Raw genomic sequence first — 72,089 nt, forward strand, 5'->3', positions numbered from 1 at the left:
TATTAGCTCAGCCAGAAGGGAGGACCGATTATCCAGTGTTTTGCCAGCCGGAGATTCGGTCAGGCTGAACAAGGATATACAACTACTGAAACATCATCAGGCATTATTACTTTTTATTAACAAAGTCGTTATTCAAGGTAGACTGATAAGATGGATGATGTTCTTGATGGAATTTAAATTTTTCATTTTTCATAAGCCCAGTAAAACCCATTCTGGTGTTGACTTCCTGTCCAAGAGTACGGATGGCTACTCTGATGCATCCTTAAGCGATGAGCCAGTGGATGCAGAACTGTTTCAGATGACAGCTAAGGAAACAACTGATCCAGAGTTGTATAAAGTATATCAATTCCTTTCTAAGGGAGGAATCCCAGAAAACTGGACTCAGAATCAGAAGAAGGCTCTGATTATTAAGAGTCTGAAGTTCACCATCATTGGCGGATCACTCTACAGACTGGGACTAGATGGGGTTCTTTGAAGATGTGTGCCTATGGAAGGGAAAATGAAAATTATTTGAGAAGCACATGATGGAGATTGTGGAGAACATTTCTCCACTGATATTACTTACAAGAAGATTCTGCAGGCCGGATTGTGGTGGCAAACTTTAATATCCGATGTTAGAAGCTTTTGTAAAACATGTGATACATGCCAGAGGAGGGGCAGACCCACAGTAGCAGATATGACTCCTCTAACTCCATTCCAGTCACTGGGAGTATTTATAAAATGGGGTCTAGATTTCATGGGTCCATTCAAGAAAATTACTCCAAGGAAGAATCGGTATATATTGATGGCCACTTGTTACGTCACCAAATGGGTGGAAGCTAAGGCTCTTCTCAACAACACTGCGAAGTCCATTGCTATATTCTTATTTCAAAATATTATCTGCCATTATGGATGTCCTGTGGAGATTGTGCTTGATCTCGGGGAGGTTGCCTAATAAATATGTAACCTATCACGTGAGTTTAACAGAAGGGTATTTAAAGTTCTTGAAACTTACATAAATATATATACAAAACGGAATTATTTTTTCAAATTTGAAAAAAACTTACAGATTTTAAAAGAAAAGGGTACATTATATTCTTTAAAAAATTCACAGATAAGGGGTTTTATAAACATGTCTTGAACGCACGTGATATAGTAGTTTTACACATAGTGAACCCCCCGAGTGCCTAATCAAGGAACACACTTTATAAATTATACTATGGACATTCTAATGGAAATGCTCTCAGTAAAGCATCAAAAATCAACACCATATTATTCTAGATGCAATAGGCAAGCAGAGAGCAGTAGCAAAAGTGTTAAGACCATTCTCACTACAATTTTGTAGAAGGGGCCACACCAGTGGGATATGAAGCTCCAGACTGCTCTCTTGGCATATAGGATAGCTTATAAGGTCACCACTGGACTAACATCATTTAGAATGGTGTATGGCACTGAAGCTGTCGTGCCTATGGAATTTGTAAGTCCCAGTCTCAAGATGGCAGTAGAGTATGGATTGGATTTTAATCAATATCTTAAACAGAGACTGGAGGAGTTAACACAGCTAGATGAGTTAAGAGAGAGGGCTATGCTGGAACAAGAAATTGTTCATCAGCAAAGAAGAAAACACGTACTGGCATGATAGACGTTTTAAAGTTAGGGAGTTTCAGAAAGGAGATTTGGTTCTAATGTATCAATCTAAACTAGGTCCTAAGAAATCAAACTTAAAGATAGCTTGCGTTGGTCCATATGAAGTCTATTGGGTGTTTTCCAATGGCACAGTAAGGTTGAAAGATTTATCTGGATTACTACTGCCAGGTGTTTATAATGGGACCAAAGTCAAGCTATATTATTCAAATGACAAAGAGACTTCCAAGGATAATGATACTGGTATTCTGGGAATTGAAGGCCAGGAAAATTCAAAATCAGCTATTTTAAGCAGTTTTCATGTACAACCAGTACCGGAGCTAGTCAGGGTAAAAAAAGTCTCAGCACGACAAAACCATGTCAGTAGAAAAATTAGTAAAGTTTCAGAGCCAATATCAATTTTTATGGGGAAAAGAGCCAGTGGAACTATTTGTGATAATCATTTTAAGGAACATGGAGAGTATTAGCCAATGCATGTATGCCACATCATTGACAGTGCACAAAACTCTAGCAACGATAAGTAGTGGAGCTTTTGTGATGCAAAAGTATATAACAGTAAGGTGAATCGGCATTTTTCCTCATAAGCCTCTTGCACAATGCCTGCTTGTTGTTACACATTCGCCATCGCCAAGCTCTGAAGCTTCTTCACTACAACCACAAACTTCTTCATCCGAAGCACCTGTTGATTGTTGTCTGTCTTTACCAGATACCCTTGGATACAGGTTTGAATATTTAGGTAAGTCTTCTTCTTCTATAGATTCATCATCTTCACAGTGTATGGGCAAAAGAAAAATGTCGAAGAAGAAGCAGGAAAATGTAGACTAAACTTTGGCACTTATCACCTCTATCAAAGCTTCTCTACCACTTATTCCCCATAGTAAGATACAGCGGTATGTGTTTACCGAGCAAGCAGAAGCGTTGTTGTGACTATGAGATTTGCATGTGGTGGTGCAAGCCACAAGAATCGATTTTGACACGGCCATAATTAAGCAAGTTCTTGATTCCTTCAATGTTGATGAAGCCAGTGTTGTAGTGTATGTTAGGAAAGTGTCAGCAACTCCGGACGACATTTCTTATGCTTTCAAGACTCCAAATGAGCCAAAGCCAACCATTGCAACTGCAGAACATATAAGTACAGCTAGGAAGGAAGATGACGCAGCCAAGAAAAAATAGAAGGCCAGTGCACAAGGGGTTCCAATAATAACAGGTATGGACGTCCTCGTTGCTTACCGGTTTGTGGCTGAAGCTGTGAGTCTGGAAAATAATCCCACATATATCTCAAAGTAATTTTTTGCTATGTTGCTTGCGAAGAGATTAGATGCCACAACTTCAATCAAATTATGTCAGATTCTGTCTCATGATGTGCTTTAGCAGACTACCAAGTTAAAGTCTCATACTATTTTTAAAGCCTGGTATGTCTGGCAGTTTCTTAACTGGGCAACTTCTCCTGATGCTCATGACCAAGTACGGATGGCTTGAGTCAAAAAACCCATCCCAGTGACTAGCAACGTTTACTTATCTTCAGATGAAGAAGCCCCAGGTACTTGGCTGGCTCTAATAGGACAAAAGCGAAAGGCCACATAGGTGGAAGCCAGTGGTTCAAAGAGACCGAAGATTACATTGGCTAAAATCAATGCTTTCTTGAAGCAATTAGAAAGTCGGGTTAAGCCTTTGCCTACAGAAAAATTTGCAAAATCTAAGGCTGGCACCAGACTTCGATAGCTTAGACTTCAGCAACATTTGAAGAGAAATCTCAAGCAAGGATTATTTCTGGGACCAGCTAGCAAGCAGAGCAGACTCCAGCAAACTTACCAGTGCTCGAAAAGACCAGCCAAACAGCACCAGTGCTGATGAATTAGCCGTCCATACTGATAAGGAAAAAGGACCAGCACTTGCTAGTCCAGTTAGTAAAGTTCTTGTCCCTTTCAATGAATTGGATTTAGCCTTAACCAAAAAGGACAGATTATAACAGCTACAGAATCAGCCCCTCACGGAACGATTAGTTCTGCAGAAACCTGACTTTACCACATTACCATATATGGCTCCTATTATGTTTACGAGCCAATTGCCTCTGATCCAATGATAGTAATTGATGGTTTCTTAGTGGTTATCCAGACATCCTCGAACACGATTGTCAATGCTTTGGGACAAATGATGGATGCCTTAACATCTACTGCTGAAGTGAACAAGTTAAAAGAAGAACTGAGCATTAGTGAGCAGCAAATTCAGAAGTTGAAACAGGATATAGAGGCACAATCCTTGCAGCATAGTATTCATGAAAATCAGTCAGCCAGGACAATTCAGACATTGGAAAGTAAGATGTTAAAGCTTGAATTTGAGAATAGGCACCTAACTAAGACAAGGCAGAGGCTGAGAGAGAGCTGCTGACAGATTTGAGACTATGCTGAGGATGAAGTGGGTTGATTTCAATACATTGCTGACTAGCCACACTGCATTAAAAGCCTTTTTAATAGAAATATACATATACAATAACTTGGATGATATTTTGAATCGAGAAGACAACGCCATTTCAATATGGAGTATTCAAAGGTAGTTATGGAAAGTATGCAGACTCATTTGCAGGATAAGCTTTTTTAATATAACAGTGCTTTGGCAAATCAATCTATTTTGGACTACATTGATAAGGAAAATAACCTTGATGAGGATTTTGAGAAACCAGAAGATAAGGATAAAGAGAGGGCGGATGAACCCACATATAAACATGATGATGATGATAATGACTCTCCTCCATCTCCACCTTCAGGATCTAGTGCTGGTGGATCAGCTACCATAGGGGACAGTCAGCCCAACACAGACCATCCAAACTAGTACAAGGATCAGCAGTCAGGAGACCAGAGGGCTGATGATATGCAACCAGGCAACACTAAAGATTCCCCAGTACACCAGTCATAGCACAGTTCAGGTGTGAAAGGAAAAGCTAAAGTTGTGACTAAGACGTTGAATGGTGATGAGCAATATTCATTACAGTTCATCACACTGAACAAGAGGCTAAGACATCAGCAAGCTCCTATTACGAGGATGTATCTAGAGGATGATGTTCTTATTTTTTATTTGGAATGCTTTCAAAGACTATATGTCAGCACCATAGAGATGATCCAACATTGGAAATCAGTCGCTTTCCATGATCAAGAGTTATGCCAACTATCTGTGCATCCCAGCAGCATCCAACTGTTGGAAAGGGTACATGAGTGGACACTGACTTCTGATGACAAGATAGTCAATCCTCACTGGCAATGACAGTCTACTGCAGACACGCACTCTTTAGCCCTTGAATTGGATATTCTACTTGGTAGCAGACCTTCATATAGGTGCACAAAGGAAGTTCTCCTTCAAATGAAAATTGCGAGAGAAGTTTTGGACCAGAGGGTAAAAGCTATTATTGAAGATCAAACATCCAGCAATAAAGGACCGCGGACTCAAATGACAGTGGGGAAACATACAACTGCTCTCCAAAAACTTTTTCAATTAGTCCGTGTAACTAGGAAGATGACGCAGCAAGAGAATCAAGTTGTACTCAATTTCTTGGAATTTGTGCTTGATTCACCAGTTCTCCTGTATGCATTCCCTACTAAGGAAGTTGAACTGCCCAGGTTTTTCCTAGCAATGTATCCTTAGCATCCAGAACCAGTGGATAGGCTCACATACTTTAACATCACTAATGATCTTCAGGATTGGTATGAGCGAGCCACTGTAGAATGGAAAACTTGGCAAACACTGATCGATGATGCTCTCCAACTAAATGATGTGTTGGAACTGTAAGTAGAAATGCAGAGGGTCAAGCTATGTATGGGACAATGGAAGATCCATCTCAGAGGTCTCACCAAGATCACAAATCGGATACTTCAACTTATTGTGGAGTCCTCTAAGATCCCTAAAAAGGATATTATGGCTAAACCAGGTCTGGGGCCGCCAGGGATTTCATTAACGTAATCACAATCGGGTGATTACGTAAATAACTATAGTATTTACATTAAAAAATCATGTGATCATGTTAATTGTTAACATGACTTTGATTTTGACCTGCAAAAAATTATAGAGTCGGTTAGCCCGACGGGTTATTTCAATTTCCTAGCGGGGCCCGCCGGGCTTTTTCATTTTCCGGCCCGCCGGGTAAATGCAGTAGCCCAGCAGGCCTACCGAGAAAATGAAAAAATCCGGCAGGCGTAATTATATATAGTAAATAGTGTGCTAACCGCAGTCTTTCAGCTAGGCAAATCCTTGGGGAGTGTATCCAAGTGCCGGGTAGTGTCATCTCCTTGTGAATTGACCTAAGGTTACGGAGTCACAAGTCCTTTTTTTGGGCCGAACGTGATTCTTAATTCGGTAACCACTTCTTATAAAAAAATTTAATTCGTTTACCGACATAAAGGTACAAAACCAGAACAACTGAAAACTTGGGGAATCATGCTCATTGTGAAGAAGCCATTGGTCCAAATGAGGGCTGTAATTGGTTTTAGAAGATGAGCATATGTAAATGACGAGTCGATAGTCAAGGGTCCGATGTCCTCTACTAGTGTACCAGGCATGTAAAGATCCTTGAAGTCTTGCATTTGAGTTGATTTACAATATAAGAGCTATAATCCTTGATTGGGTTAAAATAGCTTTTATATATTGAACTGGTTGCATGGGTGGGCTACAATCCTTCACATAGCTTTTATATATTGAATTGGTTGCATGGGTGGGCTACAATCCTTCACTGGGTACAAGTAGTCCCTAGTTGGGTGATTATATTCAAGATTTATTTGCGTTAGTTCATGCATTGGTTTATATAGAGAGTGCATTATGTATTACGATAGATTATTAGTGCATGAAATGACCAATCATATATTTTATTACTTTCGTTTGTTTTTTTGTAGCAAATGAAATTAGATGTGTCTTATTGTTTGCAAATCAAAGTGGAAATATAAATAATCACTATAATAATAATTGCATAGAGAGATTCATAGCATTGTTATGGTTATTACGCCATGGATAGACTACGTCATTGCAATGTGTATGGTTGCTCACAATATAGGTGATCGATATGTGGATTGACTAGCGTGCATTGAAAATCTCATATTGTGCATCATGGTTACTTTCATATTGAATGGTTTTTAAATTATAATATATATTGAAAATAAAAAAATTGTTTTCAAAACTGAACATCTTGTTCTTTTCTCTTCAGTTTTAATCTAAAAGAAATGGAGCAAAAAGTGGGCACAAGTGGTACGAAGAAGCCAAAGAATAAAAAAGCTCCCGGCAAAGAGTGGGATTATGCTCACAACATATGCGGTTGATATATCGAGTGGCAATGTAAATTTTGTCACACAACAAAATCTGGCGGTGCACCATGTATTAGGGATCATTTTCTAGGTAGCGCTAAAACAATTGTAGAAAATGTAAACATTTTAGGCACCTGCAGTTGCAAATCATTTGAGAGAAGAGCTCGCCAAAAAGGGTGGCAAGAGATGTAATGAAGCTTCATGGGAGAGGAGCTTCAAGCTGCGCCATTCGGTAAGAACTTTCTCCTTTGAATCGCTTGCAAGGAATTGCTTCATGATGGAAACTCGTAGATTTTTCCATGTCTTTGGGGCTTCACCATTTCCACGAAGGCTAGCCCACCATTGATGAGCTGATCATTTTTGGAAGTGCATAGCTACATGGCGTAGCTTAGAGGACTCTGTGAAGCCCCCATCTCCAAAGGCCGCATCAAATTGCTGGATGAAGGCCAACACTTTATAGGCTACTTAAGGACCTCTCTTCTTAAGCAAGAAAAGAGAAACCAAATGCTCTGATACCAATGTAATGAAATTGGCCTATTTAATTTGAGAGTAGCGGAAATTAATGAGAGTACTTTTGAGAAATGACTTTGTGAGCATAGCGGGTGACCATAATTGAAGATAGCAACAATATAATCATAGCAATTAGTTAACTTGGCATGAACAATACTTTTGCAAGAGAGAGAATTTAGAGAACATGACAACAGTTGAGGAGCGGATTTATGTGGAGCCGGTCCCCCCTCCAATAGGCATTTGTATTATGATTTCTCCCATTAAGAGAGACTTGTTACAATACAATCTTTGTGTTCCTTATGACCTAGGTGATGCAATGAAGATGGAAATCTTCATGCATCACAAACATAACATGAACTTGACGAAAGCTTTAACTATCCCAAGTTTCAATCCCAAGACCTCAAACACCTTCGAAGGTGGAGAGAGCTAGCAGGGAATGAGGGTAGGGAAGAGGAGGAAGAAACATTTCGTAGGAGAAAGAATTAGTTCCTCACTTATCATAACTCTTGTTGCTAGCATACATAATAGCATAGTAATGAAGAAGAAGGAGATGGCAAGCTTAAGCATTGAAGCATGGCTCTTGGTTGGATTTACACTCCATATCCAAAAGTGTTGGTGTAGGCTCTCAACCTCTACTTTCTTGGAGAAGGAGAGGGAGCTCTTGCACTTTGCATAGCACACAATGAGAGTGTTTGTGAGTGTGTGTGGGTGAGTATACCCCCTAAGCAAACCCCTAGCATGCTTGGGTCGACCCCCCCTTGTAGCTCATGCTTGAAGCTCATTGGACCCCTCCAGGCCTAGCCAATCACAAGCAGGAGGCATTACAAGCAGCAAGGGTAGCCTTGAGACAAGTGTCCCCCTTTCCCCTTTGAGAGAGAGGGCTAGATAAATTCTAAATCAATTAATTAAATCTCCTAAATCATTATTGGACCCCTTGGGTGGCCAACCAATAGGCTTTAGGCACACCATGAGGGCAACATGAGGAGGAACTTGACAAGTGTCCCTTTTGCTTTCTTTGTACCATGCATGCCTTGTGTGAGTGTGTGGGTGTTCTCTCTCATTCCCCCTCATGTAGGGCTCACCCCATCCTTGTAGGGATTGAATCTTTGACTTTTTGACACCTCAAGCCCCTCATACATAGGCCCAATTCCCACCACAAGCTTAGCTCATAAGCACTTTAAGCTTGGGCTGGGTTCTCATCTCAAGTGCAACCCTAGCATCTCAAGCATGTCAAGCACCTCAAGCATCTCAATAATTAAGCACCTCAAGCATATCAAGCACCTCAAGCACCTTAGTCATCAAGCATGACAAGCAGGACAAGCACCTCGAGCTGGGTCGGGTTCCCGCGCCTCAAGCTCAGCCCTATCTTACCTAAGGTCAAAGGTCTTTTACACACATTATTGGAGGTCTTCAATGAAGCTAACCCTAAGGTCTTATGCTCCATTTGTTAGCCTTGCTCTTTGATAGACCATTTCTCATTTGGGCCCCTTTACTATTGGCCCCGTGTTGAGATAGATCTATAAGCACATGTCTATATCTTAACACTTGTTCTCGTTTATTCTCCCACATTAAGTGATCAATTTAATATGAGAAAATCATTTGGGTTGGTTAGATATTAGATATTGGATTTTATTACAAGAGACGATAGATATATAGCTCTGTGCCTTCAAATCAAGAGTTCCCAGAGCCAAATATTAACTCCGCAGATCCTGTAGTGATGCCAACTAACCTTGGAGAACAACCTGCGCAAGGAGAGGAAATTTTAGGCAGTGTTCGTTTTAAAAATCACAATGAAGGTGGACTTTGCCAAATGCGTCAGAAATCATTACATCAAATCTTTCGAGTGCAATCTCTAGAAGAAGCACAAACAGCACTCGCCAAAGCAATAAAATTTACTGAAAGTGCTTTGGTCATGGTAGACAGCAATCATTGGAAGGCCGCTTGGAAGAAAATCGGTGAGTTTGGTCCAAGATTTGCAGCTCCTTCTTATCACACGATAAGAAATATTTTCTTGGACAAATGTTACAGCGAAGTCAAAGAGCGTGTTGGCAAAATAATACTTGGGAATATTTCGCTTTTAGGATGTACGATTGTGAGTGATGGCTGGTCAAATGTTTAGAGAAGACCGTTGATCAATGTAATGCTGGTTTGTCCAAGGGGAGAAAAGTTTATGAAGGTGATTGATAGTTCTGGTGCAATTAAAAGTGGCAAATACATTTCTGAGGTCTTGATTAATGTAATTAAAGAAATTGGTGATGAACATGTCGTGCAAGTTGTGATGGACAACGCAAAGAATTGTAAAAACGCTAGTAAATTAATAAAGAAGTGCTTTTCACACATTTTTGCCAATGGTTGTAATACGCACAGCTTGAACTTGGTGTTGAAAGATTGGTACACTAGCGAAGAAACCACATGGTTCGCCAAAATAATTGATACAGCAAGTCAGGTTGTGAAATTTATCTTGAAATGAGAAAGAGTGCTCGATTTGTATAGGGTGCGCATGTCAATGATGCTGAAACTTCCTGCTGAAACTTGGTTCTGCACACACTTTTATACCTTAAAATCACTTCTCCATAATGAATGTGCTGTGATTGACACATTCAATTGCACGGCCTTTGATGAATGGCAGCTTGAGCAGAAAGAAACAGTGAAAGATAAAATTACATGTCTACATGGCAATGTAAACAAGGTTGCTTGGTGGAGGAGTGTAATGGATGCATACCATGTAATGATGCCCGTTATGCTCGCGATCCGCAATCTTGATCAAACGGCGCCAAACTTGGGCAAAGTGTGGATGACATGGTGGTCAGTCCAACAGAGTCTTGAAAATCCTGAAGAGCTGAAAGAGTCTGTACGTAGAGAAGGAGTGGTGATTACCATTCTTTGGCAAACAGCGGGAAATTTTGGCTAAGTATTTTCATGCAAGGTGGAAGAGCACTCATAGTCCACTCCATAGCATGGCTGACATGCTTGATCCAGAGTATTGGAATTTAGATATGATGTCCAATACAGAGGTGGTAGGTGATTTCTATCACGTGGTCAACACGTTCTACTCCAACGTTCAGGACCGAATTGATTGCATCAAAAAAATGAGTGCATTTTGATTAAAAGGTCCTTTTGCGAATGATTTTGTATAGGTAATGGCAAAAGAGCAACCTGCATGGAAGTGGTGGATGATGAATGATGGAGAACATTACTCTACCTTACGTCCTCTTGTAATGAAAGTACTTGTAGAATGTGCAACAAATTCAAGTTCAGAGAGAAACTAGAGTATGTACAAGTATGTTCACATCACTATTCGCAACAGACTATTAGCAGATAGAGCAGAGAAATTAGTGTATATGTATTGGAACGAAAAGATACTGAATCACATCGAAAGTGCTGGCCATGAGGAGGAAATGCCAACCTAGTTGTATGATTGTTAAAATGAAGATGAAGAAGATTTGAATGTTGGTGTATCTCAATGCATTGTAGATGAAATAGAAGAGAATTTGATAATAGATGTGGAGGTTGAATTACAAGGAGAACCACAACACTCAGAATTAGAACCAGATAACAACTCAACTGATTCAATATATCTTGAGAGTAGAATGAGTAAATGTCAAAAACCATTGTAAAAGACCTTGTATTCAAATGTGTTTTGAGTAATTACAATGCTTCATATTCTCAATAGTACATAGTTTGTCACGATATTACATAGTTTGTCGATCTCAATTGTGTTGCCCTGAAGCAACATCTTGCTCATCAAACATATTTCTAATTGTGCTAGGGGTATCTGGGTGTGCTTTCTTGAATTTATATTCGTTTGCCATGCCAAATATAATATATATTCCTTGTGGAATATCTTGTGAACAGATTGCACATCGACTACGGTTTTGCATCAAACGAATAAGACAAACTAAATGATAATAGTGACCACATGTCAATGTATAGTACCCACTCCATCCATCAAAATTCTTGTAGCAAACTGGACATTGGGAAGATGAGGATGCATATGAAGTAGACGAGGGGACCAACTCCGGATGCAAGACAAGGTGGCTGATGTGTGTCCCTTGTACAGGTGTTGGATTCACTCACTGTGTCAGGTTTTGAACGTCCTGACTTTAAGTGGTGAATGCTTTTCTCCATCCGGACTTGTGAGGGTTGCGGTGTCTGGGTGGCTATAGAAAGACGTGTTATTTTTTCATCTTTCTCTGCCAAGTGTGTCGTGTAAATATCCTTTTCTCTCTTTAACTGTAGGTCGGCGCCTTCCACTATCAATGCCAGCTCATCTCGGGTGAAAGTGACACAACTCTCCCTTAAATCATGAGTGGCAACAGTTGTCTCCTTTGACGAGAAGTCTATTGGTCGTTGTTGCACAAAGTGAACATATAGCATTTTGGCAAAATATAGCGCACAATCTGCATTGTGCAGAGGATGGCCATAAACCTCCAAATAAATCCTCTCAGCGTTATCTTTGATACCATCATGGTTGCACTTTGAAAACTTCCACCTTCCTTTCTTGATCTCTACGTCTTCACATGGCCATATTGTCTTGATCATGTCTTTTGTCAATTATTTATTGATCTCTTTCCACTGCATATGGTTTGGATTTGCCCACTTTGAGAGTCGGCGAGCAGTACGCGTCGCTTGTTGTGCCGACATGCCGTGTGCCAGAGACTTCGTGTGCTGAAATGCATTAACAACCGCTTGTTGTCGATCATCAGGCAATGATTGGGTGTCAATATCTTGTTCTTGATCGGCCATTTTCTCTTGGAGCTGCAGTCAACAGAGTGGAAAATATTCAATATCATTGGCAAATATATATTCTGACTCATTGGGACACTGCGCGGAATCCACTAAATCAAACCACAACAAATGCGACTAATTAAACCACAAGGCAAATTTGAAATACTGACAGTTAAATGACAAATTTGAAATGACTAAAGATAATTGATTCAATTAGGTGAACCACTTCAAACCAAATTCAATAAAAAAAAGAATACACTTGTATATCATAGAAAAGTTTAAATCCGATAAAATGATGGTGCAAGTTCAATAAGTGGACGTTGGACAAGGTTAGGGTCTGTCTTTAAATGTTCTTTGAAAAATATCAACACGTCAGAAGAATTCCTTCTTTGGTCCCACTCTTTTAACTTCATCCAACAATCTACTTTCATTCGAATAGCCCTCATAACATCTTCGTCCGGGTGGTAAAAAACTTCTGGAAAATAATTTTTTTTGGCTGCACTCCAAAAATATACCAGCATGCTGAACAGGTAGCCTAATGCATAAACGTCGCTCCTTTTGTGTATGCATCTGCGCACCGTGGATCGTATAGTTCGGGAGCAATCCACGGTCGCTTAGCCATCTCAGCATTCCCTGCTCTCTGTGCATTCAAAAATGCTTCGTCCGACTGTGCGCTTGGAGACAAATAATTATTTGCTACGCTCTTAGCAGGTGTTCTCATCATCATATCCCAATCAATAATACCGACGTGGGGTTTATTGGCGAGAGTAAAGTCCAACATTACGTTGAACGGGTGTAGGTCACTGTGCACTATACCGGCCGAGTGGACAGCTGCAACGTCGTCGATTAAGTCATGAAAAATTGCCGGCATCTATTCGACCACCACTGCTTTGATCCGCACCATGTCTATCTCGCTTACAGGGTTGTTTGCTATAGGCAATGACCTCCAACCATGTTGTAGCCTGTGCATGTGTCATTTGAACAATCCGTGAGCTAACGGTAAGCGGCACATCATGTCGCCCATGGTACCCCCATTGTAGTATGGGAATATCGTGATCCAAGGAGCTTCTGTAGTAAACCCAATGTACCTTACAATGGAGGGGTGAAGCATTTGCATTCCTTGCTCTGTCTGAAAGCATTCCTTGCTCTGTCTGAAAGCTGCCAAATTTCACCTCACTCCCTCCCTTGTAACATTTTCCCACTTATGTAATGTGGTCTGTAAAAAATGAGATGCCTTTGATAGTGTACAATGTGCACACACCGAAGGAGCCTCCTCCAATCCTCATACCTTCTACAAAGGCTTCGTGAGGGATGCCGACAAGATGTGCACACTTTGCATTCAAAGCAGTGCACATGATTGTGCTGGTGCCAGCGGCACTGGATCGACCTCCCAAAGCTGCTTGCGCATCTTGGGCCATCTTCAATCTCTTGGGTAAGACTGCTTGGTCCTGCGCTTTCACACGCTTTATCTTTACCTTCTGTTCTTCCCACAATTTATCCTAGAGCTCTAATTTTGACATGTCGCAAGCAGGTGGGATATCTTCCTTTAAGTCTCTGCAACATACTTTCATATTGCCCAACACTGTCCTGACCAACACTGTCCTGACCTTGTGGTGGGGGTCAAATTCTCATATCCCAGCTGGACTCAACAACTAGTATTGGCCTTCAAGTCGCAACCTGCGCTTTGTGTTCTCCCATATAGCGCTAGTGATGTCTTTGATGTAGACATCGCTTTCACTAATCTGCTGTATGCGATCAGCTACACATGATGAGATTACAAATACAGTCTTTACGAACGGCACGCATAATACATTTCTTTTGATCAGGCGTCATATTTGCACTAGACAATACAAAAACAACATATCAAATAGAAATTCATGGTTGCAAATGACACTACCACTCTCACACTATCTCTGGTAAACTCTTAACCACCACTTGAAGACTTTAACAAATGAGCAAGGAAATATTGATAAAAATTGAATATAATCTTCACTTAAAATTGCAATCTGTTACACGTGTAAAAAGCAGTTCAAACAAGTGGTTTATAAGAACTTAATTTAGATCAAACAATACATGTTAACGGTCTTTAACATTTTAGCATATATTGAATTTTTAACTTATATTTTTCTTCGTGCGCACATACTAATTCAAACAAAGCACACATAGACTTAAAATCTTCAAAAACATTTAAAACATTGGAAGTATACAAATTGGACTAGCAAATTGTGTTCACACACTTTTTTTACATAAAATTTATGTAAATGTAGCAATCAAAAAGTGATGATAATTGATGCTCTTTAAAAAGATACAAAAGAATATTTAACATGCAAATTGTGTGCATTTAGATTTTTTGCAGAGAATTTATGTAAATGAAGCATTAGAAATAGCGATAATGCTTGAGAGTCCTTTAAAAAGATTAAAAACGAATATTAAACATGCAATTTGTGTGCAAATATTTTTTTACATGTAATTTATATAAATGGAACGTTTAAAATAGCGATGATTGATAAATAAAGTATTCTATATAAATGAAACATTTAAAATAGCGATGATTGATGAATAAAGTATTCTATATAAATGGAACATTTAAAATAGTGATGATTGATGAATAAAGTAAGAAATGAGAGACGAAGTGGCTGAGCTGGCGATCAAATATGAAGAAGTGGTGAACTTCGCCAACAGGCTGCAGGACGAGATCGACTGGCTGTAAAGGAAATTTGGCCCCCTTTTTTGTAAAAAAAAATTTGGTACCAAATGACAAAAGTATCGGTAGCTACCCCTACCCTGTTTTTCAAGGGAACTTCCCCGCTGTATACTCCCTATTTACCCATTCCTTGGGTGAACAGATGTAACATTTTGTCTCTCTAATTAATGCAAAAGCGTATTTGGTAAAAAAAAAATAGCGATGATTGATGAATAAAGTATTCTTTTGAATATGACTAGCTAGTATATAATTTCAAATGGACAGTTAAAAAAAACAAAATCAAACAATTCATACATTTTGTACATGAAATACTCTTCACAGTCGCGTTACCGACCAAGTATTTCATATACTTAATACTTAAAAAATTAACTGCACATGCACATACAAATTATATAATGTTCGTATGGCCGTGTTAACGACCTGAACGCTACATTTGTGCAAAAATATTTGCTTCTAACAAACGACACTCTATTAGCTGCGTTACCGACCTAGTGCCGCCTGAATCTAAGGAAAAACAATGGCCTACATACGAACATCATATAGCCGCGTTACCGATAGATGCCCATATGTTTTTTGGGAAAGGGGAAGGGAAGTTGACTTACCATAAGGATACTAGATTCGCCGCGTTACCAACGTAGTACCCAGACAGTAAGCCAATACTTACCACAAGGACACTATCTTCCTCGCGTCACCGAGGTGATGCCCCTGTGATAAGCAATGTTGTGTAGAACAGCTTACACACACACTCCCATTGTGTGGTCTAACAAAGGGTAGATGCACGCTGTATGATCCCGAAACCAAAACATATAATCCTCTCACGCCTTATGAATTGAAGATGTCCATTGCAAGGCGGGATTAGCTTGAGCAGGAGGCCATTTACAGACTTATTCAAAAGGAAATGCTGGCACTGGAACTTCTAAAGCACCAGCACAGAAGAAGGGCAAGAGGAAGCGAATTCAGTGGAAGGATACTGGGTAGTTCGATCTCAGAATCAGACGGTGGATTTTCCTAGTAAGGTGCTGTAATTTCTTTGGTTAGGCACCCTTGGAATTACAACTATAGGGGTGTCAAGCACTCAACAACCATGATGTATGGATTAAAGCTAGCAATACTAGAAGAGCTAGAAAATCCAGAGGAGTACTATCATGAGGAACATACGCCAACTCATGAGGAACATCGGCCAACTCAGCAAACATACATATAGGTTTAGGGTTTAGGGTTTGGGCTCGAATCAGAAACCCAAATGGGCTCCTCAACACCAATTCAGAATCAGGCAGTGGATTTTTCAAAAAGTTTGGAGTTATACCAAAATTCAAGAAAGGAGGGAAGGATGAGAAGGCGAAGATAGTCCCAGTAGGCGGGAACTATCTCCTAGAAAGCCGAACAATGGATCAGTCACACGCCAGTAATTACCACAGTAGTTACTACAGTAAATTTTGGAAGGCTATAAATAGGACCCATTACATTGTAATCGGGTTTCTTACTTCTTAGTTCTCTTGGCTTAGTACTTATCTCTTGGCTTTAGATTTCAAGTGTTTCCGAGCTACAATCGCTTCGCCTTTAACTTCACCTTGTAATCATTACTGTTGTAATCATTTGAGCTTCAACCCGTTACACCTTGGACTAGTTGTCCCTGAACTATGAATCTGAAACTGCAAACACTTCCACCTGTCCAGTACATCTCTCATTTCAGTATACTATTTCAGTTCATAACTATTTCGGTCCAATCTCCGTTCTCTATTCCAGCTTCACTAATTGAAATGGCGACTTACGAGTAGCTTACCATTCTAACATTGGAATCAGCTATCTGAAGAGATTAGCTTCAATTCCAAGGACATACAAAACCTCTTTGATCTAAGAGAGGACTGCTGCCTTGCTATTTTGGCAGAGTGGGCTGATAAAGGTTTTGTTGACTATAGTACACCATGCCCATTATCATTACTTGATACAGAATCTGAGCAGTTTATTGATCAGTCCCATGGTGGATAGCATGTGCTCAGTGTTGTTCAAAGCTATGAAGAGCAAGGGCTTCCCATAGATGAGGAATTCCAACAAAATTCAAAAAAGATTAAAGATTGAACAAATGGGCACAGAGATGCCAAGCAAAGATAAAAGAGAATAAACCAAGTTTTTTTATTGACCTATAGAAAGAAGAATTTTTTGTAGATGATGAAAACCCTAAGGTAAAATTGAAAAACTATATATAATTTTTGCAAGCACATTATTTAGGCCATTGAAATTTTAGTGACACATCCTTTCTATTAACTAATTTCAGTGGTTCTTTTGCATAGGTAGTAGATCCTGACTGCAAGTTTCTAGAGAGAGGGAAGGGCTCCAGGCCTTTCGATATGAAGACGGATCATAGTTTTGGCCATTACATTGGGAAGCTCAACAAGGAGACAATAGCTATCTACCACACGAAGCTTTCCCAATCACCCACTCTCCCCATACTTGCACTAGTGGCTCTCTCAAGGATGGTAGATTCACATCCAATAAGAGTTGGAGTGGACAAAATTGTACGTCTTCAGAAGCAAGAAGCCATTAGAGTTTTGGGACTTTCTTTAGGGCATACTTTGGCACTATGTCTAGCTATATCATTGCCTCTTCTAGTTACTTGAAGCAATTACAGGGTTATAAAAAGCAGGAGTACCTGAAGTGGAGGGGGGGAGACGGTGCAGAGAAAGGTGTAGAGAAAGAACAGAATGAGCAGAGGAAAATTTGAAACTTGGAACAAAAGAAAAAAACAGTGCACTAGGAGGGAGAATTTTGGGGAAAGGGACGCATTCCCAAGATATTTGAAAAGGACACTACATGTGGGGCCCCAAAAAGTAACATCTCGTGCACCTAGTATAAATATAAAGGTTTCCCCCCCAATTTGGAGTTTTAAAATTCCTTGTTAATTTTTTAAAAAACGAACACTATATACTCTCTCTACCATTTCTTACAGTACAAATTCGAGGCCTCAAACTTCCCCTAATGAAACACACACTCCAACAAGATTAGGGCCATGTTGTGATCGTATAGCACAAATTCTGTACTATGTAGCACATAGCACATATAGATTATGCTATATAGTATACAACACATAATCATACACTACAAAACACACATAACCACATGGAAGTGAACCACAAACTCCAAAAGAAACCCAAGCACATGTAAGAGGGTGAGATATGAAGCACCTTGGCCATGGCCACCTTGGCATCTAATTCAGTAATTTTCCCTGGAAAGGAAGACGAGAACTCACCAATCAATTCAATCAGGCGTTATTGATTTGCAGGGCCTTGCATGCAATCAATCTGTATTTGCAGCCTCATCGCCAAAGTGTTTGATCCTTGAGCACCCTCAGCCCTATGCAATTCTCTAACCTCATCCTCTACTTGCTTCTTTGCATTCTCGAGTCTTGACTTACAATCTTGAAATCTGGCCTCTACAATATTCTTCATTACTACAAGTACCCTACAATCCTTCTCTTCTAATTGCACCAGGCACCCTCCAATGGGCACAATCCTTATGTAATTCTCACTGGTTTTGGAACCTAACCCTCTACCACTTTATCAACTACCACTTCTTCCTTGAAAAGAGTATCTAACTCGCCATTCATTCGACATTCCCACTCGAAAAACTATGTAATAAGTTGTTTTCAATACACACGAAAACATGGGGCGAGCGTGTGAAAGAGGAGCAAGGTAGATCACACAATGGGTGTGTGAATCGTATGCTTGTATGACTTTTGGGAACCACTGGAGAGAGAGAGAAGGGCCCAAGGGGTACCCCCAATTCACCGCAATTCTCATCATTTGCTTGCCCTGCCACATCTCTCCAAGAATAATTGCATCATGCTGACTCAGCGGGTCCTGCAACTTCCTCTTAATGCCCTCGACGCGCATTATGGCCTACGCTTCTGCACTAGGCCTACAAGGCTACACCTCATTAACCGCTGTAAGCAATCATTAACCCGCCTTCCACAATCTACCGTCTACTGCAAATCATCATTAAAATCCTGTTCTTTTTCTAGCATGCAGAGGAAAAAAATTCTAGCCAGAGTCCCGACTCCCATCTTTTCTGCGGGTAAAAAAGTCTACCCTAAATTTCCCTACTCTCTCCGTCTGAGAGTCTTTCTCTCTCTTACCCACACACACACAGACGCAGAGTCGCTCTCTCGACGTCTCTCTTTCTCTTGCTAACGCAATACACACAGCAGCGCGGACACACACATGTCACAGACTATTGGGTTCCTCATCATTCCTACACGTAAAAAGTCCACCCCGAATCTCTCTCTCTCTCTCTCTCTTTCTCTTTTACACACGCACACACCCACGGGCACACACCGCACAGACCGTTTTTACAAGCGATATACTGCAGCCTGCTGCCCGCATCTGATATTGATGGCCAGCAGCTTGAGGCCAATTCTCTTTTATACACCAGCTGCGCACACCCACACACACACAGAGAGAGAGAGAGAGGGAGAGAGGGAGTAGAGAGCTTACACGCATACGAAGTTACAGAGAGAGAGAGAGAGAGAGAGAGAGAGAGAGAGAGGATAATGATATTCATAAGATTGCATCGTACACCTAAACTTCTGAAGCTTTAGAAGTATGTGTATTACACCTTGGGTTATGCAGGCACATGCGTTCGCCAATACATGAGTACAAAGCCTGCTGCCTGCTGCTGCTGGCGCTGCAATATATTGCTGCTGGCCCTTGAGCCAAGGGGAGAGCAGCTTCCTCTATAATTTTTATTGGAGGGGGAAACCCAACTTCCAAGTCCCAGCAGCTACTAAGCTTGACATGCAATATACTCTTTTTCTTTGCACTCTTTCAATGCAGAGAGGTGATTAAATTCACCTATGAAGGGGGGTACTCTCTCTCTCTCTCTCTCTCTCTCACACACACACACACACACTCTCTCTCTCTCTCTCTCTCTCTCTCTCTCTCACACACACACACACACACACACACACACACATGCATACACAGCTTTAGAAGATCCGTATAGCTTCTGCGTTCCATTAGAGAGACTGTTCATCATCTTGTTCCTTTACCTTTTGCCGAAAAAGAAGAAGCTCTTCATAGTACTTGCCCTAGTTCTCCCTGCTTTCACTCCCATTTTCTTTGCAGCCTTCTTAGCTAAACATGATGGTGCATATCTAGGCATATGCAGAAACCCTAGCTCCCTGCAACTCCCATCATTCACAGTATGTTTAGTGGCTCATGGTGTCTCTAAGCAATCACCTTGGCTTCCCTATTAGCCCTCATGTGGGATATGGTGTCTTCAATCTGCAACCGATATTGCTCGAAAGCACTCTCATCAGAAATAGCTATGTCGCCCTCGAGCTCCCCATCGGGCAACATATCAGGCCCTTATCATTTCCCTCTGCATAGAGAAGTAGCACTCTCCCTATTTTAGCCAAGCGGGAGCTCCAACAGCTTCTTGCAATCAACTAATCATCTCAATCTTGGGATATGGTGTCCTTAAGCAGCCGCCCTCCTTCTAGCCCTGGGCCAGATTTGTCCCTGCATATCAGCTTGCCTTGTGCAAAGGGGGCATCATTAGAGGAAAGCAGGAATGATAGTTGGCATTCTCAAGAAGATCTAGGTTTTGACCTATGGAAGAAGAGGAGACATGATAGTTCTAATAGCTCAGCAGCGCAGAGTGAAAGCTCGAGCAATATCGGAAGCGATGTTACTGGAGAGGTGATGAAGAAGAGACATATACAAGCACAGGCTGATGCCACCTCGACAACTAACGGGTTGAATAGTAAACATCCAGTACAAAGCATGTTGGCTAGCTCAGAACTCTTCCTAGCAAGGAGGCCTACTCTGGATGATAGATGTTGCACAAAGGATGAGGGTACCATTCTCCCTAATTTTTCTTCTTTCTCTCTTAAATCAGAATTAAGCCCCCTCCAGTACCAGCTCCTTAATCCCAATTCCATTAACCTCAGCACTAGTAGAACCCACACTCTAATGAGCCTTCCACAGATCTCAAAGGAATCCTCAAGCATGCCACCCTGCATTGATGGTGTGAGCCGTAGCGGAAGAGTCGATTTCATCAACAAAAGCAGTAACATCATTAATGGTGTTCCTACAACTGGTGAGCTTGCCATGCCAAGGAGGCTCTTTCCAGTCAACAGAATTGATGTCCGGAGCACGCTTGAAAGCGAAAAATGCAAAATGCTGAGTCATTTGGCTAATATAGGAGCCTCACATGAGTCGCAAGCTGAAGCAAAGAAACCATTCCATGAACCAAGCTTCGGCGCAACAATGGCAACTGTACAACCATCCTCAAGTATGCAGTTGTCAGCGTCATCGAGCTCGACAGGCATATCGACTCTATTTCCGCAGTCCTCGCATTTGAAAGAAGGCCAAGAGACTAGAGGAGCATTTGGAGTTGATAGTATCAACGCACAGCTCATCTTCAGCAACTTTAAAGAAGGCCTGGTAGAATGCAACATCAAGGGCTTATCCTCTTGTCCAAGTATGCAAGGTTTTTCTATGAGCAAGCTCTCCAACCCTCTGACCATAGATGCAAAAGGCCCTGAGAGAGGCAATATATCCCATGTTGGGCATAATATAGGGACAGAAAAGTCTATCTCCAAAGAGTCTGAAGATTGTAGTGCATCCAACACTAGCTCCATGAGGCCATCACCACCTTCTGCCAACGGAGGATCAAATTTTCCATCGGGAAGCTCATCGAATGGCCGGATAACAAGCGGCAAACGGAGTATGAGAGCACCACGGATGCGGTGGACAAGTCATCTTCATACTCACTTTGTCCATGCAGTAGAAGCTTTAGGGGGGCATGACAGTGAGTCTCCCTCTCTCTCTCTCTCTCTCACACACACACACACACACACACACACTTATTCTGCACATCATAAGGCTTATAATCCATTCTCATTATAGGCCTTCTTGGATTGATCGCCCTATATTCAGGATTTGAGCAGAGCTTCTATGTGCTTTCTGGATCTATTTGCATGAGAATTATGCTCTTTAGCTGGTAATCATGCCGTTTAGCTGGGAAGTGGATGGCATTCTAATCATTCCTTTGCCTTTTCTTTCATTTGCAGGAGCCACACCCAAGTCAGTACTTGAGCTAATGAATGTGAAGGACCTTACGCTGGCCCATGTCAAGAGTCATTTGCAGGTGAGGACAATCTTTCCTCTTCAGTCGTACGTCATTTATCTTGTTCCTGTCCATTTTCAATCCGAGTAAGAAGATGTCAAAATAGATCCCGTTCCAAGTCATTCTCTAATATGAGTCTTTTTGGCTGGCTAAAACTAGGCCTTGGAAATTAGAGAAGGAATGTAGGTACCCCCACACTAGAGGGGGTAATTTGTTAGAGTGGAAGAAGTGACACTTGATTGAACATCTCCTCGATCACTCAAGGAGGGGAGGGGGTAAGATGTCTAAACTCTAAGTGCACCCTTTTGGAGTGCAGATAGTGAAAAGGGTGCAGTTAGTGCACCCTTTTGAGGTGCAGCTAGTGGACGAGGGAGGGGGTAACTCATAGCCTTACCTCCCCTCCATGTGGGCAATACCCTTAGACTTACCACTCTTCTTTTTGTTTTTTCATATGTCAAATGCCCTTGTGACCCTCTGTTGTTTTTGAAAATATTAATGGAGTTTACACGAGCGTCCCTTGATCTTGAAAATTAGATGTTAATTTATTTAAGGAAAGACCGCTAGTACAACAAGGTATCTTGCAAAGAAGATACGAGGTAAGGGTGCGTTAATGCATGCATCATCTATTTGTAATATGTTACGAATGCAACTATGCCAAAATTAGCATAAGACTTGCATAGTTGTATATAAAAAAAATAACTACATTTTTCGACGGAGCCTCATCTACTTGTAGAGAAGAGACGGTATGACTTTTCTAATGTCATGTTGGGCTTCCATTGGAGTTGGCCTAGTCCCCCGCATGACTTTCACTAGCAAGCTTCTTTAATCTTAATTCTCCTATAAGTCGATTTCTTTGGAAGACACTTATGAATCTTCACCTTGCTTGTAAGCCTATCTTTGAAACATATTAGGCAAGAAAATTTATGGTTGAAGAAGGAAGAGATTACATTTGCAATAAAATTTATAAAGATATCCAGTGTCTTTTGTTTCCATACATTGTTATCTTACTACTAATATTAACCAGATTTCATATGCTCAAATAGACCAACTACACCATGACTATAGAAGTGATCAGAGAACTTTGTGAGGCATTGTTGGATGAGGTTGATATACAATATTTGAATGCCTCAATGAAATATAGGCAAACTCATTGATTTATATTTGCTTCATTTGACTCAATAACAATTTCATGCTCGCCACATTGTTCCATATAGAAAATCCTTTTTGGAAACTATTTCTTTTCCATTGGAATTGCTTACAATGCTTAGTTATTGATTACTTTTTTGGAGATAACCAAGCCTCCTGTAAGCTCCCATGAGGGCTTAGCTTAATTGAGTTCAAGTTTTTATATTTTTTCATGAAATAATGATAAATTATGTGCAAAATTGTATGATGACCCTGTAATACAATGAAGAAAGCTTGGAAAATGATTGATGGTGTAATCACGCACAACCAAATGTAGCACAAATGTGTTTATATATTGTTTTATAGCCAAGATTGCCGATTGGAAGATTTTAAGTCTAGCAAATTTCCTACATCACATGCTCCAAAAAACAGTTGAAAACCCTTCTCCACTTACTCAAGAGCATAAGAATATTATGACCATACAAGTTTTAACACAATAGTTTGTGAGAAATCTCTTATAATAACAATTTCGGAGTATAATTGCCTCTTGTTAAAACCACATGCATGCTTACACTAGATAATATCTTCAATCATATGAAACTATATAGAGATACTCTATATAGATATATGCATGTATGTATACCACTCCTTCCTATCCCACGTTTGGACATATATAGAGACATAAACATATATGTACACCATATCTTTCGATCACTTCAGGTTTAACTAGCTACTTTGGTTGCAAGCTTGCTTTGGAATCAATTTGTAGAGTTTTTTTTAAACCCGGTTTGGCCCTTGGTATGTTATGACAACCTAATTTCTCTTAGAAGGCTTACTTTGGCTCTTCTATTAGATTGGGCTTCACATAGTTTGGTTGTAGATTAATACAAGCCATATCTAGTTCCTTCGTGTACTTTATAGATATGATGATAGAGATGTGTTGAGTTTCTATTGTATTTATCTATGATGCATTTTGATATTAATATAGATGTATAATATTTCTACATTCTTTTGGGAGAATGGTTACCATCCATGCTTCTAGATCTCTACACAGAGTTGTACTCGTGTTACTAGTGTTTTTTCTTTGCCATACTCACAATTGTGAGTGGAAAAAATCTATATTAACTTGAAAAGAATACAATCGTCCTCCAACACAAAATGTGCCTCTAGGTGGGTGTTACTAATGCTATCTTCAATTCATTCAAGAAATGTTACTGATGCTACGTTTATACTCTCTACTCTATTGTCAAATGTTGTTTTTGTAAGCATGAAGTCACTTACATAAGGAATGATGTTGTGAGTATTACTGTGCCTAAGGGGGATGAGTAACAGTGGCATTCATCTTAGATAACCATGTGCAACACTATTACTAATTAGAATGGGATAAGGCTAATGACATACAAGAGAGGCAAAAAGTAGTCAAACTCTCGTTCTCATTAGGGTAGCAAGTAGGTACAAAACTGTGTTCATGGCTCAAACGCACATAGAGAGGACTCATCTTGATAGAATCATATGTGAGGGGTGTAGGAGCATGTAGGGCTCATGCATTTTGGAGATAGTCATGGAGGAAACTTGTATCCACCTTTTTAGGGCTGATTTGACCTATCAAATATACCCACGTCTATGTATAGAGGTGCCTAAAGCCCCATGGGGTAAATCATATGGCATCATTCTAGGGTATCATGACATCATACATGGCTAGGGAGAGGGGTCTCTTAATTCATGATGAAGGGTGTACGAAGGGATTTTAAAAATATCTCTTCAACGCACGTGCTTTAGGTATTTTTGAGAGATGGACCCCCCAGGAAATCTCTTTGATACATCTAGAAGGTTCACATGATTCATCATAGTTGTTCTCAATTGGACTCATCATCATAGTTCACTAGGATACATCATGTAGGCTCACAAATAAAGATCCTAGGGTTTGTACAAATTTCATATCAAAAACAAATTCATGTACATGTGAACAGGGAAGTGTCTCCTCTTCTCATGTATCGTGTCATTGATGATGCCCTTCATGTCACAATTTTCATCTTCATGGTCGTTGTAATGGTTGATCTTCATGTCATTTTCATGTTGGTAGTCTTCATTGGTAATGTCCTTCATGTAGCACTCCTTCAAGTTGGGCTCTTTTATATCCTTGAAGTTCTCCTTCTAGTCTTTTGTCATCTCCATAGGTGGATCATTTTTATCTTTAAATCCACGGTTTGTTGCATCTTCAAGTCCTTTATCTTGTGCTCAGTAAATGCGAGTGCGAAGTACGTCTTGCCCATAAGAGGGTATTGTATGAACCTCGGTGTTTCATTACATTGAGCATGGAACATGTATCTTCATTGAGAAGATAGGAAACCATATCAAAGGGGTAAAAATGAATAGGTGAAAATAGTCTTTTAAAGCTCTATGATCTTTGCAAATAATCAAGAAATTAGTGTATGGCACATTACTAATTTCAACATACATAGCAATCAATGTGGTGTAGGCATAATGAAGAAAGTAGGCAATAGACATTGGTAATGAGAAGCCTTCAAGCTTGGTGTGGAGAAGTAATTTGATCTTTAAAACCCCTATCCCCTAATTTGCACGGAGATTATTCCTAATGAGATGAAAATTAGGGGTTTCTACCTAATGCAGAAATGATTAGGCCTAAGGGAGAACCATAGGCTTTGATACCACTTGTGAGGATTAGTGTGCCAAAGAGGGATGAGTGAGAGTGGCATTCATCTTAGATAGCCATGCATAACACTAATCCTAATCAAAACACAATTAAGATGATGACACACAAGAGAGACAAGATATAGTCAAACTTTCATTCTCATTAGGGTAGCATGTAGGTCCAAGATTGTGTGTTTATATCAAATTACCATAGAGAGAGGGCTCATTATATGTAAGAAGGAATGGAATATTGCTTACATCATATGTGAGGTGTAGGAGCATCTACAACTCATGAATTTTGGAGATATTCATGGAGGAAACTCGTATCCACCTTTTTAGGGATGATTTTGACCTAGAAATTATACCCCTATCTATGTGTAGAGGTACTAGAAAGCTCCATGGATCATGGGTACATCATATGGCATCATTCTAGGGTATCATATCATCATACATGTCTAGGGAGAGGCTCCATAGTGAGGGGATAATCTAGGGTTACCCCAACATATGTTATTCTACATGATCATCAATACATATAAGTCCCCAAATGTGCACACACTCTATTATGATAGAGTATCAAGTTTGATCATTGTAATTGTTTCCGTGTATAAAATAGTGATTATGTTTTCATCCTTGTGTGATGATAGTCTCTCTAACTCGCTCTTTACTTCCAATGTAGTAGAGGAGCCTTATCAGATCAACAATTGTGGAAGATTAACTTTTTTCTTAATCACCCTATCTATATCTTAAGATCTACTCATATGATTTGTGCTATACTTTGATTAGGCTTTGCTTATCGTTCAGGATTATAATTATTGGTGTGCACTTATGATCGAATATAGAATAACTATGGTTGTATGTTACCTTTCCTAGTAATATGGAGATGGTTCCTCACTCCTTATTACTTTTCCTAAATAAGAGAAGAGAATCTCTCAAGTCACCTTTATTAATTAAGTTTAATTTATCACTATGTCTAAGGTGTGTAACAAGATCATGATCTACATCTTCTTCAATGATGCTATCCATGGAATCCTTATCATGAGCACACTTTCTCAGCATCCTTTACTAATCACAAGGCTCGTGATCACCCTCCTTGTGATTTGTAGCTCTTAACACTCCCAAGTCATTTGAAGAAAGTAACTTTCACCCTAGTATATAAAAAGTAAGAAGCTCACAAGATTAAGACTCTTCCTCAATAATTCTATCCATGGTCGCTTCCAGAGTGATTTCTCACCATCATTTACTACTCACAAGGCTTTAGAGCATGCCAAGTGTAGATCTAAACAACTCTACATTGTAACCTAATCAATTGACCTTATTATGCACCATCAATGCATAGCTTTACGAGTTGTTTCCTAGATGAGAGCTGATTTGTGCCCTCATAATAGAGGGTCCAAGAGTTTCAACCAGCTGGAAAGTAGTCCTTGTTGTCAAGTGGTTAAATTGGCACACTTCGCTACCACCCTTAGTACAATTGGCTTCTCTCAAACAACAACATCTATGTATATCAACAATAGAATCGGCCAATCTTACTACAATGTGTGTGTGTGTGTGTGTGTGTGTGTGTGTGTGTGTGTGTGTGTGTGTGTGTGTGTGTGTGTGTGTGTGTGTGTTTGATACTCTTACAATAGAGCTAATGGACCTATTAATGGTTTGGTAGTATGCAAAATGTGCACCTTTTCAACAAATATTTGGATGACCCTACACTCTCATGATCTTTCCATTGCTAAATTCTTTTTTTTAATTAACTAGTGGAGTTTTTTTTACCTTAAATAAGTTTCTAAAAACATGGTTTCACAAGTGTCCAAATATAGTGAGGATTCCCTTGAGGTCTTGTTCTCAATAGTATCATGATCACAAACTCAAGACAGCAAACCACTCCCACAACATGAAGCTATGAATAAAAGGATGTAAGAGATCCCCTTTCTACTATATCTTAATTTTGGAATCCATGACACTTTTAATTTATGCTCTAGTAGCAATTATTGGCCCCTTATTAGCTTCTCATATAAATTATAGAATAGGTGTTAAAGGAATAGGTCAGAAACAAGATATTGTGGAGCTTGACCCACATTTAAAGCAATCCACTCATAGAATTATCTACACCCATCCTCATGATACGAGCATGCCAAAATTCATCTTAATTTTCCTTTAAGCCACGGGATATCAAGACAAGGAGGGGGTTATTTTTTTTAGTTACGTCATCTTCATCAAATAAATTTACCTCAAAGAGGTATATAAGAATATCCACATATCCGCACCCCCTTTTCATCCGTGTGTGAGAGATGGCTTGTCACATCAATCAAATTCTAGCTTAAATTTACTTGAAACAGGTACATATCCGCACATCCCCACCCCCTTTTCATATGTGTGTGAGAGATGGCTTGTCACATCAATCAAATTCTAGCTTATATTAAAATTACCTACCCATGAGTGGGGATACTAGACATTACCCCTGCATATATTGCATGAGTTAATATTTTTCATTGAATCTTCCAAAATATTCCTTGAATTCTGGAGTTTGATGAGAGGGTGGGAATCTTTTCATGCTATATTTTTAATTATTTTCTATAAGGGGGGAATGTTTCATAGTTAGCCTCAGAGTTTAGACAGATAATCATGGACAACATGAGATCTAAGCTAGACTTGGCTCTTGTTAAGCTTCTTTAAGTGATGCATTATTGTTACCTATGACTTATACAAAAAACAATTCTACATTTTTCCATCTATATTCATTTTCAATCGGTATGTTATGTATTATAGGTCATATCATAACTGATCCATTTATAGAATCAACGGGGTGTATTTATGTAGGTTTTTCCTCTCTAGTGTCACTTCAATGGTGACTGGTCTCAAACATATATACTGATGTCATTTTACAAGACACTATACTATATAAGAGTCCTATTGTATACACACTCTCCATTGCTTTTGATAGGAAGAGTGCTTGATCATTGTAGTGGTTTCCACTTATCTAGTGATGATTCTTGGATTATTTTGCGTTAGTCCATCTACACCTATGTGAAATTATTTTGTATGAATAATATGTGGGTCATGTGACTTTAAGATTGCCAACTATAGCCTACCTTACACCACACATTTCATAGAGTAACAAGACATTCAAGGTGGAATTAAGTATGCATAAATGTTTCGTTTAGTATTTGCCTAAAAGAGTATCTAGCTTACTTTCTCCAATAATTTTAGTCACATATTTTACTATTATTTTTTGTAATAGTGGAAATAAAAGGTCAAACACCTTATCATAGAGTTTGAGACTTTACAGCCAATTTGAGAATCAACAATTTCTTGAAGATTTGGTCACATTGACAAATCTCAAACTATTTTCTAAGGTCAAAGATTTCCACAATGTAGTACTTGAAAAGATCTTTTGAGCCATGCTCTCAAAAATTTGGTTAAGATTTGGCCATATGGTCAAATCTTAAGCTTGTTTTAAAAGTGGAAATTGGGAAATTCCCAAATTCACTAACAGTGAGTATAATGTCAAGAAGATTGTAGTCATTTATATTTCTAATGCTTGTGTTGTAGAAAATAAAACTATTTTTTGGGACTTCTAGTATTTTTGGATTTTTAAGACTTATAAACATACGAAATCATTACTTTCCTTAAAAGAAACCTTAGTAAGGTTGATGTTGGTAAAAGGAGTTGTTTAGTATAAACTATTATCGTATGCAATAAGGCTCGATACTATAACAAAGAAACTCACATATATCTCATTGTTACTAATCAAACGACACATATTCTCCCCAAAGGAAAGAAAAGTACTTTATAGTGTAATGTAGGCCGTGAGCCTGCCCAGACATTCCATGGTAGGATAAACAGAGGTGCCCACTCATGGAGTGGGACATGCTCATCTTTGGTCCCAATCTCTACACACAACATTGCTAGAGGAGATGGCAGTCATAAGGTCTCTTGTTTTCTTGATTGGCTTGCTTGCTTCATGTAACTATGGCGCCCCTTCTCTTCTTTGATCCCGGCTAAACAATGTCTCTATTACATACCAAGCTCAGTGCTGCTCTTGAAGTGAGTGGATGATGAAGCACGAACCCTTTGCAGTCCCTCAACTCGCTTGCATGGTAGCCACTATCCTCTATAACCTATAGAGACACTGAGAATATTCATGTACCTGCTAGGCTTATAACTACCGTTTCCATACCATATGCTTAGAGGTCACACTTGGTGCCCTTAGCTAGTGCGTACAACCTTCTTTGCCGCAGCCCCAGCCCCTATCGATACCTACATCATGCGGATTTTCCACTTATATTCTTCTCCACACACTTTGCCATAGTTGGCCTTGCCACCACTCTTGCACAAGAAAATAAAGTTGTTTCATCCCACATGCAAAGACTCAAGGCATCCCCAACAAAGAAATGGCCAGTTGGTTGACGAATCTAAATTTTAGTCATTGTTTTCTGCAACAACCTCTAACACGACAATTTAAGTCAGTGGGGAAAATAAGTTTTTGAAATTTTCACTGGGTTTTTTGTGTATTTTGGAGACTTTGGGGGTGGATCACCCTGTGGTTGCCACATGGCATCAATAAAACCCACATGTAGGCATTTCAACAAAAGGTCTGGGCTATATGTAGCATGCAGTGAGCTTGTATTAAGCAACGAGGGGACATGAGTTCTCTGGCAAGCTGGTCCTGCTGTCTGCATGCGAGCTCTGCGCAAGGAGGCACTTGTGGCGATTTTAATTGGTGAAGGCGGCCCAATTGTGCTTTTGCTGTTGACTTTGGTGGGTGTTCCTGTGCCAACCTTTTTTGAGAGAGAGAATAGGGATCACGGATGGCATGATTAAGAGAAGGATCATGTGGTCTCATGGAGATTAAGCAAAGGCCGAGAATAGGAGCCCAGGGTGGCCTCACATGTAGGGGATGCGAAAAACTAGAAAGAATGAACTAAAAGAGAAGAGGTACACGCCGAATAAAGGGCCCAATTTCCGGACTTGCAGGGGCTCTCTTGGGGAGAAGATGGAGGCCGAGAAGCTGCTCTTGGAGGAGTTTTTGTGTGAGCTCAGATGCGCTTTGGAGGAGGAGATTGGAGCTAGCGAGCGCCTTGATAACCGATCATTTTTTCTTGCTGCCCTCCATGAAGGGAGCCGCACGGAGGCAAAGCTAGAGATTTACCAATTTCCTCGTGCTCGATGGTGTCGTGCCAAGTTGGATTGTAGCTGATGTTTATATGGTGTTTGTAGCAGGTGTTTTTTGCCTTAATTGATGCAAACTATATTAGATTTTGGTGCCATTTCTTCCCCTTTCCTCCCTTCTTCTCTTTGCTTTGTTCCAATCATCGGGTGCTGGTGTTTGAGATGTGCATGCCTCCATGGGCTTCTGTATGTGTGAGAGAGAAATAGAGAGTAGTGTGTGCTACAGGACATCGTGAACGGGCAGAAATTGGTGTGGTTTGCTATCGATTGTGTGAGTTTCAAAGGTGAACTCTAGTGGATTGGGGTGCAATGATTATCCTAGGCTATAGAGAGGCAAATTGTTTGGGTTTCAAGTGTGTTTCCCTTTCCCCCTATCTAATGTACAAGAGAAGCTTTGTAAAACGTATTTAGTTTCTATTCAGATCACTTGTTAGATTTGTGAGACATGCTCTATCCTAGGAGTTAAAAGCGTAGGAAGTTACTTTTCACTTACTTGCGAGGATTCATGATCATGGAATTGAAGCTAAAACTGGAGTTGATCTGGTCAATGGAAGCTTGGGTAACTCCATTTAGATTACAGATCACTCGTTAGATTTGGGAGACAAACTCTATCCTAGTAAGTTACTTTTCACTTACTCCCAAGGATTCATGATCATGGAATTGAAGCTAGCACTGGAGTTGAGCTGGCTAATGGAAGCTTGGGTAACTGATCTTTTGCTGGAGACCTTGAGTGAAAAATTAAGTTCATGAAGGCATTATGCAATCAAGAGAATAGTCCCATTCCAATAAGAATGAAAATCGAACAAGGAAAAAAACTCATCAAAATCTAACAAAATGATTTAAGGAGAAGTATGTTTGACTAGTTGAACATATCTTGACAAAGTAAGGCCTAGTTGAGTGTCCAGTAGATCATCCATGATAAAAAAATAAACATTTCTAGTGCTTAATGTGTGGGTGGAGGATGATTAGGTGGACCAATTTTTGCTGGTTGAACATGATGATGGGGTTTTGCCTTGGAGGCTTCAAATTGGGGGAATATGGTATCTATTGAGAGGTTCATAGTTGAATATTTTTTCTATGCAAGAATTTAACTAAAATTGAACAAAAAAAAGCCCAATTTAAACAATGCCTTGCTTTTAAATATTTTGTGAATTAAACAATAGTGAGAACACATGTTTATAGTGCACAAAAACATAAATTGAAGCTTGATTACAATAGTTCCTCTTGATCACAAGCTAATATTTGACATGGGTATGATACTTTCCCTTAGATAGTTGGACTATAAGACTCAATTACAAAGGAATATTCCAGAAGAAGAACTAGAATTTGAATAATCTCGTGAAACTTGGACAATCGGTAAAATGATATGCATTAAAGAAGTTACAAATGAAGGGAATAGTTTACATAGACCAAGAGAGAACTTATCTCACAAATTTCTAATTATATGGCCAAGTCTCCTAATTCAAATAGAGCCTGGGGAGGTTGAAACAGATGCATGAGTGTTAGAAAAAACTAAGATTATGGCCAAATCTCTTATTTAATGTAGAGCCTAAGGATGCTAGAGTAGAAGGGACACATGATTTTGAGAGAAAAGATGGAGGTTTACAAGCGGCAAGAGTATGAGCATGAGCATGAGTTTTTTTTGGTGGGAGAACCTAATGGCATGGCATACATGTTTACACATGGAGCTCTATTGTTGTTATGGATGTATAGTAATAAATGTGCTAACGTAACGGATGATAAAAGCCATCTTAAAGAACCTTATATCTTTTCTCCTAGAGACTGTTGGAATTTTTAAGAGCCTCTCATCGATTTTCTTTAAGAACCATCCACTCATAATTTGAAACACTTTCTCCCAACTTGCATTATGTAGCAATCGTTTAATCTATAGCTACTTGTCATGTAGGACTAAGTCTCTAATTTGGTACATATATTGGCAACGTAATGGCTCAAATACTTAATTTCAAAATATTAGTTTTGCATTAGATTTGGCATTTCATTCCTACTTTTCTAACCAATATTGTTTCCTTTCCATACAAAATGATCTCCTATTGTATATCAATAGACAATTTCCTTGCATTTCATAATTAGTTTTTCATAATGACCTATTCAATATAATGCAAAGCTAAATATCAAACATATTCAAAGATACATTTATCTTCTTGTACTAAATATGATAGCTTACTTCAAGCCCTTTATGATCTCATAAATGCATCTATGAGTAGAACAAGGAGTTTATATTGTGCTTAGGAAGGTCACCATTATAAACTATAGATTAACTACACCATTACGAACATTCTGAGTTTTGATGCATAAATTATCTAAGCAATCTTCTTGGTACATAAGGTCATAGCTTGTCAACTTCAGTACGTCTTTCTTGTCATAGCCATTAGCCAAAATCTTATGCTTGTAGCCATCAATGTTATCATACATCTTGTAAAATATCTTGGTAATGAATGGTCTTAAGTATTCATGTATAAGGAAAATTTCTCCATATACATCTTGCATTAAGTAGATCAAACAAGTTATAGTTTTATCAGAAAATTTTTGCTCTTTTATGAATCAAAATAAGAATATTCCTTGACTAAACATGATCCAAAGAATTTACATTAGTGAAAATTTTAAGAATTTAATTTCCCATCACTTTCTTCATGTAATTGTTGAAAGACCACAAGTTCTATCTTGCCATAGATGGGGTTTTTCACCGACTTTTTAACAAGCGACAAAAGTTTGATCTCATGGTGGTCTTATTCTTTAGCTAGGACCTTCTCTTATGAGAAAAATCAAATTGTAGATTAGTTCCTTGAATTAAGACTATTTGAATCCCTAATGAATTAAGACTACGTTTGAAACCCCAATGAATATATATGCAGACACAACCAAATCAAAGCTCACATAGGAATCCACTGAGCCATTAAGGACAACATTTACAAAGTTAGCTTTGAGCACATGTTCATTATGAAAAATTAGGCCTTAAGACATTCCAAACTCTTAGGCGTAGATATCTATGATAAATACCTTGAACCAATGTATGCCAATTTAAAGATCATCCGTATCCTTGACACTTCTTCAAACACCTTTGTTTTTGCAAACTATGGTGTAATTGTTCTCAACTATTTATATTTTCTCAACTTTGTTCTAGTAAATCAGATTTTGGTGTTCAACGGTGCCATCTTATTTCTTTACTTGTTGAAAAAGGATACTCATTCGAAAGAATCATGAAAAATGTTCATTCATTTTTGCACCGTAGTAAGTATATTTTCAGTGTTCCTTCCTTTGGAATGTTCAATAAAATTAATAATAAATTCAAAAAAGGGATAGCTTAAAAACCTACTTATTGTTTAACGTAGTGGCACCCTAATTTGTTGTTTAGATCTCTAGTGATTTCAATTTTTTCGCTTTTACTTGACAAATGATAGCTTTTGTCATGGTTGAGTTTTCCCATCACCTGTAAAGGGTGATAGAAACTCAATTCTTGGTTTTATAGAGCACTCTCAAATCATGAAGGATCTCTATGAAAACTTGCACCTTCTCTTGGGCACTCGTAGAATGAGTAGGGAGTGCCATAGCTATTGTCAAGGCTATGCATGATAGAGGTGATATTTTTGTTCTTCATGTTTGGACAAGCATCAAAATTAAGGTTGCATATTGTTAAGTCTTGAACTTTGTACTAAATTGGTCATATATATCCTCTTCTAAATAGGTTCGTAGTAGTATCTATTTAGCTTACATTAGTCTTTAAGAAGTTGTCATGTGGAGTCTCATTTCCAGGATTAAGCCTTTCTCATGTCTTATCCTTGTTACTTTAAAGTTAGTATTTGTTTTGAGTTTTAGTCGAGTAAGTTTCTCACCATAATTTTTCTTATTCCTTTTCTAAAATTATTTTTAACTGGACAATGGGTGGTTTTCATCTAATTTTTTTAGTGACGATCAAAGAGATTTAGTTTTCTAATTTTTGTTTATTATGTCCCTTGTTTTTTATATTTCTACGAGTGTTTCATCCCATCTTATAATTCATAAAGTTCAAACCATTATAACCTTATGAAGGTATATACACAATGGATTTATAAAGCCTTCTAGGCTAATGCATGTTGGAGCTATATATGGCTCACTCTACGGAACTTGGTCTCACCTATATATTTGTATCTTGTCCTCAATATGAATCAGTCTTTGGGAGCGTATATGGTGTGTCTCTTGTCTCGTCTCTCTCTTTCTCTCTACATCTCAACATGGTATCAGAGCGGTAACGATCACGCGCCGATTCAATTCATGGTGACAACAGTATGTGTATGCGATTCGCATGTAAGATTCAAAATTGTTACAAATTTTATTTTTTGAGCGTTGATTCTTGTTAACTGTGGTTGTTTTGTGTTAAGAAGAATATGATTAGTGTTTTATGTGACGTTTATTTATAATCAATCTAATCGTTGATTACGTTTTCTTGTTAATGACACCCTGAACTTCATCTCAATTTTTCTTGCTGTTCTGCTCAAAATTTGGAGAAACGGGAAAAGCGCAATGGAGTGTAGCGCAATGGCATGGCACTTTTCATCCAAAACTTGTTCGTCTCCTCGAGCTCTTCGATTTGAGTTCTAGGTTTGCGTCAATCGGAGTTCGCAGCAGAAAGTTATGCTATTTTTACTGCAATAGAGCTTGACGCAGCTTTCTTCGTCCTACTTCTTCGTGAAGCGTCTGCGATCGTTTTTCTTATTTTGGCATTAACTTTTTCGAGAAGATTTAGCTTTTTTCTATTCGTATTGTGGCCGTCAATCTTGCGTCTCACGCCACTCTATTTTGAGGACTCGTTTATTATTAACGTCTCCTTTACCCTGTCTTTTTTGGGTGACGTCTCTCACATCTTTGGATGTTCCTTGAGCATACTTCTTACTTTTATCGTTGACAGAACGCAGTACTCATATCTCTCTCATTCTCAATTGCGGCCTTCACCATATATGGTGTGCAGATTCTGCGATCTTATCTTATACGTCTTCTCGCAACAAGATATGGCTATGAATATTCTCGTCAACGGCTTTCCTTCTGGCCAACGTTCTGTTCCTCCTTTCCAAGGTCAAGGATTTCCAGGCTGGAAAGCAAAGATGTTGTTAATTCTTGAAGGCGATGAACTCTCCGATGTTGTTCTTGGAAATCGTGTTTGTCCGCCTCAGCCTGTTGATACGGATAATGATAACGTGCTTATCACTGAAGGACCTATATTTGAAGATTGGAATGTTGCCTATACGGATTGGCAACGACGTGATAAAGCAGCTCGTCGGTATATTCTTTCTGCTCTTACTGATTCCCTTTTGCTTGATATGTATGAACTGCCTACTTCCCATGACGTATGGAAGTACCTTATTGCAAACTTTCAGAAGAAATCTGTTACAGAAATACTTTATTTGAGAGGGTTGCTTAACAAGTTACAATATGAAGTTGGTACTGCCATGACGGGACATATTGAGTCTTTCAAATCTATTATTAATCAACTTGCTGCTGTCGGTGATCCTGTTCCACAAAAGCAACTGATTACACTTCTCCTTGATACGGTGAAGGACTCTTCTTATGATAACATTGTTACTATTCTCTCTAATAAAGATGGTCTTGATTTCGACCAAGCTTGCATGTCTTTAATTGAATACTCTCAACGTCAAGAACGTCGGAATGCTGGTCACGATACAGCTATGATTTCACAAGAGGAGACTGAGTCACAACAGATGGAACGTGCTTTTTATGCTCGAAGGCGTCCATTTCAACGAGGAAACCGCAGAGGTGGACGTCGCGGTAATATTTTCTCTCGTCTCAAATTTCCTAATAAGCAATGTTCTTACTGCAACAGAAATGGCCATACTGAAGATGATTGTTGGGCACGTCAATATGATGAAGAAGACAATATTACCACAAAACAACCACGTTTATCTAGAGACTCTTCTTCTTCTTCTTGTGAATATTGTGGACGATCTGATCATCCCACTCATATGTGCTATAAGCGTCGATTCGACACAGATCGGAATAGAGCATATGCTACTGAACATCGAAACAACATTGTACCAGAAACAAGCTGCGTCCTATGTTCAGTTGCTCCAGACAGAATACTTCATGTACGTGATGGATCACTTTTTATTGTCGATTCTGGTGTTACAGGAAATATGACATATCAGTCTAAGTGGCTCCATAACTATCATCCACTGCCAGTTCAACGTGTTGTTTATCTTGCTGATGATACTACTTTTCAAGTAAAGGGTATTGGAGACTTATATCTTGGTACCTTATCTTCTTCCACTCGAATTTTGCGAGGAGTATTACATGTACCAGATCTTCAACGTAATCTTCTTTCAGTTACTAGACTTGTTGATCTTGGTATGTTTGTTGGATTTGATTATACCAAATGCCGAATTGAGAAAGATGGACAGACTATAGCCACTGCTCGTCGAAACGGTAATTTATTTGAACTCTCCCTCAACGATGCTGTAGCAAATATTGTCACTGATCCAGGTGATCATGATTGCAAAGTATGGCATCACCGTTTTGTTCATGCTGATTTCTCAAAACTCCTTGATCTTCAACGTCGTGATCTTGTTCATGGCATGGATCTTAAAGCCCATCCCCATATGGGAATTTGTGAATTTTGTGCTCTTGGGAAACACAATCGTAAACCCTTTCCTCTTTCAAATACAACTCATTCTCATGACATCTTGGATCTTGTTCATACTGATATATGTGGACCTCTACCTTCTTCGAGATCACAATATTGCTACTTCATTACTTTCATTGATGATTTCTCAAGGTATACGACTGTATTTCTACTTAGACAAAAATCTGAAGCCTTATCTGTTTTCAAACAATTCCACAAGGCTGCGGAACTTCAAACTGGTCGTCGCCTTAAGAAGCTTCGTAGTGACAATGGAGGCGAATATGTTTCTCGAGAGTTTGTGGGTTACTGTGCTGACAGTGGAATTCATCATGAACACACTATTCCATATTCGCCTCAACAGAATGGTGTTGCTGAACGAAAGAATCGCACTATTCTCAATGCTGTAAGATGTATGCTGATTCATTCTGGCTTATCTCGTGTTTTCTGGGCTGAAGCTACTTTGACAGCAACATTTATTCAGAATCATCTTCCTACTACTGCACCCTCTGGTAAGATACCCATCACAGCATGGACAGGTGACATTCCTTCTGTATCTCATTTTCGAACCTTTGGATGTATTGCTTATATTCATGTTCCCAAAGAAACACGAACAAAGCTTGATGCTCCTGGTCTTAAAGTTATTCTTATTGGATATTCTGACACTTCCAAAGGCTACAAATTCTATGACCCTTCCTCCAAGAAAGTAATTGTGAATCGTGATGCTACTTTTAACGAACAGCTTATGGGAGGCTCATGGTCCATTGATGATTCTGATGATACTAAATCATTGCTTCAGGCTTTTCCATTTCTTTCAGAAGATGAAACTCTTCCTATAGAGCAACTTTCCTCCTCACAACCATCCATTCCAAATGTTGCCAATGATGATATTGATATTTTTGTTGATCTGCCTATTGATTTTGAACATGGCTCATGTCATGTTTATGATGACGATATTGCTGATAATGCTTTTTCTACTTCTGAAGATCCCGTTACTTATGATGAAGCTATCTCTTCACCACGAAAGGATCAATGGCAAGAGGCTATGGAAGCAGAGTACGATTCTCTTATCTCTAAAGGTACATGGATACTAACTGAATTACCTCCTGGTCGTACAGCTATTAAATGTAAGTGGGTGTATAAAACAAAAGTAAAAGCAGATGGATCTTTTGACAAGTTCAAGGCGCGTTTAGTTGCAAAAGGTTACTCCCAAGTAGCTGGTGTTGATTATCAAGAGACTTTTTCACCAGTTGTTCGCATTACAAGTGTTCGAGTTTTATTGGCATTTGCTGTTCAATTTGATTTAGAAGCTCATCAAATGGATGTGCGAACTGCTTTTCTTAATGGTGACTTGGAAGAGGAAATTTATATGGAACAACCAGAAGGGTTTGTTATTCCAGGTAAAGAAGACCTTGTTGCTCAACTCCATAAGGCACTATATGGTCTCAAACAAGCTTCGCAAGCCTGGCATACAAAATTTGATCTTTTTCTCACCTCTAAAGGATTCATCTCTTGCTCGTCAGACCCCAACTTATACATAAAACGCCAAGGTAGCAGTTTTGTGATTCTTGCTCTTTATGTGGATGATACCATCCTTGTTTCCAATGATTTGGGATTTCTTCAGCAAGTGAAAAAGTTATTGTCTTCTGCATTCTATATGGTGGATCTTGGAGAGATTCACTCTTGTCTTGGCATTCAAATCCAACGGAACCGTACAAAAGGTATTTTATTCCTTCGACAGTCAAAGTTTATTGCAGATACTATTCAAAAATTTGGTATGGAATCTGCACATTCAGCCAACACACCTTGTCTTGCGAGCTCTACGAAGAATACTTCTGACAATGGCGGTCAACTTGTCACAAATCAACCTTATGCTAACTTGATTGGATGTCTTCAGTTTGTTGGCATGAACACTCGTCCTGATATTCTGTTTGCTGCTAACTATCTTGGACAACATCTTGCATGTCCTTCTCTTAAGCATTGGTCTGCTGCAAAGCGTGTATTGAAATACTTGAAAGGCACTACAGATTTTGGTTTAGTCTATCGACGACAACTCACATCGGATTCTATGCAATCTCTTTCTCTTTTGGGTTACACAGATGCAGACTGGGCAAGCTCACATTTATCTATGCGATCTACTAGTGGAAATTGCTTCTTTATAAATGGTTGTCTTGTTTCTTGGACCAGCAAGAAACAACATTGTGTTGCAATTTCTACGACTGAGTCAGAATATGTTGCGGCATCACTTGCAGCTCGTGAGTTGATTTGGCTTCGACAAATGCTGGTTGATATTGGTCACTCTCCTCTTTCTAGCACACCCTTGCGGTGTGACAACCAAAGTGCTATTAGTCTTGCAAAAGACTATGTTCAACATAATAAGTCAAAGCACATTGCTGTCCATTATCATTATGTCAGGTATGAAGTACGCAAGAGAACCATTATGGTTGAACACTGTCCAAGTGACCAGATGATTGCAGACATTTTGACCAAAGGCCTCAATGAGTCACGTTTCATCCTCTTGCGCTCGGAGCTTGGAGTTGCTTCAGCCTCACTCTTTCTAGATTAGCTTCTTTTCTATTGTAATAGCTTTGTACATATGACATTGCAATCTTTTAGGTACCATGCACTATGCACACTCCACATTTGCACCTTGTGATATCTAAGTCACTTGAATATTTGTACATAGATGCACAATTCACTTTCACATCATCACCGCTGGTTCATATTTCACATTGTATAGGGGCTTGGGTTTTTCCCTTGAACTCCCCAAGGGTTTTTTCATCCAAAGCTAGAGACCTTTGTTTGAGTGGGGGTGTTGGAGCTATATATGGCTCACTCTACGGAACTTGGTCTCACCTATATATTTGTATCTTGTCCTCAATATGAATCAGTCTTTGGGAGCGTATATGGTGTGTCTCTTGTCTCGTCTCTCTCTTTCTCTCTACATCTCAACAATGCATGAGCTGACCATTATCTCATAATCTTTCTACCACTCAAATTGATGGTGCACAGTTGTCTCCTATTTATTATGTCCCTTGTTTTTGTATTTCTGCAATTATTTTATCATGTCTTATAATTCATATAGTTTAAAACATTATAACCTAATGAAGGTATATACATAATGGCTTTATAAAGCCTTCTAGAATCATGCATGAGCTGACCATTATCTCATAATCTCTCAATCGGTGCACACTATGTATGCCCTAGGGGACCTATCATACCTTCAAAGTGAGATTTGTTTCCACATAACAACCATTGACTTTGTAGCACAAATGACAACATAGGTTACTCGATCTCAAGCATTGAATTGCTACATCTATTCTTTTATGTTCTTTGAGGTAGAGGCAACACATGATCTAAAATGACACTAAAAGGTCAAATGACATGTATACATTGATTATGAAACACAATGATCTCTCCACGTGATCCCCTGTTTTTAGTATTTGGAAACCAAGTAGCGATATTTTTCTTCTCCAAGTAAAATATATATCTTTATTAAGAGAGAAGTAAAGGTTACAACAAATTGTCATCCATATAACAAGGACTAAGCAGCGGGGAGAGATATGAGGCATACACAGGTTTTTGGGCTTCGTTGCATGGGCTTAAGTTCATGACAACAATGTTTTCTCCTTCAAAGAGAGACTCTCTCTCTCTCTCTCTCTCTCTCTCTCTCTCTCTCTCTCTCTCTCTCTCTCTCTCTCTCTCTCTCTCTACTTGTTTATATCAATGTAAAAAGTAAAACTTCTTTGTCAGTCTCTATGATCTTGAGCTCAAGAACATTCCCGTTAAGCTGTATCTCAAAATCTCTCCATTTGACAAGGAGGAGAATAGCTTTGCGAATATCAAGTTATCATGAAAATAATTAAGTATCATGAAAACGATACGATGGAAGTCTCTCGTCCTTCATTGCCACTGACTAACATTGTGTCCTTAACGGAGGGGGAGGAGCTAGGGCCCAAATCAAGGTTCACAAAGTGCGTTTCATCTCCTTCGTTTATCGTGTAGGGATCGATCAACTAGGTAGACTACGATGAACTAAGGAGTAAACCAGGGGTAACTAAGGTAGTGTACCGCATGCACACATGGACATGTGTAAGTGATAGCATGGTAGTAAGGCTTTCACTTGGGAATTGTGAGGTTTTGGACTCAACCCTATGTTATTCGAGAGCAACAAACTAGTGTTGAACTAAGGGTGACCAATGGTTCCATTTCCTTTCTTTGGAGAATTGGATGGTCATATGACCTACTATTTACTAAATTGAGGCCATTGACCCTTGGGACATCTGGTAGTACATAAAGTGATTTTGCACAAAAGTCCATGCATTGTTCTTTTGATTTCAACAAATTTGGCTACACTTGCAAAACACTACCCTCGCAAGCTGTATCTCTATAAAAAATGGCCGAATTAGCTTGAACAAGGCTTCATTAAAATTGTAGTCACCTGATGTGTAGTACTCGGTAAGATATTTGTGATGCAATAATACCAAAATTGACATAGGCAATGGTCAAATGAATCTCAATTATTAGTTATTTGGGCACATAATTGAGCATGCATTATGGTCACGACCATATATTTGACCCAGCTCAAGTTCTATTATGCAAGTGACTTTGCTATGATACCGACTTTGGCATAGTTGCGCTTGTAATCGGATGGGATTTAATGGAATCAGTGTCCACATCCGTGAACTTACTTGTAGTCCACGTATGATGCAGAGTTGCAATTAAGCAGTAGTCACATGTAGCTTTTACCATGCACAAGGTGGGTCCCAATAGACATTGGATTTTGTGCTCCTTGTTTCTCCACCAGCCCCAACCCATTGGTCACGATCATCTCCTTCACCTTTAAGTGCCAATCTAATAAGGAATTCTTCTCGCATGAACACTCAAAAGTTGTTATTTTGTAAGCAATCAATAAGACGAGCATAGTTGGGACATATTTGTTTGAATGAAGAAGTGAGCCATGTGTGACCACTCCCATAGTTCAAAAAGGCCTTCCATAGTTGCCTATGAAACAAATAACCATTGTATGCATGACCAAGCATGAGGCACATTTATTTCAAAAAGTAACTGAGTAACTGCATATGTGACCATTGCCTGGGTTGGGTGTCTTTTTTGCAACTGTCAACGGACAACTGAGCTAAACACTTGCTTTATCCTAGCTCTTGGACGTAAGTGCAAAGCTTTTTATTTTTTTTCAAACTCACAATAGTGAGTGTAAAAATTGTATTCATTAAGAAATGTACAAGGGACCTTAAGATTGTACCACAAATTACATTTGATAACACAAGGGTTCCTCAAAGAGGCAACCCACCGTCCCTCACAAGAACAATTCTAATTTGATAGCATCGAGTTCCTGGCCCAGTACCATTCATCGGAGATCTTCCTCCTGCCAACGGAGACAATTAATTCCTTAATTTCCAGTATTATTTTCGAGAAGCTTGTAGTTGCTAGCGTCTTCTCAACCACTCTATGGTTCATGGTCTTCCAAATTTCTTTTAAGAAGGAAAATCGGATGACTTGCATGCAAACGAGGAGGCTTGGCTTTCCATCCTTGTCCCTCCAAGGAACATGTCATTCTTGAAAAAGCCCATCTTTTCCTACTGGCACTGATAGCCGGGCAATCTTTGAACAAGTGAGGAAGATCCTCACAAGCTATTTTGCAGCCACTACATCTATCTGGGCCAATCCCTCTAGCGTGAATTTTCATACCTCTTGATAGAGGCCTCAGTAACACCTTCCAAATAAAGCACTTCAATATTGACAAGGACCATTGTGGGGCCCAAATGCTCTTCACAACCGCCCCCCATCTTGCCTCCATCCACTGAATACTACATAGTTTATTGAGGGGAGAGAACCAATCAGGAAAGCCCATAAGAGACAAATAAACATCTTTGATCTTTGGTTTTCCAAAATGCATGTCCTTGGGCCACTGCCAGGCTTTCCACTCAAACTTGGAATCACAGACCGACATGCAACATTTGTCTAGCCCTTCTAGAACTTTGATTTCTTGTAGATTTTCTATCACACTAAGGTTGAACTAAGAAGCGAGTTGATCAAAATCTTTTTATTTCTTGTTATTGTAGTCCCAAAGATGCGCCATATGACTTAGGTATTCATCTTTTGAGTAGTGTCTCTCCAAAGAGGGTTCAAGGGCACATTACAAGAATTAGAGAGCGTGGGGCCATGTGAGAGATGGATTTCTGGAATTATCTAGTTAATTCTCCCCACTATATTGCCTCCACCACTCTCTCATACTTCCGCACTAGCTCCCCTATTATTCCTCCTAGTTTCAGGGGGGACCATGAAGGGGCAAATAGCTTGTTGTGCAACTGTAGCCCCTTCCACTTGACTCCCCGGGAGAAAAGTTTGCATGGATAATCGGGTTGATAATTCCCAACCCTCCTTGCTCCACCTATCTCACAATGGAATCCCACTGTTCCCATTGCTAAGGTGTCACTAGCCGGTGTCACTAGCCTTCACTAGCCAAAAAAAGTGCAAAGTGTTTTACCATAGTGGCATGGCTAGCTCTCAAGAGCTAGCACTATGAATTTCATTCCTATGTATTTTGGATGAACTATGATTACATGTATGTTTTAGGTGTCCTCCACACGTAGGGGGGTAATGGAGGGTTTTGAGGGTATTTGATTGATTTGATGGGTCTCTTACACTCTCACAGGCAAGTGAAGGGGGAGTAACCTTTGTATTTTCCAACTCATCCTCTCACACATCCATTCTTAGGGGACCTCCACATGCAAGGGGTAAACTGTTTGAGTTACACCTTCCCCCCTCCACTAACTGCACCAAAAGAGATGCAGTTGCAAAAGAAATGCATTACCCCTAGCCACTCGTGTGTGCTTGAGATGAGCAAAGTCACATCAATCAATTCAAGAGCTCCTTTGCCATTACCCATCTCCGTGTGGAGGGTACCGTAAGTACCCAAGTAGAAGCATTTTGGTAAAGCTATCGTCACGCGAGGCTTAGTTTTGAGTAATCCTCGACATATTTAGACCACAGCAATTACAGAAACTCAAAGGGTCATGGGGAGCAGCCTATAGTGAGAGGGAGTGTGAGGCGTAGGCAAGAGAAAACGGGAGCTCATCTACATGTGATTGGCTTACTTTCACAAATGTACCTCTTTTGGCAGAGGAACACTACTAACCTGGTGGAATGTACTCTCCTATGACTAGAGGTTGTTGGCAACTGTAACGGAGAACTAAGCTTCATGTGACAATGCCCTAAGCTATCGTCTCTAGTATCACTTTGATTCTACAATGACATGCAAGGCTCTCGTGACCATAGCTTTATCAAAATCAAATAGTAGTCAAGCAAGAAGTGAGAGCTCGGAAAATCCTAGCGATGGGAAGTTAATCTTTGTGTAGATGTCGAAGTGACAGACTAGAGTAGGTGCTAGGGCGTGGCCACGCCCCGTCCACTCATTATGACGAGCTCACCCCTTCTGCATGCACACCTAAACCCTAGTGCATGGCACCCCGCAAATTTACTCCCCCATCAAACCCTCGTCCTCTCGACTCTCCCTACGCAAGTGAAGCCCTTAAACTTTCACTGTTCCAAGAAGTGCTGCAGGCGCTCCCCAAGGCATGGCGCAGAGGCTCAAAGCAACCATCACTGAAGGAAGAGATGGAACCCCCGCATCATCCTTTCATCTCAAGACAGCAGCATCAGAGTGTGGCGAAGCTCATCTCTTAGGCTCTGCCCGAGGACATTCTCGAGGAAGAAAGCCTTGGACTTACTGCAAGAGGCCCTGCGCCAAGTCTTCGAGGTAAGCCCCATGTCACACTCCCTCCTTCTCAAATTAGGAAAAAGCAAAAGGATCTGGAAGAACATGCCCGAATCGGCTTGCTAGTTGGACCCTGCTTACCTGTTGATATCCTCAGAAGATGGATTAGAAATCAATGAGATTTCCTAGCTGCGGAGGTTGAAACTATTTAGGCTCTGCCCAAGGGACACTACCTATTTGTCTTCAAGACAACAGAGATGGCGTTCTTTGTCCTTGGTCATTGCCAATGGGTAATAAGGTCCTCTCCCTTGAGCCTCAGTTGAGCGCTTTTGGGAGTCCACCGCGAGCAGTAGGAGGAGAGGTGTGCAGCAGCAGGGGCAGCCAGCCAGAGACAGTGGATGTTCAAATTTAAGAAGCTGTGGGACACATCAATTCAACCCAAGAAATCAGTCCTCCTTTGGCTAATACTTGACAAAGCCCTGTGGTCTGGGGAGAAAAGTCTCAACGCAAGGGTATCCACGGGGATCTGTCTCAGATGCAATGTAGAAGTAGAGTTTATATTTCATTTATTTTTAAGCTATCCGCATCTCTTGGAGGCAACTGCTCCTAGCCGATTCTATAGGCATCCTGTCCTACTATTGGAACCGAAGTAGGATTGAATTTTTATGGATTATCTGAAAAGTGAGAAACAGTCATGTGGTTAATGTGGCTTACCAGGCTCCTAGCCTAGGCTCCTAGCCTGAAAGCGTTGTTTGTGGATTTCAATCTACAGGTGTTCAAAACAAAAAACAACGAAGCCAACCTATACTAACTGAGGAAGTGGATAATTAAAGACACAGAAAAAGCACACCAGGCAACGGAGACTGAAGATCTGGAACTCCCCATTAATAAGAGAAAGGTAGCTGAAATCAAGAACATGCTGGTTGCAAATATGGAATCCTCCGAGGCAGCGTTCAAGGTTATTTCCAAAGCCGGTAGCTTCACGGGAAAGATACAAGGAATGATCGACTCTCTGAAAGACTGAAGACGGACATGAAAGGATGTATATGGTTGGGTTGTATGGTCGACAATAGGTGTTTGTATCTAGTCAAAGAGTGAGTCGGTTTTGTAAAGGGAGAGTTTCCCTAGGATGGATATGGTCCGAGTCATGGTCTGGAGGTATCCCATGGTTGTAATTTTGTCTCTCTTCTTCTGTTAATATAACTTTCAACTCTTTGTTGGAAAATAAAATAAAATTGAATAGTAGAGACCGAAAATCGAATATATACTCCATAACGAATTTCAGATTGGAAAAACGGATTCCGATATTAGTACACTTGCCTTGCTAGTTGCAAGGTACGTTTTGAGTCTTCTGCTGCTGTCTTCCAACGCCGCTGCCCTGCCGAAGAAAGGTTCAAAGCGCTTTTAAAGCACGCACACAGTCTTCCAGATTCCAATTCCCGCTGTATCTCGTCTTTTAAAGCTTTCTGTGTCCTGTCCTTCCCTTCCTTGGCATTTCGAATAGCTGCAGCCTTCCGAGGAAGCGCTTTATTGCTTCAGTCCTCTTCTTCCAATCATCACTCACTCGGAGGCCGGATCCTCGACGACCCTTAAATACTATCCGCATACCAAGGTCTCCATAGTCAAGTTTCTACTGCATAGTTATTAGAGCTACTTTTAAAAAACAACTATGGCTCCATTGTGGTCACGCGCTGCATTACCGAGAGGCATAGGCAATGGTCACGCGAGACACAGTTATCAGTTATTTCACTCGATAACTATGCCTTATTAGTCATGGTCATGTGAATAGGCTGAGTAGGGGTAGGGGGCACCCAATCATTTTAAATCGAAAAATGGCCTCAATAGCTCACAAGCGAAAGCCAAAGGTAATTAAAGGGAAGGGTGGGAATAGGAGGATTGAGAAGGGGGGAGGCAAGGCAAGTGGATGCCATGCGCCGTTCTTCTTCTTCTTCTTCTTCTTCTTCTTCCTCTCTCTCTCTCTCTCTCTCTCGCGCGCGCGCTCACGAAGCACCTCGCTGAGGTGGCTAAGTCTCTCTCTCTCTCTCTCTCTCTCTCTCTCTGTCTCTCTCTCTCTCTCTCTCTCTGCACCTCATTGAGGTGGAGATGATGGACAAGACAGGAGAGCAAGGCATGTGTGTGTGTGTGAATTCTCTGATGTTAGTCAGGCGATGTTGCTATAGACACTTGTCATGGCCAATGCCCCCGAGGGGATCTTGCTGCAGACGGCTTGTGGCAAAGAGACAAAGATGACCAGATGCGCAGACCTCTGTGCAAAAGGCAATGGGAAAAATCGCGCACATGGGAGTGGGCGTGAGGCAGACGTGAGCGAATATTCTCCCTTATAGATTTTATTTACAAGCGACCCACTAGAACTGTGCTCGAGAATTTGTAACTATAGTTGTTCACTTGAAGGTCCATTCCCTACATGCAAGGCTCATTGCATGCGTGTAAAAAGGCGCAATCTGGATTGTGGCGATTCTCAACACCTTCTGCGCCACACAAAAGTTGCTTCGTCGTGTAGAGTCTGGCCACTTCAACCATCATTCCCTCCCTCTATTCTGGCCACTTCAACCATCATTCCCTCCCTCTATCGGCTTACCTTGGTCATCATGTACTATTTTCACCTCCATGTGGCAGTTTCATTTCGCTAATGTGCATCGCCTAACCACAAGGTGTGTATATTTTGTTTTGTCAAGCATTAATTGGAAGGATTTCATTCACGTGATCACAAACACGCGAACATGTTGATAACGTTGAGTGATCACTTTTTAAAACACGTGATCACATTACATGTTCATCTCACCTTCTTATGGACCTGCAAAGACCACCCAAACCGGTATTCTCACTGGGCTTTTCCATATCTGGGACGCCTGTGAGACGGGTTTTTGCCATATCCAAGCCCGCCATGAAAAAATAATATAGTCCCGACGAGCTTTTGGTGGGTTATCATGTCACCATTCAGCCGCTTAAATGTGATCTTGTAAAGTGTAATTATGTGAATATATCAATAACACATGGTAATCACAAAAAACTTCACATATCCTTGATAAATTGAGATGTCTCAGTAGGCACAATATAAGTTACCATTTGCATTGAAGTACTATGCACTCAACTTTGCTACTATGCTGTCTTTGGCATAGTTGTTTTTGTAACCAGCTTACGTATTTATGAAGTCTCTGTTGACAAATTGCAGATGAAATCTGTCCGCAACATGGCTGCATGGCAGTTGTTGAAGCTTTGTTGTTGTGTAGTGAGCAACCACTACCTTCACGTCTAGTCAATCTCGAGAACACACTCACTTTATCTTTTTTACCGACCCTTCTTGGTCATTTTTTTAATTTCCACCTCCACGCGTCCGTTTTGTGACAGAACTTTGCAACCCGTGACCATTCAAGGTGTCAAATTTTCCAAGCCTTTAATAATGCAAACCTAGTTGGAGATAGTTATTAGAACGGATAACTATGCCCTGCGTGACCATGCCCTATGTAGAGCTTATTCGCACACTCGGTTAAACTTCGTGCATGTAGATCTTTAGCCTTCCGCAGAGGCAAGGCTTATTGTGATGTCATCGTTTATCCCTTCATGGACCCTTCACTTGTGAACGATATCCCAAAGTCCATTGAAACCGCTTGCAAGAGAATGCACTAGCTAGATTATGAAGGTGCCTCTTAAGCCAGCTAGAGTGCAATAGGGAGTACCGCCACAAGGGGTATAACAATTACCACCACACCTAGGGAGTAATTGTTATGAATTACCCCTCCTTCCAATAACTTGGCCTCAAATAGGTTCAGTCAGGATTTTCTAACATTACAAGGACTCCACACAAGGAGGGGCATCTATTTTCCAGTTACCTCCTCCCTCCACTAACTGCACCTCTTAGAGGTGCAATTGGATTAATTTACAAAAGCTACCCCCTCCCATTACGTGCGTGCGTGAGTTGCAGTCATGTCAAAATGTCTGGTCAATTAAGTCTCACCTCTTACACTTGCTTGTATGGAGTCCCACTAAATCCCCCTTTCTCATGCATATGTGTTTGTGAAAAGTGACAAAAATTTATCAAATCAATCTTGCCTTACATATTGCCCCCTCTTGTGTGGGGTCCTCCTTGTCCTATGAATTGTAGGATTTGAGGTCTCTAGGTAGAAGCAATGGGCAATTGCTTCTTGAATGGATCACTCATAGATGAACAAAACAGAAGGATTTTGGAGGTCAAAGGTCAACATTTATGGGGTGTTGCATTGTTGCTACTAATGGGTTCTCTACTCTCTTTTTGTTTTTTTTTGGAGATGAGAATTAAATTTAGAAAAGGGAGAAAATATTACAATAAATCCTTGAACGTAAGGAAAGAGGCCATCCATGAACAATGTTAGTGGCAGCGGGCTTAAAAGAGAAAGGATGGTAGACAAAAAATGGTCAAATAAATAGAAAAACCAAAGTCTATACAAGATAGCCTTCATAATGCAAAAGGGGAGAATATCCTTTGATACAAGGATCAAGTAAGATCGTTTTTTTTTAGTACAAAAAGGAACTGCCTTGAGGACTCTCCACCCTGGTACCCTATTATATAAGCCCTTCGTTTGAGAATGACACACAGAATAAAAATTCAACTTTGTACCAAGGTTATTAAAGAAGGCACGACCAAAATTTCATGTATTGCGGGGATCGTGATCACTCAGAGTAGACTTGGGCATCCCATGATGCTTGAAAATATGAGTTAGAAAAACCCTAGCCATATAATATTCTTATATTGTTTTATTCACACGAATAAAGTGAGCTTGTTTGCTAGATCTGTCTATAATGGTCCAGATTATGTAATTTCTAGTCTGAGTCTTAGGGAGATGCACAATTAAATCCATGCAATTCTCTCCAAAGGTTTATTAGCCACGAGCAAAGGTTGGAGCAATGCACCTAGACATCTTATGCTAATCGTACTTCACTTTCTAGAAAACGAAGCATTTTATGACATACTCATCATGTGTTCTTTTAGGCTTGGCCAAAAGAAATACCATTCCAATACTAAGGTCATAGGAAAAATACCACAGTGTTCTACATATGGAGAAGCATATGCTTCATCCATGATTCTCCTCTTCAATGGTGCTGCCACAAAAATTTATTGGTGGTGGTAGGGGTAACCATCCAACTTTGATTAAAGATATTCATTCTCTCCATTTTTTAGCTTTCTCAAAATGGAGGAGAAGCCAAGGTCCTTTGGTACACGTTGAGAAGTGATTCAAGTTCTTGATATAGGGAAGTGATTGCATTCACCCTCACACGTCTAAACAGTACATCCGCAGTCACATTCTTACTGCTAGTTGTATGATGGTTCTGAAAATGAAGCATGTACAACAAGTTTTCCCTTTTCATCTACTTCTCATAATATAATATTTGATGTGTAAGGAAATACCGTAGACTTTGATGATCAGTTTTGATTACAAAAGCCGCTCTTGAAGAATAATGCTTCCAAGGAAGCAAGACATGAATTATAGCCATAAGCTCCTTCTCGTGTATCGAGGCATTCTACTCTCAGAAGTCACTGCATGGGCTTCTTGGTTAAGCACTACAACGATAAAATATCCTAAATCATCATAGTGGAACTCAAATGGTTTCCTTAAGTCTGAGACTGTCAGAATAAGACTGCGATTCATGATCAATAAGTACTTTAGCTTGTCAAAGGCGGCTTTTTTTCAAGCTCCCCATTTGAAAGGGATCTGATTCTTGGTTAGGTCATGGAATAGTCCTCCTACATGAGCAAAGCGTCAGATAAACCTTCGATAATTTAAACACAATCCCAAAAAGCTATGTACTTAATGTACAAAATGAGGAGTTGGCTAGTCTTGTACAACTTGCATCTTTGTTGGATCCATACTCACTTGATTGTGAGAGACTAAATGGCCTAAATAGTGAATCTTTGTTTGAAAGAACTCACTTTTCTTTGCATTTCCATGCAACTCATGCTAACATAGTTTATAAAACACTGTATCGAAGTGCTTTCGATGTTCTTCTTTTAAGTTTAATTAAGGAGATTAGTATGGACTCATGCTGACCACACAAGTCGTGAAACACTATATCCAAGTGCTTTTGATGTTTCTCTTTTGACTTTGAGAAGATTGGAATGAATTGAAAATACGATTCATCATTTGGTTGAATGTAGGAGCAACCAAAAGGCATGAGCAAAAATTCATAAAGTCAAAAGTGGTGTAGAAAGCAGTCTTATGATTATCTTCAGGGGTGATGCATATTGGATGATACCCGCTTTATAAGTCTACTTGAAGAAAGACACTTGCACCATGTGACTTGTCAAGAATGTTATCAATCCAAGGAATTGGGAAGTGATTCTTGATTATAATTTTGTTTAGAGATCGGTATAAAATCTATGCACATTCAAAACATGCATCTTTCTCTTGCAGTAATAGAACTAGAGAGCAGTAGGGAAAAATACTTGGTGTGTTGTACTCGACCTTTCTCCAGGAGCTCCCTGACTTTCTTCAACCTCTTGTTAAGTAAGACGTAACCCATAGGGGGGTAGGTTACAAGTAGATCTACTTGATATGAGATCAATGCGATGATCTTCAAGACATTCCAGAAATAGCTTATCCAAAAGAGTTTCAATGAAACAATCCTTATACCTTTCAATAGATTGAAAATATTTAATTTCAAGGGTCAAGAGAAAACTCTCTTTAGAATTATCATTTTCTTGTACAAAAACCAAATAAGCATAAATGCATTTCTATATTTCCTTTTTAATGAGGATATGGCTTACAATAGCGAATAGCCAATCCCCAATGCTAGCAAAGGGTTTAACTTTCTTTCCCTCATGTTCAAAAGTGAGGGACTTCTCCACATAAACTAGGATTGGTTGGATGTGGAAGTGCCATGATATACTGAGGATAATGTCACATCCTTCCATGCGTGCTATTAAAAATGATTTATGGTCCTTGTGCTCACTAATCCAAAGATTGAGTTGTCCTTGCATAGGAGTTGCATTAGAGGTGAGCCCCTCAAATGTCAATCTAGATGTGACTAGAGTGCCAAGATGAGCAGGTGCAAGGCTCAAGTTTTCTACAATATCAAGTGAAATGAAGTTGTCCGTAGATCTTGAATCATAGAGAATCAATACTCGCTGGTTATTCAAAAATCCCCAACCTTTTAGAAGCCGACATTTCCCTTTCTTCGTTTCAGTATTCCCTTGTACATAAAAAATAGAATGCAAGCTTGGTGGAGCGAGCTCCTTCTTCGTTTGTTATTTCCTTGACGGTGTTTGTTCCTACCATTGCTATCGAACAGGGGAGTTAGACTTCATGTGTCCTTTTTCTCCATAGTAGAAATATTTTCTTCTTCCTTGAAGGATTGTACTTGAGTGGACGAGAGATATTTAAGCCGCTTATTTTGGTACCCTCTGGCTTCTTAGGTTGATCAGGGTCCTCTCAGGGGGACAATTTCTACCTTGGTTAGCATGATTGTCATATACCTCTATTTATCTTGTATGGTAGGTGCTTTCTTCCATCCTTCGAGGAGTTCTTATAGAGTGTAGGTCTTCAACAACGATTGTCGACTCCATCATCCTCTAAGGGTACCATGGGGATACACCATGATACTCTTTCAAAGCTATGGTTGAAGTCATGGTTCAAACTTTCGCATCTTTTCCTCGTCGGAAATATTCATGGAAGTGGCAAATTTTAGAATACTTGTCAACGTAGGTCGTGACTTTCTCATGTTTCTTTTGGGCGAGCCAGTCCCATTCCTTCTAGATATCCTTTTCAAAGTCGAGTGGAAGGAATTGTTCATAAAATTCAGATTTGAATTGAGTCCATGTTATGGCTTGAGTACCTTCCAGAATCTTTGCCAACCACCAATTGCTTGTTGTCCACTTGAGATACATCCCAACATGACATCTTTACTGTCATTTAGCAAAGAAACCTCTTTTTCCATAACTTTATGCTAGGTAGGCAGATTCTTTTGATCCAACGATCCCTCGTGGAGTGCGGCATCTCTTTCCCTACTTTCCACCAAGGATGTCATGGACTATCTTTATGCAAACAAACAATAGGTAACCCAATAAATGGAAATCTATTTCTTTTGGTTGATTTTCTTCCTCATTCATAGCATTGCAATATTCCGATTGTTTAAATGACTCAAGAGATATTGCCAAGTTTTCTGTCATCCTTCTTAAGTCCTTCAACATAGGAAAAAATTGAAATCCTGTCTATGCTCTTCTAGCCAAAATGATTAATTTACTACAATGCACTCAATCTTCTACTCTGTTGAATTTTGTGTGATACACATGCTCTCTTGGGCCTCTTCTCTTTCTCATTGTGATGGGTGGGTTATGCTAGCCCTATTAAGAGTGAATGGAGAGTGTCTTATGGAAGGGTACCCTATTAGCCAATTAATGGTGACCACTAATGCCTCTAACTGTTTGCACAAAACACTACATATTTATTGCAAAGTGATGAAGTTTCCATGTACCATTTGTAGGCCATCTTTTCAAATTTTGAATTGACATATGATCAACACCACAAAGGTGGTGATTTACATTGAGACTACTCTTTCCATCTTGCATGGAGTAACTAGGAACAAGGAGTCTTAAGTAATTAAGCTAGATGAAGATTTCTGGCTATTGGGCATTCTTATGGGGTTTAACATCTATATCAAACAAGAAAGAATCTGTTCATGGCCCAATTTAAATAAAATACCATGAATAAATTGCATGCCACCATTATCAGATGGTGGATCTTTAAGAAATTATGCATATAGTGTACCTTTAAAGGTCTCAAAAAAACCATTTTATTTACATGTTACAAGGTTATAAAGTAATAACTTTTTCTTTTGAAAAAAGGTAATGCACTAGAAAAATCCTTTATTTACACAAATTGAATAAAATATTAAAGATTTTGTCAAAGAAAATACACCTCTAAAATTCTATGGTATTAAATGTACCCCCCCGTCCCCAAGAGAGAGTTCGAACTTGAAAATAGGTAAGTTTAGCACATAAACTCATTTTGAAAGGAGGTGTATTACAATGAACCTCCTTATACATTCTCATGGTATTAAACGTATCCCCCTTACAGAGGGAGTGGTCGAACTTAAAAACAAGTAAGTTTAGCACATAAGTTCATTGGAAGAATTAGAGAGCTACAATTAGAGATGGATTTCTAAAATTTTTTTCCGAATTAAATACAAAGATTATGGAAAAATCGTCAACTAAGTCATGGCCATGTGTAGGTGGGGATGGTCTTCTAATATACCATAAACCATTATGTTTCTTCTTGTTTGTGGCTCTGGTTGTTGTTATCAAACACTTTCAATGCAACATCCAAAAAATTTCACTTGCTTTTCCTTGAATGTATGTAGGCGAGTCGGGATCATGATTGCCCCAACGAATTATTGATGCCTAAGGTCAATGAAGCAAACTTCCCACCAACTATATGTTTTAATTGGCTTTAAATCCTAATTTCCTAAATTTTAGCAATCTCCTATGATGTTTATCAGTGTGGTCTCAGCATGCGCAAACGTTGCCTTGGGTTCTATTTTGATGACAACTTATAACATGCATGACTGTGTTTTTGAAACATTTCTTCAACTTTGTTGAAGCAATGTAGGCGTCTCATTTCTATATGCATGTTTTTGTGGATAACTCATGTCTTGTTGTTTTACAGATGTATAGGACAGTGAAGACGAGTGACAAATCTACTTTAAGTGGAGGTAAGTAATGTTAAATCTTGTTTTTTGAAAAAAATAAGAAGCACACTGTGAATTCAATTAGAGAGAATGTTTTTTGTATCTTCACCAATAAGTTGATTTCCGTGGATAAACTGTGGGTTTAAAGTCCCACAATAAGTTTTAGATAGATTCTCATTATAATCCCCATATTGTAGACTACGACAACATCATGAGTTGTTGTGACTCGTGAGGGAGGGAGCACGCTGACACTCCCCTCCCACATGTGCATCTAGCTAGGCATGTGGTCCCTTCCAAGCAATAGCTAATGATGTTCAACACTATAGTGAAAAATTATGAGGAAAGGGCTAGTTTCTTACATTGGAAAATGTTAGAAACTTGTTGTGGCTTATGGTCTCATGGTGGCTCCCTCTATCACCCGATGTATGATCACGTGCTATGGATGAGTTGGTGGGACATTTGTTGGTAGAGGTCATGGCTCGGTTGGAGCATGGCTATCAATGTAACTTTTTTGTTTTCGTAATATTTATCTATACTGACAATTGTGAGTTTGGGAAAAAGAAAAAAAAAATTTGTTGTGGCAAAGCATATTATCAGCGGCCACTGATAATATATGATTGCATTTTTAGAGAGTTTAGTACGGTGCGAAATGGATATACTCAAGGCATGTATCCAGCCATGTAAAGGTATTAAAATTAGCAGGAAAAACAATGATAATATTGAAAAATGGCTAACATAGAGTGCTGAATTGCAGGTTTTGCAGAAGTCTTTGGATCATCGTTCTTACGACCCTCGCATGAGTTTGTAAGCCATCGAGGGAGCCAGCTTGGTGAGGCAACGTGCCTACGAAGCCATAATCCATTCAAGTGCAAGGAGGATCAGCTTAGCCTCATAAACGTTGGCGATACTCGTGCCATCCTTGGGCTGACAACGTCGTCAAGAGGCTCCCATACTCTTCTTCAGGACGAAGTAGTTAACAATGGCTTTTGGAGCACGTCCACAAGGTAGCCACCTTACTATTCTAATATCTGATCATGTAATTTGGTGCACCACTTAAAGTGACTGCATGCATAGAAACTCTAGATAGACTAAGTGCTTGAGAGAGAGAGAGAGAGAGAGCATTATGAGATCTTTTATTTTTATTTTGCCGTCTCACTTGCACGAGCTAGTTTTATGGGATTGCACCCACTCATCCACACCTCATGCCCCCCCCGGGTTGAACCATAATGGGTGTGCCTAAATTCACAAGAAGTTTTGGACAAATTCTCACAATAATTCTCACATTGTGACTCACCTCAACATCATGAGCTTCTGTGAGGGAGGCACTGCATACCTAGCTAGGTACTATTGGGGGCAGAGGACCGCCGGCCCGGTGGGGGGGCCGGTGGTCCTCTGCCCCCAATCGTACCTTGCTAGGTATGCGGTGCCCTCGAGCAGAAGCTCATGATGTTATGCATTGTATGGAAAACACTGACAAAGACTCCGTTTTACTACATGAGAAAATTTCTAAATCTTCTTGTGAAAGGCCCTCACCTTAACCACCAGGAAAACACCCTTTGGACAATTATGAGAATGTTTCTTACTACTATGAAGGAAGTATCAAACTAATCCATATGCTCAAAACATTTTGGGTGGGATAACATGAACCCAAGTCTATAATTTCTTTTTGAATTCTTGCTCCCATTATTTGGTAGAAAGACTATCAAAAGCAACTATAATCACTTTCATGTTTTCGATTCTTCTAGTAATCGCTAATTAATAGTAAATATTAAATGGTTACTAAAGGTATTAGGTGCATTTTGCAGGATGTCATGGCCACCTCTAAAAGATATGGATGTCGAAGGTCGGATGCTAAAGGTAGAACCAAGGTTTAGATCACAACCATCCTTTGTTCTACAACAAAGGACATTTCCAAGCCAATATAGTCATAAGCCTTCCTTGGTATGTTCAACATGAAAACCACCAAGAAAAGAAAATGCATACACATGTAATATGTTGTTGCGGTGAGTGAGTTCAAAGCACAGTTGTGAAGGAAGAGTCCGTTAGAGTTGCACAACTAATCATGCATTCATGGGGTGTGGCTTAAGGGTGTAAGTTGTGGTTATTTTTGGTGTTCACCCAAATTATGAGTGTATTTTTCATAGATCTAAATGGAACTAGCCAATGTGACTCTTCATTTAGTTAATGCCTCTTTTGTAAACACTACATTAGAAGTAGGAATATAAATCAAGAACCAATACTCCTAAAAGTCATTAGTTTTTTTGGGAAGACAAAAAAATTATCCCTTTCATTTAAATCTTGAGCACACCACAATATTTAATAAGGTTTACTCACGTTTGCTAACTCCAATTTTCTTTATGATATGAGAAGGCAGAGTGTCGACTCATTGTAGGAGGAAATGGTTGTGTGCCATCCACGAGCAACAAAGTTGAGGAAGAAGCGAGAAAATTTGAAATCATGCACGAAAAGGTGCAAAGCTTGCTATCCCCCCAACAACAAGCAGGAGTGTCTGTTGTTCCTCCTAACCTGGAGCTCACTCTTGCTACTACCCATGAACTTCCCTTGCTAAAATGTTGAGGTTCTTTTTTCCTTTGTCTAGACATGCCAATGCCACCCTAATGGGGCTACACTAGGTCATCTTTTGGTTGCATATATCATGATACACTCCCCTCCAAGATGTCTCCTATTTTTTCCATTTAAGTTCAAATCCATGGGCCATGTACCAAAAATTCTTGTGCTCTGATGAGGGGACCACAAGTACGTCCTCTTACCTAATTAGTGCTTTTGTATCTATTGGTATTCATACGTGTAACTTGTCTACTATTATTTCCTTTTTCAATGAATCCTCGATCCCTAATTTTTTGAGTCCATTATTGACATTAGCCTCCATTATTAGTTCTTTCCTCCCGTGATTTCATATAATTACTCTTTAAGTATGTAATTTAAGAGCTTGATTGCTTATCTATGGTGTATTCCTTAAAAATCATTATTCAATGAGGTCCTAGAAAATATTGGTGGATTTTTTGTAAAACATGTTAAAATTTTGTGGAGACTAGCATTTAAGATTGTCTTCATCAATATCTTTTAAATGGTATATGACATAGTAGGGTATGCTAGGTATTAAACTCTAAAATAAAATCTAATTAAGGAGCTAGGCTAGTTGTGTGTCAGGGACAAGTTATTGGTTGGCACCTTATCATGCTTTCAAGTATTCAAAGTAGTTGATTTTAATAAATGCAGCAATGTAAAACCAAGCCATATTTTCTCCCATTCATGCTACAACGAGGAGGATTCCCCCCCCCCCCCCCCCCCTCTTTCTCTCTCTCTCTCTCTCTCTCTCTCTCTCTCTCTCTCTCTCTCTCTCTCTCTCACACACACACACACACACACACACACACACACACACACGGCAACCATACACTCTTATTTCTATCATTGTCAATTGGAGTCCATAGTAAAATTTGGTATAACCAAAAGCTATCAAGGCTACAAAAAGAGGGAAATGCGGCTATAGAAGCAAGCAAAAGCTCCGAGCTGATAATAGATTTCGATTTGATAAGCTCTCCAACCTTGTGTTTACAACTTATCAAATGACGCTACAATATTTTAGTTATGGATGCAAGGAGCTGTAGTGGTTTGCAACTTTTATCAAATGGTGTTGATTTGATTGGATCCTAAGTGTTGGTCAAAGCTATGGCTTTGAACTCTTGGATGTGCTCTTCAAGAAGGCTTTACAGATCGCAAATTAGAGGCCAAATAGAGAAGATACAGTCAATTGATTTTTTTTAACAACTAGGTTTGCAAGGATTTTTCTTCCTTTGGTGTGCATCTATTCGAGGATTTTCTTAGCTTTCTAGGTTTTTAGGTAGTATTATTCAATGTGATTTGTGAGATGTGATTTACAATACTAAGATTACACTTAATTTGGTCACAATAAGCTCATTTTAGTTGAAAATTTAACAGACTTGGGTGGTTTTTTACCTTTGTTATATAAATAAGAGAGATAAAAGTTGTGAAAAGTTAAGTCTTGTAGCTTCAATTTAATTCTTGGGATAAGGGCACTAAGATGGACTCAATCATCTTTTAGAGTGTCCAATTTGGGCTTGTTTTTGGCCAAATTTCCAATTCTCTAAGAAAACTACTGCCTCTAAGACGTGAAACGAAAAATGCTTTTTAAGCACGCACGTGATCATAAACGCATCATGTGCATCAGTCAATGTTAAACATGATTAAATAATCATGGGAGAACTTCATATGTACTCAGTTAATCCATATATGCACACGTATACGAAAAAACAATCACCGAGAGGGTGACTACTCAGAAAAACAACATAGAGAGAGAGATGATGATATCTATGGAGTTTAGAGCTTCTCACTGTGCTTTATAATTCATTAGGGGCTGTGGAAAGGCTTCTTGCTTTTACACAAGAGAGAGGTGATGAGAGCTACGTCGAGGTATTCGCCAAGAGAGCTTTCGAAGAGCGCGTACACCGTGAAACGAGCTAGGAGATAGTAAGCAAGTAGAGAGAGAATATATTTCTTCTTCTTCTTCCTCCCGTATACGATAGAGAAGGGCTTATGGAGATGGTGATGAAGAGCTTGCGCCACTTCATATAATAGATACATATAGCCTTGCGGTAGTAGACGGAACAGACGGCCCTGAAAACTGAGCACTGACTAGCAATTTATAGGCAAGTGCAACAGGCTAAAGTGATGGCCAAGCTAGAAGGTAGCGATAGTTTTTGAGCGAGGAATAGCTTCCTGCTTCAGGGATCTTGGCGTTGTCAAGAAGTGCGCAGTGTGACTAGGAGAGTGCCAGGCCTCTGACTGTGAGGATTCGTAGCAAAATAAAGCAAGGCGTAGATGATTTGAAGCCAAAAATACACTCAAATAAAACAAAACTCTAGCCATGAAATCTCCAATTTGAAAAAGAACCAAATACTAACTCAAAACTCTTGTGTGTGTGAAGATTAAGTGTAGCCACTCCCAATTGTAGAGATGTAGTGCTCATTTGACCTGTTAAAAACCCTAAAATGACGCTTCGATTCTTGGTCGTGATCATTTCATGGAAGCTTCAATACTTCATTGGAGAAGCCCAAGTAGTTTTTTGAGGAGGGGAAACCCTAATTGGAGGTCTCACAGCCTCAACCATGTAGTGCAAGCAACACGGGACGATACTAGCACCCTGTCTTGGAATGGATGTATCTCCTTGCTTATATGCCCAAATGAGATCATTACTGGTTCTAAAACTTTCCCCTCATCTTAAGCAGCGATGGAACTATCATTGATGTGACATTTTGAGCCATTTTTTGCTTTTTTTGGGCTATTGTTTACCATATTATGACCATTTTTTTCTTAAAAATACCCCTTTTTGATCGTAAAATGCCCAAACGACCTGAGAGAAACTCCTAAATTTGTGGAAATATCCCATTGGACTTGAATTTCATGTTAAACATCATTTTGCCACTTGGTAAGCACTTTGGACACGCCTTTTATGCCCGTACATGAAACCTGCTATTTTTGGCAAAGATCGCCCGTATTGAACTTTTTAGGCAAAACAAGCGTGCCACTTTGAAACACTTGACATTTGTACATTCCTGTCGCAAATTAGGCATGCTTTAATGTGTTAAAACATGCAATGGTGCCATGTCCCCGGCCTCGCCTGCCCGGCAAAGTATGTATACGCCTACAACCATGGCATCCGTTTTCACGTATGTCACACTATGTACATTGTAGCATTTTCTCCCACACATTAAAAACATAAAGAGTGAGGTACATATTTTTATTTTCACATCATTTTTGCATATATCACTCTACATACATGGTAGCATTTGGTCCCATGCATCAAAAACATAAAGAGTGAGGTAGATATTTTTATTTTCACATTATGCACATGCCACAGCACGGCATCCACCCCCTCTAAACCTTCACATCCTCCGGCATGTGCCACATGTATCTTTTTGCAACAGGTTCAATCTTCATTTAAGTCCTCATATATGTCGATTTCATCATTGCTTTCAACAAAATCTAACGCATCATACTCTTGCGCTTCATCCACATCCACAACATTTTCATCAGAGCCTTCATTATGACTTTCCCATGAATCAAAGGGATCTATATCACCTCTTCTTTTGAATAACTTGATTCTTTTCCCTGCGATGGGAATCTTCCTTTCTGTCCCGTCCAACTCATGCAAGGTATAAGTTGCATTCCCATGTCCATGTTGAACCACATAAAGACCAAACCATCTCTTTGAAAGCTTTCTTATTGTTGAATGATGGTTGTCAAGACTGCTGTCATACACCAACACCCAATCACCTTCCTCAATAGCTTTAGTTTTGAGCCTATATCTCTTATCAAATCTATCCTTATTCTTCAACCTTGTATCTTTTAATCGTGCTACTGCAATCTCCATATCTTCAAGCCTTCTTTCTTATTGTTGTATACACAGAGCAATAAGGTCTTCCCAAGGCAATATATTCCATGTGGGAATTACATCCTCAATTGGCATTATAGGTTTCTAACCATGCATCAACTCAAAAGTCATATAACCACTAACTGAGCTATGAGTTGTACGATCAGCCCATGAAGCATAAGGTAATAACCTAGGCCACTCTCCCATTTTACCTTTGCAGGCCTTAGCTAAAGATTTAATGGAGGATGCCCACGCTCTGAATTACCATTTCCCACAGGATTATATGCATTGTGAGAGAAAGTTTAATGCCCAACCTAGAGAAAAACTCCTTTTCTTTGTCAGCATCCAACTCACCCATGTCCGCTGTTATTTTCCCAACACAGCCATAATGGCTAATTACATCATCCAAGAAGAACTTACATACCGCTTCTGTGCTTTTTGTTCTTAGAGCACTACCTTCAACTTGGTTGGTTAAGTCTTCTCATGCAAGAACTATGTATCTCATTTTCCATAAGCCAAATGGAATTGTAACCAGATCTATTACCCATTTATAAAGCACGGCCAATGGGTAAGTAGGGTGCAACCAATCAGGATGACATACATTTGAATACATTTGAGAGGTTTCACAAGAATTCACAAAGTGAGATACATCTCTATAGATACCTTTCCGCCAATACCTCTCTTTCATTTTAGTAAAGGTGGCCCATACACCTCTATGTCCAGCATAAATACTCTCATGAAACTTTTTCAAAAGCTCATTTTGAGCGTCCTTATCATTCACGACTCTCAATGGCATTCCATTTCTTTGTTTTGGATGTTTTCATAAGTACCCATCTTTAAAAAAGTATCCATAGGCCTTTCTCCGTATTCTTTTGAACTCTTGGTCAGGCCACCTTTCTTGCCTTGTCAAAGTGCTCAGATAGCATCCAATGAGCAACCAATCACCTTGTTATAGGTCTTTTGTAAATGACTCAAGTGCATTTGATAGGCAAACATGATCACCCTTGGTGTGAGAGATACTATTAGAACTGTGTGCGTACATCATTGCCCTTGACAACCATGTCTCCTTCATTTTCATACCTTGCTCTTGAAAGAATATCCGCAACTGAATTATCTTTCCCTGCAATTTGCTTAAATTCTGGATTCAAGGACTTTATGTAGGCAATCCATCTCAACATAGCAATGTCGAGAGTTGAGACGGCTTGTGGTGATCATCCAAAGAAGAGGTAGACAATCCGTCTCCACTATTACATTTGCTCCTATTAAATACTCTTTATTACATTTCAAAGATGTGACTACTCCCCATAACTCTCTTTTTACTTGTGGATAGTTGCATTGAAAAGCACTTAGGACTTTTTCTCCAAATCTCACCATACATCGCCTGCCATTATCATCATCTTGCCCAATTGCTCATCCAATTTCTGTGGGGCTAGTATCCACTGTCACAATTACATATCTTCTATTTTGATTTCCTCAAAGTTGCAGACATAAGCAACAACTTCTTTAATTTTCTCATGGCATGGGTATGAATAACTTTTGGTTCTTTCTCAAAAGTTGATACAAAAGTTCTACCACATGTGCATAATGTGGAATCCAGATAAAATAGAACACACATGCACCCAAGAACCTTATAACCTCAGCTACATTAATACATGTGTCTTTCATTCTTTGAATTACATCAATCTTTGCAGGACAAGGCCTTCTACAATATGGCCCGCATATATGTCCCACAATGAGAACTTCGCTCACACCAAACACTGACTTTTGCCCAGACAAGGTAAGGTTCACTTCTTTCAATCTTGAAAAGATATCATCACAATCATTGATATGGTTTGCCACATAGTTTTGGCACCCCCTTGAGTCTAGAGCCACATCTACATCACTTACATCACATCCTTTGATTGGCACATCATCAAGGAAAGGCATTGTAGTTTGCGGTCTAAAGTCACGTAGGACTTTGTTCATACTATTCATCATTATGTGCAACTGAATCAGTTGCTCCATGAGGTAAGGTGCACATCCTTACCAAACCCAAGGGTGTCCTCATGGTAGTCAAGTCCCTGCTTTCCATTGCTAGTTGGAACTGATCATACCCTGAGTACAAATCTCCCACAGAATACATTGCCCTTCCTGCAGATGCCTCTGCAAATTCATCTACAATTGGCCCTGTTCCCACATTTATAATTGTAACCTTGTTGATGGATTTCATATCCTGTATAAAGCGTAAAGAACCATATTTATTTGGAACTGTGAACCACCTGCTTGAATATGGAACAAGAAGGTTCTAGAATACCCATCTTAATCTTTTCATTAAGCAACTCAATGAGTTTTGGCAAATGGGCCTTTGGAATCAGAATAGGCCTCAAGTTCCAAGGTACATGAGGGATAGTGAAGATCACCATAGGAGAAACAATGGATGGATTATCACACCCTATCTCATGCGGCTCGAATGCAAAAGCCTTTCCATGTTTGGCAAGCGTTTCTTCAAAGCATACTCTTTCAACATCTGTCAAACTGTCCTTGCAACCAATCTTTAACTCCTTCAAAGTATCATGTGTAAACTTATGTCCAATCTTGCTCAGTTCACGAAGACTAGGTTGCAAAGCAACTTGCTCCATCTTATCCGTACAATCCTTTGGTAGAGGTAATGCCACTAGTTTTACTTTTTTTGCCACAGACTTATACTTGGTCTCCACTCGTACATCAACACCTTGAGAATTTTTAAAATCCTCAATGACTTTGTACATTTCTATTGAGGATACTTTCATGACCTCACTTCTTATATGCAAACTACAATCCACTAAAGACTCCAAGTCTTGCATAGTATCCACAAACGAGCACTCATCAAACACACCTACAATGCATTCATCATCTTCTATCAAAACATTCATCTTAGAACCTCTTTGTTCACTATCTACACGTTATCATTCACCCCGCTACACTTTGTAAAAGCAATAGTTTGTTAATCCTCCAAAACCTGTAGAAAATGTTTCCTTTGCATATACCTCATGCGAGAACATTTCTCTTCTTGCACCACTACAATCCTGCCCTACAATGGTACATAGCCAAAACCCCCTCATATCTCAGTAGTCCTTGAATTCTTTATTTGTCTTCGGCAAGGGTTGCTCTCTAAGATTTTCACGGTGATAGACCGCTTTTGGCGTGTACAAAGTAGCGTGTATATGCATGGTCATATGTACAAAAAGATGTAAATACATGAATTTGGGAGCTTTAAAAAGTGGTTTCAAGTTCTAAAAAAGATGCAACGTGTACACATTGTGAATATTCAGGTTCGTGTGCCAGCAGTCTGACACATGTACATGCATGCATAGGGTATCGGGGCCTTGAATATGGTTCTAGGTGGCTTATTTTGGCTCTAGAGAATGTGTTTGAGCTTTCTAGAATTTAAATAATGCGATCAAAAAGTGCAGGCACCTCACATCCCACTTGAGAAGCTGTTTGGGACATGCAGTAAGTGTCTATTTACGGTGCTTGATTTTTGATGATGTGTGCACTGCTCTAGAAGTGGTCAAAAATGGAATCCGGGGATGTGGCAACGTGATTTGGGTATCAAGTATTGAGAGTACAAGATTTGGTGAATTTTGCAGTCCGTTTGGGATTTTTCCCATGAAAAATGCGTGTCGGGGGTAAGAACTGGCCAAAACTGGGTCAAAAAAGGTCAAAAAATGGTGTGATAAGGCTTCAATGGGCCACATCACTCACGCTGCCGTGAGTGTTCCAGTGGAGGGAGTGTTTTTGAAGCCAATTCTTGACACTTTCACCTCTCTGTGTGTGGGAGGAAGAAAGGTTCTTACAGGCGGTCTAGTGCAATCCCGTCACGTTCACTACCTGTTTTCGAGTGTGTGGAGGAGTGAATGAGAGCTTTCTCTCTTCAATTTTGAACTTGGGAGTTTCTTTGAAAGTTTTGAGGTTTCCATGCATGTGTGTGTGCAAGAAATTAAGGGAAGAAGGTGCGGATTTCTGTAAGACTATGTGACCCTGTATCGGTGCCATTAGGGTTGGTGCTACTCCAAAGACTCCAACAGAGTGGAGTTTGGTGAAGGCTTTTCAATGGTTTGAGAGATGCCTTTATCAATTGTGGGCTCAGATTGCATTGAGACCCCTGGCGAAACAACATATGGGGGATCGATGGGACTCACTGGGGGAGTCTCCATTTGTGATAGAGTGGGTTGTTTCCCTTTGCCCGTGTCTAAAAATCGTATAGGACCCGTCGAAGGTATGTTTGTTCCTCGATTTTGCCTCTCGGACTGGATAATCCTATGGATGACATTGCACATCATGTGTTGTTGTTCCTCTAGACTAGTGGCACTAGATGTGGATTGTACAACTTCTAACCAACCCACATGGTATGTGTAGCCCATGTATAGGTCGGTCAAAGTCTCCGTGTGTAGGTCATATTCCCATTTTTCATTGAGAAATACCCCGTCCAAACTTGGTGTACTAGAGGGTTTCCGTGAGGTGGATGCAATGTTGCTTCCCGTGTTTTGACTTTTAGTCACCGCTACCTTAGAAGCGACTTTGGAAGGTGGTAGCTCGGTAGGGCCCTCATTAAATGAGGTAGGTAGAATGTCCACGTGGACACTCTGAGGGAGTGTGGGGTCTACAGAAGATGTGAATGGTGATTCTACTTCCCCACCCCCTTCGTTTACTTCACTAGCCGTAGGTTCAGAGCGCGTAGCTCTACTAAAAGTTTCCATCAAACGGCTAAAAACACTAGTTCCAGGTTGTTGGGCCCAGCTAGGTATGGTTTCATTTGTTCCCCTGGGGCTTTGTGTAAGATGCTCTTCCATAATATCGTAGTCAGAGGAAGAGTCGCTAGCCGCTATATTTGGGTCTTGGGTTGCACTACCTTGGGTCCCCGCCGAGGGCGTAGACCCTAGTGTGGAAGGATAGTGAGTACCCCCGTAAATCAAAGCACTAGCTAGTTGTTCGGACTCTAGCACACGACCAGAGCGTAGATACATGTGCTTTGGGTGCCCTACAAGTGTCGGCAAGTACCCTCAAAGGTTACTTGCTTTGTTCTGTGGGTGTTTTGCACCCCGTTTTCTACTTGATTTTTTCTTGTTTTTGATGTTTTTTTAATGTTTGATTTTTTTTATATTAAGTGTGTGATAGCTCAAAATGAGCGTATCACTTAGAGGGTCGCTGTGTGCTTTACAACACAATTTTCAAGCATCTGACGTTCCGTTGGTCCTCAAAAATCAATTTTAAGCTACGTGTGAAGCTAAAATTCGTTTTTTTAAAAGGCGACTGAGGCCTAGGCCTGAGCGTGAGCTTGGGCTTGGGTATGGGCTTGGGTCTGGGAGATATTCCCGATCCCGGTCCTACCTTTAATTATTAAAAAAAAAAAAAAAGGATAAAGCCGCCGTGGCCCGCGCGAGAGCACACACACACTCTATCTACCTACTTCTAACTCATACACCTACTCTTACACACTAACACACTATTAACTCTCACTAATCTACTTCCTACTTACTGTACATAGAAAACTAACTACCTTAATACACAGAGAATAAACACAGAACCTTTGAAATCTCTATTAACAAAGAAAACTAACTACCTTAATACACAGAGAATAAACACAATTTCTTTGAAAACTCTATTAAGAAAGAAAACTAACTACCTTAATACACAGAGAATAAACACAAAACCTTTGAAAACTCCATTAACAAAAAAAACACACAGTATAACACCAAATCTCTCTTCTCAACACACACACACACTCCTTCCTTACCTTTCCTACAATAGAAATTGCACCACGGAGAAGCATAGAGCGCTACTCGAGCTTAATGCACGGCATTCCCCGGAGATGGCGCCAAAAATGTGCGCGTATGTCGCACGTGTCAATGCAAGGAACTTGGCGATACACCGTGTGCGAGCCACAAATGGCTCCAAGCACACAACAAGCCTAAACTAGTAAGCTCAAAGAAGGCGATGGTGTGTCACTCACCACTCTACGCTTGCGTCGTGGAGGATTCCTCGCCGCGAAGAAGAAGGAGACGCCGCTACGCCGCGCTCAACCGCTTCACCGCCGTCATGCCTTCGTAATGCTCGATCTCCCACACACTCCCTCTCTCTCCCTCTCTCCCTCTCTCTCTCTCTCACACACACACAAAGAGATGAAGAAGAAGAAGAAGGAAATGGAGGAAGAGCACTCTTCAATTGCACAAATGAGAGAATGAGTGAATTTTAGGTTTAGTTGACTTTTATATGAGCTCACCCCATTCACACTTGGACACCCATGCTTAGCCAACTAATCCCTTGAATGTTCCAGTTAGAGTGCACCTCTCATCGGCGATCACTCTTACCCTTTTCCTATTGGACCGACAAGCACGGTACCTGACTCTACCAAATAAATAATACAATGTCCACCGTAGGTTACAACGTCCGTCGTAGGTGATAGGGTGTCTGTGAGCCGTGAGGGTTAACATTCATCGACCTCCCTCTCCTTGTTTCCACCTCATCCAAAGTCGGAGGTGGAAGAGGGTCGAAGATAGTCTCCACTTCATTAGTGGAAAAAATGGTTCTCCCCCAAGGTGTTACGGGAAATACGAATCAAAGTTTTGGTTGGTGGATTGTTGGGATATAGATGGCCTATAAAATAGAAGCTCAAAGTGAGTAACATTGGTATAACTAACGCTACAGGGTATATGCATGCTAAGGTGCTACACTAGCTACTTGATTTTTGGGGGCTAGCCACTTCATGTTACTACCTAAGTTTGTAAGTGGTGGAGGTCACTTGTAGTACCCAATTTGAGAACATGGGTTTTTTTTTTTCAATATATACATATTAGTGTCTTTTTTTAAAAAGTGAGTTTGAGTGGCTTGGGCCCCTTTGTAACAGCCACCGGCGGGGGAATTATGACGCAGAGAGCTGGGGGCATGGAGCTTCTATCGCGCACCAAACGGGCTCAGTCCTCTCCACAGCACGTCAAGGAGCAGGTGGGGAAAGAAAGGAAGGCACACAGGCAAAGGTCTCAGGAGCAAGAATCCAGGCAGAAGGAGAGCAAGCCGGTCAGCAAGACACCACCCAGGAACGTTGTCAGGAGTGTTTTGGAGCAAGGGATTGCGGGTATGTATATACACATGCATGGTGCATCGAATAAAGGATTGCCCATTTTCCAGAGCTAGTTGGTTATGTGGGGCCCACATGTGTACAGGTAGGACAACATGTACATAGTGCATCAATTTTCACTATGACCAGTACCAGTGTGTTTTTTCTATAATAACGAGTAGTTGGTAGCGCGTAAAATTTTTTGAGGAAGCTATCCGCGGGCCGACGACATGAGGTAAGCAGGTGCGTCAGATGGCATCTAGTGGAATCAGGAGGTCGAACGGGGTCAATACTTGCACGTGGAGAAGTACGGACACAACGTGGGTGTTTTCTTGTGATACTTATGTAGAAAGGTCATCATGAGGTCCAATTTTTGGGGCCACTTCACGTGGTGGCGGGATGCATTATTGAAAAAAGTTGAGTGCCGGGTGTGCGGATGATGCAAAAAGGTGACAACTATGCACTGCGAGGTCAGTTTTTGGCCTGTTAGGGGTCCGTTTGAGGTCATCTAAAAGGCCAAGGGTGCCCAAGTAAAAAAGCTAAGTGTGGGAACCGAAAAAATAGAGAGAAGACTAGAAAAAACGTGGAGAAGAGAGGAGGAACAGCCGAAGGTGTGGTTTTGGAGTTTTTGGTGCCTGTTTTGGCCGTAAACTGCTCATCCGAGGTCGGATTTGAGCACTTTGACATTGCAGACCAGGGGTTTTGGGCCGTGTCGGACGCGATGGCGCTGTCCATTTTGCCAAATTACTCACTGTTTTTCTGCTGTTTTGGATGTGTAAGTTTCTCCTATGAGCGAAGCTTCTGCTCCAATTTGTGATTGTATCTGGTATATTTTACCCATACTGTGTGAGCTCTTTGCCCCATTGCTGTTGGCCCAAGCTCTATTGTATATAAACATTAGAAATTTTCCTTTTTTGAGCTGAGGTTTTTGGGTGTGTGTGTGTGTATCTCTGTGTGGACTGGGCAAGTGGATAGTCTCTCTCCTCTCACTCCATCGGTGTGTTCCTTGTCTCAGCCAGGTGTGTTGTGTAAGCCAAGTGGTGCCCCCTAGTGTGTGAGTGTGTATCTTCCCAAGAGTGTGTGTCATGTCATTATAGAGGCGTTCTATGTGTTTCCATCCCGCTCACATTCTTTTGGCACCCCCACGGAGGATCTTCTTCGAGTACCTTCTGCTTCGAGATTCGGGATTATAGGTTACAGGTTACAGGGACAGGTACAGGTGATTCACATAGGTACAGGTAGCTAGAGTACAATGATATACTAGCAATGGTGTCACTTGCAGTTGTTGTGGGTATGCATCGTTTGGCGCCTGTTTGAGCGCATTGTCTACTGGATTGTACATTACTTGTGGAACTGCCATTGTACGCCTTTGTGGAGCCATATCTAGTTTTATTTGGCAGTCCTAGCCATTTCTGAGACTTGGTCTGGAAGATAGTCATTTCTGGAACTTAACTATACGAGATTTACATAAGCCTTCGTGTGAGGTTTTATTGAGCTGGGGGATTCTCAAATGTGGAGATCCTTTCGGTGATACAAGTAGCTGGAGCACCCTTTTTGTGACCTCACCATAAGCTATGTACTAGTGATTCCTACTTGATGCTCGGGTTCTATTGTTGGCAGTTTATGCATACATATACAGTCTTTGGGTTCACACTGCTCTACTTCTGGGGAAGCTCTGTCAAAATTTTTCCAAGTTATGATGGCTGGTTTTTTGGTCTTTTGAGCCATTTATGCTGTTATGCTGCTGAAATTCTGACAAAATCAGAGGATAAGACAGGTGCGCTTTCTTGGGAGCTGCATGGTTGACTTTAATGGATGATCAAAATGGCCCTCAATTCACTCCTTTTCATTTAACTCAGAGAATCGAGATAAATGTTCATGTGTCCAGGAAGATCTTTTTCTAGCATCGTATAGTCTTTATGTTCGGGCCAAGAAGATTAAGAGAGATCCTAGAATGTCCTTTGCCTGTTGTAATTCCGATGATTAACTATGAAAACTCATTTGATGTGCATGTGTTTGTCCTTATCTAAATTTGAGCTCCATTGAAGTTTCTTGGAATTGACTTAGTCAAAATTTTTGGGTTCTTGCACGTGCGTTCAAAGGGGTTCTCAAAGCATCGTAGCTTGGGTAGCCATGGCTTTCTCTTATCCGGAGTTTCATGGAAGAAGTGATGAAGATGTGGAAGACCTTTTGGAAAAGATGAAGGTTGCCTGCATTAGCAACCAGATTCATGACCCGGCGCAAATGTTACGCCTTCTCCAAATTTGTTTGAAGAGTGATGCACGAGTTTGGTCCAAAGCATTTGAAGAGGAGTTGCGTGTGGCTGATCCACCTTTAAGATTGAGTTGGGACAATCTAAGGCATGGATTAGAAGTGGAGTTTGTGAAGATAGAAGATCCTGAAAAAGGGTGGCAAGAAGTACAAGGTTTGGTGCAAAACGAAGGTGATCCAGTAGATGTGTACATCCGTAAGTTCTCATTGGCATGGGAGAGAATGTGCAAGGCCTTAGCACCATAGGTACCCCCGCCTGACATGATGAATAAGGACAGGTTCTTGGCTGGGCTTTGGGAGAATATACGTTGGAGAGTGGAGCTAAAGAAGCCTAGGACATATGAAGATGCACTAGAGGTAGCAAGGAACAAAGAGTGGAAGCTGAGAAAAATGAGCCAGTTAGGGGTGGAGTCTTTGTCCATGAGGTCTCAATTTCAGCCTATGGATTCTTTACAAGGTCGCATGTCAGGGGTTCATCATGAACCAGGAGTTGCTGTTACTCCTCAGGTTATGCCAGCAGTGGTTACTACAACAGTGCAAGATGATGGGCTAAGACAAGACATGAGGCAAATGGTAGATTTAATGAAGAATCTTAGTCTAAACATGCATGCTAGGCCAAGTGGGAAATAATCGAGGTCGAGGGAGGTTTGCAAATCATCCAGGAGGTGAAGAAAGGCCAAGGAATGGTGTAGGACAAAGCAATGGTAGGTTTTGGAGGCAGACGCCCACATGCTATAATTGTGGAGAGTTGGGACACATTAGCCCGCAATGTGATAAGCCACCAAGGATGGGGGGAGACATGTATCCATTGCCAAGACAGGTGCTAAGTAGGTCAAATGATTATGGCATCGAAATTAAAGGAGATGAAGGAACCAGTGGATTAACCCAAGAGAAAAAGGGAAAGACAAAAGTGTTAAGTGTAGTCACCTTGGAGAAGGCATCAAAGCTAGAGGATACATTAGTGATGCCTATTGGAAAGATGACCACAGAGGACAAGGAAGGAAGAAGTGCTCCAGGTCCTAGTAAGAAGAAAGGAAAGAGCCATGAAGGCGAGGATGTCAAGGCCAAGAGGAAAAGAAGGGCTCGTCGCAAGTTTCATGTGTCAGATTTTCCACTAGGGGATGGGCAATTAAGTTATGACTTGAAGGAGGATCTGACAAGCAGGAAGGCGGATGTTACTTTTGGGCAGCTCATAGAGATGGTTCCTAAGCTAAAGCGACAGTGGAAGAGGATGGTTAACCCAATGGAGAAAGAGCCAAAGGAAGGTTCAGTGAAGGTGTTGGCGATGGACGAGCTACCAGACATTTTTCCAATAGTAGATGTCTGGCACAAAAGAAAAAATTTGGTACAAGGTTATGTGGATGGTGGAGCC

General features: G+C 40.2%; 1 protein-coding gene and 1 pseudogene across 3 annotated transcripts; both read left to right on the top strand.

Moving 5' to 3' along the window:
• Positions 1-19,305: 19,305 nt before the first annotated feature.
• LOC147457852 (uncharacterized) lies at positions 19,306-57,813 on the top strand. 3 transcript variants are annotated; one of them, XM_086512640.1, is made up of 7 exons: positions 19,306-21,657; positions 21,920-21,996; positions 54,630-54,674; positions 54,935-54,980; positions 55,711-55,960; positions 56,762-56,897; positions 57,331-57,491. In XM_086512640.1, the coding sequence occupies exons 1-7, from the start codon at positions 20,313-20,315 to the stop codon at positions 57,346-57,348; spliced, it is 1,917 nt and encodes a 638-aa protein (XP_086368766.1). In that variant the 5' UTR covers positions 19,306-20,312; the 3' UTR covers positions 57,349-57,491. The 3 variants fall into 3 exon arrangements, with proteins under 3 accessions (XP_086368766.1, XP_086368764.1, XP_086368765.1); XM_086512638.1 differs by having other exon boundaries at positions 19,311-21,657; positions 57,327-57,813; XM_086512639.1 differs by lacking the exon at positions 54,630-54,674 and having other exon boundaries at positions 19,312-21,657; positions 57,327-57,813.
• Positions 57,814-68,274: 10,461 nt separating this feature from the next.
• Positions 68,275-72,089, top strand: part of LOC147457853 (uncharacterized) — a 21,297-nt pseudogene continuing 17,482 nt past the window's right edge.

Source organism: Adiantum capillus-veneris, chromosome 5, assembly GCF_014529385.1.
Source record: "Adiantum capillus-veneris isolate H3 chromosome 5, ASM1452938v2, whole genome shotgun sequence".
NCBI lineage: Eukaryota > Viridiplantae > Streptophyta > Polypodiopsida > Polypodiales > Pteridaceae > Adiantum > Adiantum capillus-veneris.

Excerpts from the sequence above, each read along its gene's own strand:
- LOC147457852 (XM_086512638.1), top strand. The coding sequence starts at position 20,313 with ATGGTGTCCTTAAGCAGCCGCCCTCCTTCTAGCCCTGGGCCAGATTTG. Across the intron at positions 21,997-54,629 it reads ATGTCAAGAGTCATTTGCAG|GCGAGTCGGGATCATGATTG; the intron begins GTGAGGACAATC and ends GAATGTATGTAG. Across the intron at positions 54,675-54,934 it reads ACGAATTATTGATGCCTAAG|ATGTATAGGACAGTGAAGAC; the intron begins GTCAATGAAGCA and ends GTTGTTTTACAG.